The sequence below is a fragment of the Tenrec ecaudatus genome, chromosome 1, assembly GCF_050624435.1.
Source record: "Tenrec ecaudatus isolate mTenEca1 chromosome 1, mTenEca1.hap1, whole genome shotgun sequence".
NCBI lineage: Eukaryota > Metazoa > Chordata > Mammalia > Afrosoricida > Tenrecidae > Tenrec > Tenrec ecaudatus.
The window spans coordinates 311,807,449-311,879,537 of NC_134530.1; the positions used below are offsets into that span (position 1 = coordinate 311,807,449).

At 41.1% G+C, this 72,089-nt stretch overlaps 2 protein-coding genes across 3 annotated transcripts in view; one reads left to right on the top strand and one right to left on the bottom strand.

Annotated features, from left to right (window-relative positions):
* Window positions 1–23,437: 23,437 nt before the first annotated feature.
* Window positions 23,438–49,859, top strand: SLC17A3 (solute carrier family 17 member 3). Of its 2 annotated transcripts, XM_075540731.1 has the most exons (11): window positions 23,438–23,528; window positions 27,871–28,082; window positions 28,289–28,522; window positions 28,612–28,699; window positions 37,926–38,012; window positions 43,196–43,314; window positions 43,420–43,581; window positions 43,847–43,976; window positions 44,068–44,215; window positions 44,522–44,612; window positions 49,725–49,859. In XM_075540731.1, the coding sequence occupies exons 1-11, from the start codon at window positions 23,438–23,440 to the stop codon at window positions 49,857–49,859; spliced, it is 1,497 nt and encodes a 498-aa protein (XP_075396846.1). The 2 variants fall into 2 exon arrangements, with proteins under 2 accessions (XP_075396846.1, XP_075396847.1); XM_075540732.1 differs by lacking the exon at window positions 28,289–28,522.
* Window positions 49,860–56,962: 7,103 nt separating this feature from the next.
* The window catches only part of LOC142437637 (putative small intestine urate exporter), a 21,550-nt gene continuing 6,423 nt past the window's right edge, over window positions 56,963–72,089 (bottom strand). The window contains 7 exon segments of the mRNA XM_075540733.1: window positions 56,963–57,097; window positions 60,858–60,948; window positions 61,775–61,922; window positions 62,019–62,184; window positions 66,921–67,082; window positions 67,205–67,323; window positions 69,202–69,288. Of these exon segments, the coding sequence (XP_075396848.1) occupies window positions 56,963–57,097; window positions 60,858–60,948; window positions 61,775–61,922; window positions 62,019–62,184; window positions 66,921–67,082; window positions 67,205–67,323; window positions 69,202–69,288 (908 nt within the window).

A 72,089-nucleotide genomic window follows, 5' to 3' on the forward strand; every position in this document is an offset into this window, starting at 1 on the left:
AAGGCAAATGTTTTGAGAATGACGATGGCAACAAATGTACATATGCGCTTGACACAATGGATGTATGTATGGATTGTGATAAGAACTGTACGAGCCCCCAATAAAATGATTAAAAAAACAAAACACAACTCTCTTGGATTACAAAAAATAAAAGAGTTACAGTCCCTGAAACTCATAGGTGCAGTTTTACCTTGTCCTATAGGATCTCTATGCATCACCATTAACTTGATGGCACTCAGTTTTGGCCTTGGGGGTTATTGTCATATTAAATTTCTAATTGTGTCCAAGATTCTATAGCATATAGAAAAAAAAAAAAAGGACAAACCACTTTCTGTGGAGTCACTTTTGACTCTTAGGAACTCGATGTGTAGCCGAGTAGAGTGGAATTGTGCTCAATAGAAATTATAAGGTTTGATTTTTCAGAAGTAGATCTTCAGGCCTTTCTTCCAAGGTACTTCTAGGTGGACTTGCGCTATCAAGTTAACAGCTACCCCTGACATGACATTTGGGAAGCTATAAGAATTTTTACAATAGTGATGATAATGGTGGTAGATGGTGAGTTCTATTTATTGATTTTCTTTTATATATTGCAAGGTGAGGCAAGAGACTTTATTTTCTGGCAGGCTTTATCTCTCTGGTCCTTTCAACAATCCCCAAGTAAACTGAGCTCAGTAAAGTAAAATGTTTCTTCCAAGTCCTCCTAGGTAGTAAGTGAAGGTGTATGCATATAAACCCTGCATGGTGTAGCTATATAGCTTGTGCTGGATAAAACAATGCAGCCCTGTCTTACTCTATAGCTATGTTAGTCTTCCCATGTTTCAAATCTGAATGTTATCATCCTACCTGGAGGCAAATAGCGCCTCAGTTCAGAAACACATTTTTTTAAAAAACATTTTATTAGGAGCTCATACAACTCTTATCACAATCCATATACATACATACATCAATTGTATAAAGCACATCCGTACATTCTTTGCCCTAATCACTCTCAAAGCATTTGCTCTCTACTTAAGCCCTCTGCATCAGGCCCTCTTTTTTTCCCCTCCCTCCCCGCTCCCCCCTCCCTTATGTGCCCTTGATAATCCACAGATTGTTATTTTGTCATATCTTGTCCTATCCGGAGTCTCCCTCCCCCCCCCCTTCTCTGCTGTCCATCTCCCAGGGAGGAGGTCACATGTGGATCCTTGTAATCAGTTCCCCCTTTCCAACCCACTCACCCTCCACTCTCCCAGCATCGCCCCTCACACCCTTGGTCCTGAAGGTATCATCCACCCTGGATTCCCTGTGCCTCCAGCCCCCATATGTACCAGTGTACAACCTCTGCCCTATCCAGCCCTGCAAGGTAGAATTCGGATCATGGTAGTTGGGGGGAGGAAGCATCCAGGATCTGGGGGAAAGCTGTGGTCTTCATCGGTACTACCTCGCACCCTGACTGACTAATTTTCCTTTATGGGGTAATAAAAACAATGCAGCTTCCCCACAACCTTTTCGAAGCCCCTTATAGGTCCCCTCTGGATTATGTTTGTCAAAATTGTTCTGCTTTTTCATGCCTGCTGTGCTCAATTGTATGATTTTAATGTTGAAGCTGGGTAGTGTTCTGGAATAAGCATGGGGCTGGTAACCATAAGGTAAGCAGTTCAAACCCACCAGCTGCTCTGTGGGAGAATGGTGAGGGAATCTGCTTTCCTGAACATTTACAATCGAGATGCATTATCAACTCGATGACAACGGGTTTGTTTTGTGTCTGCAGTGTGACAATTGGGCCCATTAGTAAATGTGTTTGTGTAGGCGACAAAAAGGGAACCATTTTGCTTAGCTGATAGCAGGTACACATTTTAAAGGAGCTTAAAGACAAGATTGGACATATTTGTCATAGAGATGATGGAGCAAAACAGGAAACGTTTGACCTGACCTCGGAGGAAAAAAGACATTCTAAAACTGTGAAAAGGAATTCTAGTTGCGGGCAGACATAGCAAGGTATATGGGTGGGCAGCTAGTGAATGTATGAAAAACCACCCAAGGGGCAGAGAACGATCCTTGTCATTCATTCAATTCTTTGATTTCAGGATTCAGCATGACTGCAACTTGAAGGCTGGCCCTGCTTCAGCTGAAACATGTGGATGGAGAATGTGAGGTGGGGGCAGTGTAACATGCCCCAGGGGTTTCCTCTGTCACAGCTTTTCTGGCCTCCGTGAGAGATGGCGGCAGGCTTCCGGTGATCACAATAGCACAGGGTCTGAAATGTTACCCAGAACCAGAGTCAACATCCTGCTGAGTTGTTCTGTGGTTGAGTTTTAACCACAGGTGTTCATAGTTATTGAAATCAACCCAGAACAACCATTCAATCAAACCAGAAAGGCACACTCAACCCGCACTAGTGATTCTCATGATGGAAATAAAGCAACTAAAAAGCCAACCTTATTCAAAAAGAACACACAGAAGTGGAGCACAGGGGTGGGGGGTGTAAAAGGTGAGTATTGCCATCTAGGTTGAGAATGCTTCCGTTTATACTTAATTGTTTTAAAATAGATCACAGAGATGAAGCAAAGGTAGATCCCCCACCTGGAGACAATTTAAGTTTGTTTCTACAAAATCCTCAAGCCAGTTAGGAAGAGCAAACCATCCATGCACATGTAAAATGAAGCTGCGAAATCAAGTTGCATTTTTGAACTTGGATAAGTCACAGTCAAAAATATTTTGTCTGATAGTTGAGCTTTGAAGTGGTTGATTATTTACCCCTAGGTCCAGAGTCCTTTAAAGATGACTCATGGAAAAATATTTTACAACGACTGTTCAAATGTGAACTTATTCTTGCTTACATTACTGCCATGCAGAGGGGACAAATCTGTTATTGCTTCCCTTTTTATAACAACGATAAGAAAATTTACCGGAAAGAAGGACATAGACTGACTTGACAGAACTGTGAAGAGGTCACATAATAAATGTTCAGCAAGCCTTGCCTCTGACTCATCAAGACGCAGATACTACCTCCTTTTGTGAAACTTTGATCTCAGTGCTAGACCCTGCCAGACTCCTGGCAAGCAGTTTACTTTTTTAATGCATGGTTTAAAAGGTCCTTGGGTGATGCAAATAGTTTGTGCTTGATTTTGAATCAAAGGGTGGGCAGTTTGAACCTGCCTAGGGCACTTCAGAAGAAAGGCTTATGGTCGACTTCTTTAGAGATTACTGTTGTTAGGTGCTTTCAAATCAGTTCTGATTCATCGTTACCCTGTGGATCCCGTGTTCCGCAGAATAAGACATTGCTCGGTCCTGCGTCATTCTCACGATTGGTATGTTGGAGGCCAAGATTGTGTTGACTCTCTATAAAGCATGATGTCCTTCTCCAGAGACTGGTCTTTGCTGATATGTCCAAAGCAACTGAGACAATGTCCCACTATCCTGGCTTCTAAGGAGCATCTGATTGTACTCCTTTCAAGACAAATGTAGTTGTTCTTCTGGAAGTTCACGGTCATTTCAATATTCTTCGCTATGATTCAAATACGCCGATTCTCTTCTGGCCTTTCTAATTCACTGCCCAGCTTTCACATGTACATGAGGTGATTGAAAATACCACGGGTTAGGTCAGGTGCACCTTGGTCCTCCAAGTGACTTCTTTAAAGTCACTTTTCCCGATACAGTACAAAGATTACAGGCAAGAAAACCCTTTTGGAGCAATCATACTAGGTAGCTCACAGTTGTCATGAGTTGAAATAGAGGCAAAGGAAATGGGAATACACTTCAAACAGATAGAGAGTTCAAATAGGTATACAAGTGAATTCCTTTTTGATTCTACAGCTAACACCAGGGCAGCTCGTGGAAATAAATAATCAAGAACAACTTTCCGTGTCTGGGGACTGATTCTATTATTCACCAGCTCTGAGCACACAAGGAGCTGGCAATGAACTATCAAGTCAAACCTGAAGGTATTGCCTCAAGGACCAAGGGCACTCCATACAAGCTAAGAAAGCCATGAGTATGTTTCCCAGTTCTCGGAGGGTATAGATGAACGTAAGTGTTGCCAAGAGAATGCGTAAATTGGCTCTCAATTTGTTCCAAATGTGTGTCGCCTATTTTCCAGCATGAGTTATAGAAAGGCCCATACACCACGATAGGTATTCCTACAAGTTTAGAGATAATGCGAAGCATCATTATGTACAGCTGCCCTCAAGGTGGCTCCTGGAACCCCCATGTATGAGAGAGGACAACTGGGATCTCTTTGCCTAGGGCAGCAGATGCCAGGCCTATCCTCTGCAAAAATGCTAAGTGTGTGTGAGCTGCCAACCTTAGACTGGTTCGATTGGCAAGTGATTGCAACTGCTTGAGCCACCCAGGCTCCTTGAGCATGATATGTCTGCTGCTGCTGCCATGTGCCGTTCGGCTCATAGCGACCCTGTGCACAATAGAAGGGAATATCGCCTGATCCTTCATCGTCCTCACACTTCTCTGCTTGAGCCCATTGTTGCAGCCACGGTGTAATCCAGCTCTCCTTTTCTCACAGTTAAGAAAAGGCTCGTCCTCTTTTTCATTTTATATATATATATATACACACACATATGCAACACCTGACTTATGTGGTTTTTTCCCCATCGTGGTGAAGAAAGGCACCAGGGAAAAGCAACAGAGCTCATCTATCTGTAATAGTACAGTTCATGAAGAAAAAAATAAAAATGAGATACTATAACCTTGTAATCAATTATAATATTACCCCTCTTTCTTTTGAAACTTCAAGAAACATAATGACAGACATTAAACCCTCAGCTGATGAGTTAAATTAGACCAAACTTATTTGGCCTACTGCCCCCTTTTTAGAAAAAAAAAAAAGAAAATACTAAGCACTCCCTTGACAATGATGAATTTTTGGACTCTAGAGTCCAGGAGACAGTGTAGCTACCTGCCTTTTCAGCACCCCCTGCATATTTCCATGACCGCACTTGCCTCCATGGAGTGGTATAACCCACTTTGGGAAACATTGATTTAGATTCATATTGATTCCAGAGGGCAGGGTAGAACAGCTCAATAGGGTTTCTCAAACGAAATCCTTACAGAAGCAGACAGCCTCATCGTTCTACCATAGAGCAACTACTAGATTTGGACCATGGTGCCACCAAGTCTTCTCCGTTAAAGATGTTGTCAAATAATATTCATCATAAAATAATGATTCAATTATTTTATTTTTAATTATGTTATTTTATAAAAAATAAAATAGTACTAGTAACCAAACTCAACACCACTGAGTAGATTCTTAGTCACAGCACCCCTATAGGACAGAGTAGATCTGCCACACAGGGTTTCAGGACCACCCATCTTTGCTAGAGGAGACCACGTCATCTTTTAGAGCTGAACGTTTCTTTTTTCTCCTGAGGAGCACTTGGTAGGATGGAACTGCTGAGCTTGTGGTTAGCAGTTGAACTCATAATACCCCAGACCCCGGGGGCTATTTTACTAAAGACAATGAGGCCACCCAAAAGCAGATGGACCTCATACAGCTGTAAGAACCAAAGAAGGCATGGAGGCTTGAGTCAGGTAGTTGGGGGTCAAGTTCACACCAACAGAGAAGCCAGGACGGCCCATAGAAAGTCTCAAGCAAGCATTTTTGAAAGCTCAGAAGGCAATTTGGCAGGAAGCCCTCTCCAAAGTCTATTGCGGCAGATCTTATTAATTATTAGCAATGTCCAGACACCAAGGAGGTACATACAAGCTTTCTGCTGGCAAGGAGCTGAAGGGCGAGAGTGGAAAGAAGCGCGGGGGTCTAATGTGAGGCTGCTCCTCAGACACGGCGTAGGTAAGTCCCTCACCTTCTCTGAGCAACTGCTATCTCACTTAGACAATAAAATGTTGATACCTGGGATCTTTAAGGGTCTGTGCTGTGGGCGGAGCCTGGGTAGCCTAGTGGTTATGCGTTGGGCTGCTAGCCACAGGCAGGCAGTCTGAAAGCACCAGGGACTCCTCTTAAGAAAGAGGGGGCTTTCTACGTTTGTAACAAACTCTAGTCTCAGACATCCACAAGGCCAATCCTACTCAGTCCGACTGTGTCACTCTGGGTCACAATCGCCTTGACGGTAGTGAGTTTCTTTGGGGTTTTGGTACCACGTAACAACTCATGACTTTTATATACTCCCCCAAGGGCAGACTCTTAAATCGACTAAAGGGAAATGTGAGAGACAAGATCACAGTTCCTAACTGCTTAACACGGCAGGCAGAATGTTTGTCCCTAGTTATCCATAAACATTGAGACTCCCTAGTAGAGGAAAGGTCAACTGTGGAAGACATCTTCAAGAATCAGAAATGAATGGGACATGTTTGAAAGCACATGCTTTGGGAGGAGGAGGAGGAAGAGGAGAGGTCAACGAGCATTGGAACAGACACCAGTTTGTATTCATTAACCGTGCGGTCTAGATGGAAAGGGTCCTTAATATGTCCATCTGTGGTGAATGCATCATGCCTGGCTCCAGAGTTAACCTACGTCAGGAACTCTGATGGCATGGAGGTTAATCACGTGGCTGTGAACAGAAAAAAGGTCAGCCAACCAAGAAGTCAGAAGTTCAGCCTCATCCCACCCAGCAGCCACACAGGGGAGAGGCATCGTAGCCCGCCCTGGAAGGTTACAGACTGGAAGCCCTGTGGGGCAGCTCTACTCTAGACTTGCTGTGGATAGGGATCAACCTGACAGAAATGAGTAAAAAAGCACTTCTGTGGGGTTCTGTGATAAAATTCTCACCTGCCACGCAGGAGCTCTGCATTTCCTGGCCAGTGCTCTTCATGCATACCCATGCCAGGTTTCTGCAAAGCTGCTGGACGACGTTACATTAGAAAGAAAGTCCAAGCAGTTGATAAAACACCCCCCCCCCCCAAAATCAGTCAAAAACCATCCAAATATCAGCCGGGAAAGACTCAATGCATCACAACAACCCAAACCTGATCATGGGGATGCAGGGCGGGCCCGGTAGACGTTTCGTCTGCTGCTCATGGGTCATCGTAAGTCAGGGGCAAAACGAACAGTTGGTGGGACAGAGCAGAAGAGCTGCAGCGGACCAGTCAAAGAACAGTCCGGGTAAGAGAAGACCGGCATGCATCTCTCTATCTCTTACCTGAATATTCATTGCCTCCCACTAAGCAGATCTGTTACAGCGAAGTGTGCTGAAGAACCCTAGCCTTAATTCCTCACTCCAATGAACAGTTAGGATCTAGGACTTTGATACAGCATAGTAGTGGCCCTGATCCAAGGCAATATCTGGAGGCATGCATGTTTAAGGGCCAATGTAATGGTGCAATACTTAGCCAGATGCAATTGGAGTGGTTAGAACGGAAATGGAGTCAATGGCACAGTCAATGGCACAGTCACTAGGTTTAACAGAGGATGCCAGGTGAGCTGAGAGCAGATGATTTGCAAACATCCTCAAGATTGGGGGTGAGAGGAGCTCAGATGGCATCTATGATCTCACAAATATGTAGGAAGGATGCTGCTTGTTGGGCATCCCTGCATTGAAACCTAACCACCTCTGTGAGAAATTGCTCCTCAGTGTGATTTTCCATGAATAGCCGGTCAGGCCAGATGCACCAGGTTGTCAGGAACAGCAGACACAGCACCTCTCAGTCTCTGACACCGGTGGCCAGTACAGTTTCCTGGACCAGTGATGGACAATAAAGAAAACTGTTGGAATAGGAGGTGGTCCCCTAGAGGAAGGTCAGATTGATGGAAAGGGCCCCAGCCTGATTGGAAGTGCCCATGGACGAGGAGGTGGTGAGACTGCATTTCCCATGATGGCACTTGGGCCTGTCTTTGGCTGTCAGTATATTGAAATGCCCTCTGTGGAAACAACATGACACAGTAGGGCTCAGGTGCAAAAGATGACATATGGTGGCCTTGGCTTTGTCCTTCACTGAGATATTTTTCAATATGGGGGGCTCAGAATCATGATAATTTGCCTGAGTAGAAAAAGTCTTTCTTTCTTTTGCAATGCAAACACTCACATAGTTTACTGCAAGGCGGTCAAGGCGAGGGATACAAGTAAGACCTCAAGATACTAATTTAGACTTGGAGCACAAGTATAAGTCGTCTGCTAGTTTAATGATTGGAACCCAAATCCGTAGACTTTAGGGTTTTACCTTTACTGAGTGGTTTTAGAAGGAAACCTTGACCCCCTTTTGAACTTGGAGAAGAACCCCCTGAGCTAGAGGTCTGAGGTCCACCCCAGGCTTTGTTTCGGTTGTCTTTGGAGAATGCTAGCATTGCCTTCCCTCAATGAGTGAGCAGAGATTCAGGGTTTAGGTGAAGTGTCCTCATTTTGATTTCACATTGTGGTAGTTACATAAGCTGGTATCAACTTGAGACTATTAAGGGTGTAGGGGTGGAGTGTAGCCTGTCAATCAAGTTGCAAATTGATGACCTCATTTGGAGGGGCTACAGAGATAAATAGCTCACTGGAGGCCAGATACACTCTCTCTCTGCTTCATCTTCCTACTGACAAGACACACGGAGCCAAGCTGTTGGAGGAGCCACATGGAGAACCACGCCAGTGCTGAGATGCTTCCACCTCCACTGGATCCACAGGACTTCCCACCTAATGGCCTGTTATCTTCCTGCATTCAGCATCATTGCATGTGTTTTGTGAGTCTGAAGAGAAATTTATACACTGGTATCAGACCTAGGGGCTAATTTCAGATTTATGGACTTGACGTGGATTGGGTTGGGATGCTTTCTCAATATACAATTGCTCTTTTATGTAAAGCTTTTTCTTATACACATGAGTGTCTATGAATTTGTTTCTCTAGTCTACCCGGATTAATAGACACATGATAAGGACCGGGTGATGTCACGCTTAATCATGACTATTGATGTTTTGTGTGGTGTTGACTTGGTTCCGACTCTGATTCTATGACAGAGTAGAACTGCCCCATAGGGTTTCTTAGGCTATAATTTCCATAGGAGCAGTTTGCCAAGTTTTCTCTCCTTTGGAGCTCATAGTGCAGTGAAAGCATCAACCTTGCTGTCAGCAGGCTTCACTTACTAAGATTAATATGTTAACATTCTTTCTTCAGTGTGGTATGCATCGGTTTTCAAGATTAGGGATTAGGGAGGTTGTTTATGATTTACTTATGTCTTTAGCAACCCTGGTGGCAAAGTGGGCTATGTGTTGGGTTGCTAACCACAGGTCAGTAGTTCCAAATCACCAGCCACTCCCTAGGAAAAAGACACAGCTTTCTGTTTCTGTAAAGAATTACAGGAAACCCACAGGGGCAGATCTTCTCTGTCCAGTAGGCTACAATGAGTCAGAATCAATGCAATGGGAGTGAGGGACTTTTTTTGTTTTTGTTTGTTTGTCTCTAGGCAACTTTACAGGAGCCTAAGTGTGTGGTCCTTACATGTTATTTTACTACCACATCCAAACGAATGGCTATTTCAGAGGGGATGTTTACTACAAACTTCACAGACATCTATCTTTCTATTACTAAATTAAGAAACTCACTGTTTCCAATGTTGCATTTAAGTGTCTTATGCATTTTGGGTAACAGCATGCATATGTAGCAATGATGTGATCTGAGAGCATTGCAGAGTCATATGTGATTTAAGAACAATGCAACATCACACCCGACAAGATCTTTGTGTATTTATAAATTATAAAATTCTAGAACCAGAATTGTGATGGTAAAAGATATGCCTTGAATCCAGATTGCTAAAATGCTTTCAAAAATCCAGATTGCTAAAATGCTTACCATTTAAAACTCCTTCTGGAAATCAAGGAAAGAACTAGGAGGAAAAAGATATTTATAGAGGTATAAATATAGGCATCCACATATGTAAATATATTAATATAATGATAGGGATATAGGTCGATGGACATATATTTAAATTTTAAGTATCAAGGTAGCAGACGGACATTGGACCGCTACTCAAGCACTCTGTCGTGCAGTAACACTTTGTTCTAATAGCCTAGCATTCTGCGATGCTCAACCTCCTGATATGATCACTGAAGGAAATATGGGTACATAAGCAACTGTAGTCAAGAAAGCTGATGATGCCTGGCTATTAAAAGTTTCAGCATCTGGGGTCTTAAAGACTTGAAGTTAAACAAGCAGCCATCTAGCAGGGAAGCAAGAAAGCCCACATGGAAGAAGCATACCAGCTTGTGTGAGCATGAGGTGTTGATGGGATCAGGTATCAGGCTTCAGAAAGCCCCAAAGAATTTTATCGATGCAAATGATGGGGGCCACCTATAGACAATTGGACATCTCCTCGCAGAATGGTCACAAGAAAGGAATGAGTCAGCCAGGGTGCAGCACAGTACTGACGAAGCACACAACATTCCTCTAGTTCTGTAATGCTCACTCCTCCCCCTACTATCATGACCCCAGTTCTACCTTACAAATTTGGCTAGACTGGAGCAAGTACACTGTGCAGAGAAGAGCTCTCAACACAGGAATACAGGACGGATAAACCCCTCAGGAACAGTAATGGGAGTAGCAATACCATGAGGGTAGGGGGAGAAGGGGGAGAAATGATGTGGCAGTTACATAATCTCCTGCGAAGGGGTAGAGTCTATCCTGTTAATGAGGTTGCAGCTTGATGACCTCATTTGGAGGCCCTAAGGAGGTAAATAATTCACTGGAGGTCAGATACCCTATCTGCTTTGTCATCCTGTTGACAAGACATATGGAATCAAGCTGATGGAGCCAGAACCCTGGAGCTGGAGGAGCCACATGGAGATCCACACCAGCACTGAGGTGCTTCCGCCACTACTGGATCCACAAGACTTTCCATCCACTGGCCTGTGATCTTCCTGCATTTGGTGTCATTGCATGTGTTGTGTGAGTCTGAAGAAGAATTGATAGACTGGTATCAGACATATGGGTGAATATTAGAGTTACTTAATCTGGACTGAACTGGGATGTGTTCTCAATAGTCAATTGCTCTTTTATATGAAGTTCTTTCTTATACACATAAGAGTGTCTATGAGTATATTTGTGTCCCGAGTCTAGCCTAACTAACACAAATGAGAAACGATCTCAATGATCGATGTATAACCACCCACCCCCACCCCGAGATGTGGGTGAAGTGAGGCAGTGAACAGTGTAAGATATGAAAATAATAATAATTTATAATTTACCAAGGGTTTGTGAAGGTGGGAGCATGGGGAGGGAGGGGAAAGAACTGATACCAAGGGCTCAAGTAGACAGGAAAAAAAAATTGAAAATGATGATGGCAGCATATGTGTAAATGTGCTTGATATAATTGATGCATGGAGTGTGATAAGAGCTGTAAGAGCCCCCAGTGAAGTGACTTATATATCTATACATATTAAAAAGTGAAGCAGAAATACACGTAAGTCAAGCCTCCATTGAATAATCCCCTCTGATCTTGGACCAGGGATGTGTATAGCCTGGCTATAATTCATAATGCGCTGGAAATTGGATTATTGAAGAAGCAGTTAGGACACAATTTAGCACCTTATCATTTTGTCTCCTGACCCATTTTAATTTCTAGTTCTAGTTTTAAATATTTTTTACTTTCTTTGTGATTGAGGTTTTCCTCTGTTTGGCTTTGCTACTGTTGTTAGCGTTTTTGCTTTGTATATTTTTCTGTGCATGAAATCCAGGACAGGTAAATCTATAGAGATAGTAACTGGATTAATGGTCTCTTTGGAGCATGGCAGGGGAAGTTAAGGGGAAATGGGGAGCTAACAACCATGAGGACAAGTAAGAAGATGTTCTAAAATTGATTGTGGTGATGATTGTACAACTCTTCTTGATATGATTGAACTACTGAATTGCAGGATATGTGAATCATATGCCAATAAAATTATTTTTAAAAATAAAACTCCTTTCAAAAGTTTTTGAAGCTCCCTGTTTCTTCACCTTGCTAACCATGAATATTTTACTTTTGCTTATATGACAAGATAAACTGCTCCTTCCATCCCCCCACCCCTTCCAAATGAAAACAAAAACAACCAAATTCACTGCCAACTCATAGCAACTGTGTAGGGCAGGTGGAACTGCCCATGTGGGTTTCTAAGAGTATAAGTTTTGACAGAAATAGAAATCCTTATCTCTCTCCTGTGGAGCCACTGGTGGTTTACATAGCGGACCCTCGGTTCTCAGCAATATAATGCACTACAACACCAGAGGCCTTGTGCTTTCATAGAGCATACGAAAACACATTTGGAGCATGTGCCCATAGAAAAGCTAAATAAGAGAAAACATTTTCAGCAAGCAGAAGAAAATACTTCCCTTCAGAAGGAGATTTTATTTGCACCGGTTTAGGAATAGATGTATGTAATTCCATGTACAATGTTCTGGATCTTCTTAGGAAAGTTTGGAAGCAGAAACAGTTACACAGGATTGGATTGGGTGAACTGAGTTTAATTCTTCATTAATGCACCTTATTGTGAACATAAACACACACACACACACACACAAAGATAATCATTGCATGGCCCATGGAAAAGTCGGTGGTTCAAACCTACCAGCCACTCCGAGGGAGAAACAAGAAGCTGTATGCTCCTGAAAAGATGTACAAATCCAAGGAACCCACATATAGGGTCATTATGAGTCAGAACCGAAACTATAGAAGGGGGCTTTGGTTGATATATATTGCTACACCTTTAAACTTTCTCCACTTGAGGAATAGCCTCTAGGCCGATCATAATTTCTGTTACCTCTTTCAGAATACTACTGTGTTTCTTTTGCTTCCTTCTGGCTTCTGAAAGGAAAGTAGCAGTTATTCAAATGAGGGCCACAAAGCAAAGATGCTAATACACCACAGTAGTGATAGGTTGGACAAGAAAATGCTCTAGGGTGCTGTGCTTTCTTCTTGGTGAAAGAAATGGTTTTCCTAGGGCTATAGAGATAGGCTGGGAAACATTACTTTGCAAGACTTCAATAGCTTTTATTTTCTTCGAGAAAAGAAACCAAGACCAGACCTAAATCCAAATCCTGCAACAAATACTGCTTCATGTGATTGAACTATGGAATGATATATGTATTAACTCCCAATTAACAAAAAGTAGAAAGAAAAAAATGTTAATAACTTTGAATTTAAAATAATAATAATAAATTTGCTCCAGGAAAATAAAGCATATGTTACAAATTGCATCTTAGTGACCTCTAGTTATTAGGGCTCACTGAGGTCTTCAGACATTAAAAACAAACAATAAAACCTATCGCACCTGTTTTCCTTAGCTAAAAATTAGCTCATCATGTTCAGTTTCTTCTTCTTTTTTAAACATGTGAATTGGGTGAAGATTTGCAGGGGTGTCACTTTTTTTTAATTTAGTAACTCATTCACATTTTATTTCATATCGTTGATTGCAATTCACACAATGTAATAACACTTGCCGCACATCCTCTTTGTATTTTCTGGTTACCTTCTGTATTAGGCCCAGTTGACTAGAGAAACAAATTTATAGACATGCATATGTATATAAGAAAGAGTGTTCAGAAAACGTCCCAGCCCATAAACCCTAAGCAAGTCCATAAGTCTGATATTAGCCCATAAATTCCTCTTCAGAGACTCATGCACCACATGCAATGATCACAGGCCTTTGGGTGGAAAGTCTTGTAGATCCAATACTAGTGGAAGCATCTCAGTGTTGTCTCCTCTAGAACTCTGAGTGTCTCAACAACTCTTTATCTCTGTTCACCTCCCAATGAGGTCATCAAGCTGTGACCTGATTGACAGTCTAAACTCCACCCCTTCATGATTAATACACTCACTTTCACAAGAGATTATGTAACTACCACACCCTCCTTGCTTTCTAACCTTATGAAGGAGCTTTGTCCTTGAGCAAATGGCAACCTTTTGACCCCCAAATGGTTTAACTCTTCTAACAGAGAGGTGAGTTCAGTCCAGACCTGAAGGGTAATTATGGGCCATAGTCATGGGGGTTTCTCCTTTCTCTATCTAACCAGTAAGACTGGTCACTTTTATGATTTTGAGTTCTGTTCCATATTTTCCTCTCATTTCTGATGTGATCTATTTTAAAGCAGCTGGTACTAGTAGTGAGGCAACATTGAGTTCTGGTCTCAGGCTCATGGGGAGGTACTGGTAGTGAGGCAACATTGAGTTCTGGTCTCAGGCTCAAGGGGACTGATGTTGTCATGGTCCATCAATTCAGTGAACTAATCATTTCCATGGATCTTCAGTTTTCTCCACTCTTCGTTCCTGTGGGCTGGGAGAGACCAATCATTGAATCATAGATGGCACAAATTAGTTGAGCTATTAAGACTCCAGTCACTAATCACCAGAGTAGGATATAGAAAGAACATTATCTTTGTGGACTGTGTGATGCCAATTGACCTTGATGTCACCTGAGACTATGGTCGTGAGCCCTCACACCCAATGGCTCATTCTTTCAAGGTCTAAGAAGTTTCCATAACCTTGCCTCTTGTCTGCTCCCCTGAATTCAGGAGTATATATGCAAATGAATAGCCATCTAAGGTACAATTCTTGTTTTTTCCAAGCATTCTGTAGTCTTTAGTGTCTTCTCCTGGCGCTATAAATTATTGCTGACCTCCCTCTTATTGTATATGACCTTCTTTTTCACTCATGTGACCAGGAACCCTGGTGGTATAGTTGTTAGAGTTGGGCTGTTAACTGCAAGGTGTACAGTTCGAAGCTACCAGCTGCTCCAAGCGACAAAGACGAGACTTTCTACTCCTGTAAAGAGTTACCGCCTCCAAAACCCACTAGGGCAGTTCCACTCAGTCCTTTGGGGTCACTATGAATTGAATTTGACTCAATGGCGGTGGGTTTGGTTTGGTTTTCTTCACTTCACTCAAGTTAATATGTGTCAATCTTGCAGTTATTAATGATTAATTTACCCTTCTCCCCTCCCCTTTCTCTCTCTATATCCAAACTCACTGCCAATGAGTTGATTTCAACTCACAGATAACCTATAGTAGGACAGAGTTAATAGCCCTTTAGGGTTTCTGAGACTGTAAATCTTTACCGGAGCATAAAGTCTCATCTTTCTCCTAAGGAGTGGCTGATGGGTTTAAACTGTTGACCCTCGTTACCATAAAAAATTTTTTTCTTTTAATGTGAAAACCTTTTCTTTTAAAACCTTTTTATATAGTGGTCTCATACAATACTTGTCCTTTTGTTCTTGACTAATTTTAATTCATACTATGAGGTGTTGTGTTAGGCAGGGTTCTCTAGAGAAACAAAACTAGGACACTTAACTTATGATTTTTATATGTATATATGGATAGGTTTATCTAGCATGAAGGAATATAACAGCTAATTAGTCCACACAGCAGTACAGAGGGCTCAGTTTAACTTACTTCCGTGGATCAGTTAATATACTGGAAGTCTTTCAACTCACCAGGGTTACCAGGTCCAAGGTCAAGGAAGCAGAAAGCTGAGTCTTCCCTCAGGAAATGCAGGCAGAGTCCACCCACAGGCAGCAAAGAGCAGGGTGGGTCACCAACAGTCAGCAGTTCAGATCTTAGTGAAGCAGGCTGGATGGGATATTGAACTCAAGCAATTCAAGACAGCAGGACCCACCAGCCTCAGGCTCAAGTGATGTACGCACCAGTGTGTACACAGCAGTGTGGTCTCAAAGGAACCTCAAGCTTTAGAAACTGAATCAATGGGTTGGCTTGTCCCAAAGGTAGTGTAGCTCACAAGTTAAGGAAGAGAACTAGATAAAGCAGCTGCACACTGGGTCTGATCACCAGAGAGCAAGAGAGTGAGGAGCAGGCCTTGCTGAGCCATTTATCTCTTTACCCTCCAATCAAACTGTGGCCTAATTAATCCCACATGTTCCTATTGGCCAGGTTGGCGAAGTAAACCTACCTATCACAATCTACCCTTTGCCAATTTGGCACCTGTACAAAACTCATTAGCCATATATAATGTTCAGACATTAATGAAACCACACTTATACCTAACATCATACATCTATCATACATATTAATGAAAACACAGTGAATCTAATTGTATCTGGTACATCATACATGAAAAAAGGAAAAATAGTCAATAAGCACATATAAAGAAGATAAACTGACAACTACAAACCTCGCTTTTGCAATTGATCATGCGGTCGTAACTGATAGGTAGAACTACCTTCTTCTACTACCCATTTTGTATCGGCCAGCACCTCAGCTGGCCGTGGTTGTTTGCCTTGTGGGGTGACCCAGAGCTTCATTCCTGAGGTATCTGGGTCATTAGACGTCCTGTCAGGATTGGGTTGCTGTAGTTTACCACTTACTTTCATCACGGCATGGTGGTACTAAGAGACAGCCTACAGGCATGAGGAGCCCAACATGGCCAGGGGGCATCCTCAGCTGCCAGTTCAATGGAATCCCTGCTGTGTTTCCAGGTGGGAGAGTTCCTTCCTTTGGGACCAGGATCTCCAGGCCTGAAGCACACAGGGTTGTTAGGACAGGAAGCAAAAATGCTGCAAGGGGATCACTAGGAGTCATAGTGAGTGGTGCCACTTCAGCTTCCACCCCTTGGTTCCTGGACCCGTGACTCCTGGCTATTAGAGACACAGCACCATATATTGGCCGCTGGTTTAGCACGTATACAGCCTCCTGGATAACATTGCCTGAACCCCGCAAGTTGTTGCCACCTAGTTGGCACCATAATTGTATCTTTAGAAGGTCATTCCATCGTTATATCAAGCCAGCTGCTTCAGGAAGATGAGGAACATAATACGACCAGTGGATTCTATGGGCATGGGCCCATTGCCGCGCTTCATTTGCTGTGAAGTGAGTTCCTTGATCTGAAGTAACGTTATGTGAGAGAGATGCTATGTGGGTGGATAAGGCATTCTGGAAGTCCACAAATTGTAGTTTTGCAGAATCATTGTATGCAGGGAAGGCAAATCCATATCCAGAGTAGGTGTCTATTCCAGTAAGAACAAAACACTGTCCCTTCCATGACGGAAGTAGTCCTAAGTAATCAACCTGACACCAGGCTGTTGGTTGATCTCCCTCAGGAATGGTCCCATATCTTGGACTCAGTGTTGACTTCTGCAGCTGGCAGATGGGGCATTCAGCAATGGCAGTGGCCAATTCAACCTTGGTGAGTGGGGAAGTCCATGTTGCTGAGTCCATGCATAACCTCCATCCCTGCCACCACATCTATGTTGTTCATATGCCCATTGGACACTGACAGGAGTGGCAGAGGAGAGAGGAGAACCTGTCTCCACAGTGCATGTCAACTTATTGACTTGATTGTTAATGTCCTCCTCTTCAGCGGTAACCCTTTGGTGAGCATTCACATGAGATAATTATCTTTACTTTCTTGGCCCATTCAGAGAGGTCAATCCACACCTCCTTGTCACAATTTCCCAATCATATTCTTTCCAATTCTCTGACCACTCAGCTACACCATTAGCCACAGTAACTTGGGAGAGGGGTACTAGAGAAATAAGTTAAAACGATGGAGAGTGGATGCTTGTTTGACCTCCGACTCATAATAGTTTTTTTCGTTGGGTATCCAGCGGTCAGATATGGCTTTGCAATTTACTGGGTTGTTTTCTGGAAAGAATATGGGAAGTTCGTTTTGAGTATTTTCCTTGGTTGTTGTTTTTGGCGATTCCTCTTTGAAATGGTAAAGATTAATATGATTGATGTCTATTTTGAGCTTAACAGTGAAATCACAGTTTGAATTTCTCAAAGACGATGCTGCTTAGAAAAAAATGGCTGATTGAGGTCAAAATGGTTGACAAAAGGCACTTCCTTGGCTCAAGGCAATGCAGCCAGACAACTAGGACCATATTCTATATGAACAGAATCATTTGGGTAAGGATTAAGATGAGATAGATAAGGATTGAACTTGACCATTTTAAGAATTGAGTTTAGGATTTGGCTCTACTAGGACCATTTTTAAGAATTGAGTTTAGGATGTGGTTTATACTGTTTTCTTTTGACTGTTGTTATTTATATAATGATTGAGAGAAATGATTATTGGGAAGTATGAAAATAGATAGCTTGTAAGCCCACTTGCCTCCAAATAGTAAAATTCGATCTTTAAATGTGTTTAAGACACACTTGCAAAGAATGCTCTAAAAGGATAAGCCCTACCCAGTGTCTTGAGTGCTCAGGACATTTTAAGGTGAAGAGACTCGCCTAGGGGGCTATTGACAGATTGAAGAAAAGAGGAACTCTTTGACTTTTTGAATTTTGAACTAGTGGTTTGTGCCTGCAGCTGGAAAATATCTGGAGCCCTGAAGAAACTCCTCTCTAGGACTGAATATTAAAGGGAGCCTGTGGGCAGGCTGAAAAGCTTGCTAGGTGACCACCTAGATCTATTTGTTGAGTGGAAGTGGGAGAACTGCAGCAATAAAGAGATGGGTTGAGCCTGGCCACTGACACCTGTGAACCTGGTTCACAAGAACTAGAGGAGAATTTGAGAGCAGGTTGACCGGACTGAAGTTCATGACCTCACGTGAGATGCCTAGGGTTGCTGAGAATTTGTGACAGTGCCTGAGATAGTTAATGTTTATTGTGCCAACCGACCGATAAACACATGTGGGGTTAATTGAAGGGCGAAGAGGTAAATGGCTCAGTGAGCCTTGCCTTTCTAGTTCTTGGGTCTCTTGCTTTCTGATGGTCAGACTAGAGTTCAGCTGCGTTAGCCAGTTCCCTGTTTCAGCTTGCAAGGCTCACTTCCTGCAAGACATCCCTGAGGAGAAGCCACATGGACCTACCCTGATGCAGCCCTGGGTGCTGGAGCAGCCGTCTGGAGACCCCTGCCAGCACTGAGATGCTTACATGTTCACTGATTCAGCTTTCCTCCTGCAGTCGGCATCATTGCGTGTGTTTTGTAAAATGGAGGACTTCGTGGATTGGTTTTGGACATATGGGCTAATGTTGGACTTGTGGGCTTGGGCAGCACTGGGTTGGGATGTTTTCTTGATGTGCACTTACCCTTTATATAAAACTCTCTTATATGTATGAGTGTCTGTGTATTTGTTTCTCTAATGTAGCCAGACTAACACACTGCCCATGGACTGATGGTGAGACAACCAATAGGCATCCTGGTGAGGTTAGATGAGGAAGCCCACATTGAATTGACCAGAGCCCAACCAGATGAAGAAAATATTTTTGATCCTGTGAACTGGTGCATATTGCTGCCGACTTTATGACTTCAAAAGGTTCCAACTGGAATGAAGATTCTTCATATCAAAGAATATGATTGTCTCCTAGAGCACTGGTTTGATGTAAGTGGGCAGTGTAGAAATTGGATACCCCAAATGGGGTGGATTGAGGCATGAAGTGGTTGGCTTACAAACTTTTGTAGGTGGGGGGATATAGTCACAGGATTATGGTGTTCATCTAAGTATAGAATATTTTTGTTTTATTCAGTTATAGAATATTATGTTTAAATGAGGCTTTTGAACATGTTGAATGGTGTGCATTTTAGTTTTATCCTGTTAGGTACAGATATGATTTTTTTATTGTTTTGTCTAAAATTATGTCTGGCTAAAGCAGCAGTGGTCAACCTGTGGGTTGAGACTTCCTTGGGATCGAATGACTCTTTCACAGGGGTCACCCGATTCATAACAGTAGCAAAATGACAGTTGTGAAGTAGCAACAAAAATAATTTTATGGTTGGGATCACCACAACACGAGGAACTGTATTAAAGGTTTGTGGCATTGGGTAGGTTGAGAACCACTGGGCGAAAGAGTTGTGTAAAAGTGTCAAGTTTACAAGTGGTAGTCTGTGGCAGTTGCATAATCGCTTGTCAACTCCCAAGCGGGTCGAGTCAAGTCTTTCAACCAGATCACAGATGGATGACCTCATTTGTAGACATGAAGGAGATAAATAGCTCACTGGAGGCCAGATACACTCTCTCGCCAACACATTCCTGTTGACAAGCCATATGGAGACACCCTGGTGGAGCCAGAGCCCTGAAACTGGAGGAGCCATGTGGAGACCTACACCTGTTTTGAGATCCTTCCGCCACCACTGGATCTACAAGACTTTCCCCCAGGGCCTATGATCTTCCTGCGCTCGACATTGTTGCATGGCTACGTGAGTCCAAAGAGGAATTTATGGACTAGTATTGGATATATGGACTAATATTCGACTTATGGACTTGGCTGGGATGTCCTCAATATGGAATTGTTCTTTTATATAAAACACTTTCTCATACACATATGAGTGCCCATGAATTTGTTTCTCTAGTCTACCTGGACTAACACAGGTGTTTACATCAGCTGTATGGTTATTCTCTAACATTTCGTTGTATTCCGCTGTGTGCGTGCTTTTTATCCACCTTTCGTTGATGACCATTTAGGTTGTTTGCATCTTTTTGTTATTGTGAATAGTTCTGCAATGAACACAGCTGTGTATATACCTTTTTGTGTATATGTGTATATGCGTGGTGGCTCCTATTTCCATAAGAGTATATGCCAAACAGCGAGATCATTGTGTCATATGGTCTTTCTTTTCCCAACTCTTTTTTAAAAAGTGCAAAGGGCCCATATTTTACAATGACCTGGTCACACTTTGGAGTTAGGATGACAAATGGCAAGATTTTCTCGATGTGCATTCAAATATGTCCTATGTGTTTGAAATAAGCCATGGTCACTGAAGAATGATGCAAACACCATTCATCAAAATTTTGCAAGATGCTGGAGATACTTAAGAGAATAGGTTAGAAGCTTGCGTTGCATTTTGTGTCCATAGCCAGTGATAAATGAGGTGCAAAGATGGTAAGAAAAGGGAATGTGTAATTTTAGGATTTCTAATCTAGATTTCTCTGAATGAAATAAACAGGAACATTGGAATATTAGAAAGAAATGTAAAGAGTCAGAATAAAGCACTGAATTATAAGCTCCTAGCTCATGTTGCTAAAAAAAAGTCTTACATCAATGTTATTGGACCCAATGTCATGTGTGATATGTATTCTCAGAGTCCAGATTTGGGTCTTTAATACTATTCTCTATTGTGATGTATCATTGCTTCTTGGAATGCAGTGGATTCCATGTCTCGGGACAAAATAATCACAATAGCTATGAAATGTTTTTTTACTTCTAGGAATCAAGAAAGAGTAAAAACATTGGCTAGGTAGTCAAAGAAGGCAAAGTAATAGGGACTCTGCTATGTTCTGAATTGGGTACATTGTCTCTGCCCCTCCTCTCCAACAATATATGATGAAATCCTCATTCTTATCAATGTAATTAGGGCCTTGGAAAAGGTTTCTTCTTTGTGGTGTGAATGAGGTCATACCGATGCTGAGTTACAAAGTGGGTGGAATAGACATACAGGGAGGTGACCCCCTTTGAAGACAGACACACACGGCAGATGCATCTCTAAGCCCAGGAACTCCAAGGCTTGCTGCCTACCAGCAGCTGAAATACACAAAAGAAGGAACACCCTCTGGAACCCCATCTTGCATGTGTACTTGTATATGTCACTTGGCACCGTGGCAAAACCAATATCTGTTTCTAAGAACTCGGGAGGCGTGGTAAGTTCTGAGTTGGGCTGCCGGTTGGAGTCACCAGCAGCTCCCTGGGAGAAAGATGAGGCGTCTTGCTCCCGGAGTTGTACAGCCCTGGAAACCCACAGTGACGGTTCTCCACTGTCCTACAGCATCATAAAAACAGGTAGTGAGTGACGTAGTGAGTGAAGTTTGCCCACTTGTTTTTCTGTATGTCAGCACTGGGTAACAGAGTCAGGCTCAGTATGCTGTACCACCTTAAGCAACCAAACATTCCAGGGAGATATAGGAAGTTGATATTTTTCAAGACACTTGGGGCCTCTGAGTAGTACTTGAGGCTGATTCACTCTCAAGACATGCAGTTTGTGGTCGACTACTAAACTAAATAAAGCCTGGTGGGTGGATAGAACTCACTCAGGAGCACTGCAGAAGAAAGTCCTAATAATTTGCTTCTGTTAAGAAAACTCCCTGGAGTTGTCCTACTCCATCACCCAGGGGGCCCTTTGAGTCTGAGATGTCTTTGTAGCAACAGATAATATCAGGCAGCCATCCTCAAAGATGGGAGGAAATAAAATGGGTCTGGAGTGGTCTCACCCCACCATCTTGAAGAGAATGTCCAAGCCATGGCACAGGGAGAGCGAAACTCACTAGAGTGTGGAGGACTCCCTGGGTTAGGGAGAGGGAGTTAGGAGGCTGGAGTTTGCACGATACTAGACCTAAGCAGTTAAAGATGTAGACATCCACCCTAAATAAATAACTAAAGTAAGAAAACAAAGAGATGCAGCTGCCACAAATGGAGCAATGAAAGATAGGCAATTCATCCAAAAGAAGACAAAAAAGGAAAAGTGGAACAAAGAACAGAAGAGAAGAATAGAAAGCACATAAGAAGATGACAGATTTACACTTACTCATGTCAATGACCATATGAAAAGTATATGGTCTAACCACTTCAAGAAGAGAAAGTTATCAGATAGGATACAATAGCAAGCCCTAACTCCGTACTACCTCGTTATATAATTCGTTATAAAGGAAAGGTAGGAAAAGATATGCTGTGCCTGAACACTAGTTCAAAAAAGTTAAAACGTCTATTTTAATATTAGACATAGTAGATTTCAGAGCAAACTATATTCCCAAGGATGGAGAAAGCAATTTCATCTTGATAGAGAAGCGAATTTCTCGAGAGTGTGTCATACTACTGAATGTTTACACACCTAACAACAGAGCTTCAAAGTATAGAAGTGGAAGCTGATAGGACTAAATGGTCAGATATATAAATCCGCAATCCATAATAGAGATTTCAATACTTCTCTTAATTGGCAACGCAACTAGAGCAAAAATCAGCAAGAAGATAAAAGAATGAACAACATAAAATAAGTTTACATTAATCAGAAGCTCCATCCAACAGGAGCAGATGCACATTCTTTTCAAGTGCACTTGAAAACCCTACCAGGGGACATCAAACAAGTCTCAGCGGATTTCTAGAAGATTCAGTTCATGAAAGTGTATTTTCAGACACAATAAAATTAAGTTAGTAATCAATAACTGAAAGCTCAGCTCTTCAGGAACTAAATATCATATATCTAAATGACACATAGCAACACTGGTGGCATGGTGTTTACGCATCGGGTGACTCACCCCAAGGTCAGCCATTCAAAACCACCGACTGCTGAGTGGGAGACAGACAGGGCTTTTTACGCCTGTAAAAAGCTACCGTCTCAAAAACCCACAGGGCAGTTCTACCCTGTCTTCTAGGCTCACAACGAGTCCGAATTGACTCGATGGTCCCGAGTGAGTGAAATAACACATGGATTAAGGAAAAAATCAAAAGGGAACTTGTGCGGAATGAAAAAGAACCTGCCAGAATTTCTGGGGTTCCACTAAAGCAGTAGTTAAGAGGAAGTTCAATATGCCTTCCAGCATCTCACCCACGTGAGCCAGTGCAGCTTTTGTGTGCTTGGTGCCCAGTATGTTTGAGAGAAGTCTTTCTGCCGGCTAACCCCTGTGGGCTCCATTTCTCCTAGGTCAGGAAAGGAGAACCAGAGATGGACACCAGAACAAAACTGAGCCCCACAGAAGGGGAGTCGATTCACTCTCAAGACATGCAATTGGATGAGAAGCTCATTTCCAGGAAAGGTAAAGCCAACCTTGGCTACTTGTATTTAGGACTTTAAGGTGGATTCATTATGTGCAATGTTCTAATACAAATAAATGAACTTCTATCTTTTAAGTTGTTGAATTATTTAAAAAATTATTTTTTAATTTGTTGAATTATTTTTAAAATATTTTTTATTACTTTAAAAAATAGGTAAAGGAAACTAATACCAGTATTCTTTTTTTTTTTTAAAAAAAGTCATGTGTTTCTTTCTGGTTAACTTCTCATCTTTGTCCATATATACTTAGATAGCCATTGCTACCAAGTTGATTCCGACTCATAGCAACCCTATACCCATCGGATTTCTGAGGCTCTAACTTTTTTTGTGGGAGCAGGATAGCCTTCTCCTTCTCCTGAGAAGTAGCTGGTGGGTTTGAACCTCCAACTTTACAGTGAATAGCTCAACACTTACCTCAGAGTGTCATCAAAGTGCATCATCGACACATAGTCCTGATAATGTCTCTCAAATTGTCTACATGTAGTATCATGTGTGTATTGTTTGTTATTGCATGAAATATTGTAACCATAATTATTGGTTAATCAATCTAAGAAAAGCTAATTATAGACACTATAAAAATTAAAATTTCCATCATTCACTAGCCTATCCAACCACTATGATTTTACTGATTCTCTTTCATGTTCCTTTGTGTATTTTCTATAATTCTACATTCCATATTGTGGCTTTTTTCTATATGTATTTTTAACCTGGTCACACGTGCTTTTCCATACTGTTCTATAATACAACCACTTTTCTTAAAGGATATGTATTATCATTATATCACCCCTAATACCTGGAAATTCCCTTTGTGGTTGGATACTTTTGTTTTGTCACTTATTAGAAATAAGATAAATGACCATCCTTTAACATGATACATGCCTGTACTGGGAATTATTTCCTTAGGGCTTATTTGCCAAAGGTTAAATTTTGGAGGCAAAGGATAAAACTATTTCATTTCCATAAGCCATTATAGGCATTGCAGTTTTTAATCTGAACAAAAACGGAGCCACAGGGAGGCTTTTGAGCAGACAGAGGAGTGAGCTAATTTGAGTGTAATGGTAACACTCCTGTTAGATGGAGAATACATTCCAAGCGGGAAGCTGACGTGAAGGCTATGACAATTTTACCTTTCCTGCTGTTTGCTTCATGATATTTATCACTGTCCGATCCATGATGTCATTTGCTCTTTTGGTTTTTTCATATCATGGCTCCCTCTGGAATGTGAACTCCTTAGCAAGGCTCCTTATCGGCCAGTTACCATTTCTTGCTAGTGGATACGTCCCCTTTCTTGCTATTGGGAAAAAAGTGAAGGGCGTGGAAAGTCCCAAAGAGGTGCCCTGGCTAAAGCCCCCCTACCCCCCAAAGAAATTTGAGATGAAGTCACTCTGATTTCCTGCCTCACATTTCTTATTTGCTCGTCCAATTTGATTGGTAGCTGCATTTGGCCAGGCTGTCTTTGGTTCCCCTGAGAGCCAACCTACCTACGGAGGTTTTGTAAGGCTTGAACAATTCACCGCTGACTTCCCTTGAGTTTTAGTGTCTAAACAATGTGGTTCTTTCATTTCAGTCACAAAGGTTTATTTCCCCACACATTACACGCTGTCTGTAAACAAGACAGCTAGGATCTGGCTAAAGGAGAAAGCGGTGTTAGTCACCTTCCCTATAAGTACCCATACAGATTATTTGAATGCTATGTTTGGTTCTCTTTCCACTGTTCTAGATAGTGCCTTTTTTTGTAGTTTGGGGGTGTGAATTCCACTAAACACAAAACTATTTCTAGGAGCTTGATTCAAAACTGAAATGAAAGCTTGTTCCCAATGGCTGAAGACACATGAGTGGAATAATCCTTTACACCAATGAGCAGCCACACCAAAGTTTAAATTAATGGTACACAATCATGGAAACCTTTTGTGTTAGTCTGGGTGCTTTAGAGAAACAAATCCACAGAAACTCATGTATAAGAGAGAATTCTATAGAGAGGGTAAGTGCACATCAAGAAAGCATCCCAACCCAGTGCTGCCCAAGCCCACAAGTCCAACATAAACCCATATGTCCAACACCAATCCACAAAGTCCTCCTCCATCTCAAAACACACACAATGCCACCGACTGCAGAAGGAAAGCCGAATCAGTGAGTATATGCATCTCAGCGCTGGCAGGGGTCTCCACACGGGTGCTCCAGCACCCAGGGCTGCATCAGGGTAGGTCCATGTGGCTTCTCCTCAGGGACGTCTGGCAGAAGTGAAGCCTTGCCAGCTGAAGCAAGGAAACTGCTAAGGCAGCTATACCCTGGTCTGACCATCAGAAAGCAAGAGACCTGAGAACTAGAAAGGAGAGGCTCACCGAGCAATTGACCTCTCCCCCCTTCAATTAATCCCACCTGTGTTTATCAGCCAAGTTGGTACAATAAACTAACACCCTCATCCTTATAAAACACAAATATCAAAGTGTGAAGCGATTCTTTCCTGGCATCTCTTCCAGCTGCATCTAGACCCTTCTGCAGGGGTGTTTTCCATCCCTCCAGCCCTTCTCTGAGCAAGTCTGTGCTCGCTTATTCACATGGAACCCAGTGGCAGTCTGGACATCCTTGAAGGACACAAATGTGCTCCTTTAAAATGTGCTTTGAGTCTGGGGAGCAAAAGGAAGCATGAAGAGCAAGATCAGGGCTGTCGGGTAGGTGGAGGAAAGTTTCCCAATCAAACCCTTGGAGGAAATCCTAGCTACCCTCAAAGAATGAGCAGGGCCGTTCTCCTGTTAGGGCAAGGGGAAAAATAAAATCCTCAGTACAACTTTCCTGTCTTTCTTCTTACCAACAGCTTTCCATTTCTTTAGGCTTCTTTCTAAGCCCCTTTGGTTGGCCTGTGTCCTTTGAGAAAATCTGTCACTCCTCTGGAATCCTCCCAAACCGTCCCTATAACCTTCTGAGCTGACCGATCTCTCTGGCGTTAGTTTAGCAGGCCTCCTAGATGCCCTCTTAAGAGTCCCGATGGTGTAGCATGTTACACGTGTGGCTGCTAACTACAAGGTCAGCGGTTCAAACCCACTAGCTGTTCAGTAGGAGAAAGACATGTAATTGTAAGGATTGACAGCCTCAGAAACCCACAGGAGCAGGTCGACTCGGCCCTATGCGGCCACTATGAGTGAGAATGGACTTCATAACAGTGTGTTAATTAGTTAGTAGATCCCCTCAGAAGTGATCACTTTGATTTGACTTTTGTTTGAGAGCACTTTAATGAGACGAAGGCAAGCATATTGCTGAAAGAGATTCTCTACAGCCATCCACTGAGCACAGAGACATGTTCGAAGATGTTTTGTTTGGAATAAATCAATGTATGTTTAACCTGGAACCTTAGTAGCAGTACTTTTGTACCTACCCTAAAATGATATTAAGTATAACACAGAACCTATGTATGTTGGCAATGTGTTGTTATATTAAATAGAGACATACGTATATCCCCAATCCACTGTATTCTGGTCAATTTTCACTCAAGGGAGCCTATGGGAGAGAGTAGAATTGTCCCAAAGGACTTCTACGATTATGTTTAAAGTAGAAGACCGCCGCATCGTTTTCTCATGAAACAGTTGGTGAGTTTGAACTCCTGACCTTTTGATTAAAAGCTGATATGTATGCACATAAACGCATGCATATCCACACATAAGCATATATCCACATGTGTATACATGTAATTACATACAAATCACACATCTAAAATATGAAAGCATACAGGTGGTGCGAGGTAAATCATTCAGCTGGACAGCAAAAGGTTGGCAATTAGAAGCCATTCAGCAGCTCCATGGGAGAAGGACCTGTGATCAGGACCCCATGAGGATAATAGCATAGGGAGCCTGATGGGGCTGTTCTCTGTTCAAGAGGGTGGTTCTGAGGCAGAATGAATTGACTTGGCCACAGCTAACACAACAGCAGCAAACGGCATATACACATATATGCATATGTATTTCTTTTTAATGTACTTTGGATATGTTTGTGTGCACACATACAGACACAGGCATTTCCTTATTTAGGAGCAATTTGATCATCTGTCGGACCCAGTGGCCTGGGACGAAGACTGGGAGAGGCACAATCATAGGAAGGACAGAGCGTCCCCTAGCCAAGTCCGAGTCGATGGAGCAGGGATACAAAGGGCTTTATGGATCAGTCAGTGGTCTCCTCCTTTGCTATCTTCCTTTCAAAAGTAGAAGTGCTATTTCAGTCGTCAAGTGGTGCTCTGCATGAGCTTTCCATAGCATTACTTAGGTATAAAAACCAAAAACAAGTGCTGCGTTCATCAGGAAACGCCAATGTAACTAACACTGTAATATTTCCAGTTCAAGGTCTGTGTTCTGTTCGCTACGGATTGGCCTTCAGTGTTCATATGTGCAACTTCATATTGATGGCCCAAAATGTTATCATGAACATCACGATGGTAGCCATGGTCAACAGCACGGACCATCAAGCTCAGGTCAATGTCTCCACTGACGGGCTGCCTGCGAACTCACTTGACGGGCCCAGTCAAGCTCCGAAGAGTCTTCCTGCAGAGGTAAGCCATGCAAAATTCAAATGGGCATTTCACCCACATAGCAGGTTAGGTTTGTTTGGATATTTAGTTTCCCAGTGTTTAGATGTTAAAGCCTTTGATTGAGAAAATACTGGTTTCGAAGCAAGTGCCAGACCTAAATGGGGTTTTGAAATGAAGCAAGAACCTTGTGGTGAGTGGCTTACTACAGCGTTGTCCGTTTCTTTCAGGCCCCTGTGTATGACTGGAACCCTCAGACTCAGGGTATTATTTTTGGTTCGGTCAACTATGGCATATTGTTGACTCTGCCTGCCAGTGGTTACTTGGCAGGAAAAGTAGGAACAAAGAAAGTGGTTGCCATTGCTTTGTTTGGATCTTCACTTTTCATTCTTTGTACCCCGCTGGCTGCTGACCTTGGACTTGTTTATCTCATTGTAATTCGAATAGCCCAGGGCGTGTGCCAGGTAACCAAACCTTTTGTAATTCTGAACTGGAAATTTCTTCATGGACTGACAGAACACAAATGATAACTTTTTTTTTTTTTCAATCATAGGGAGCAGGATTTGGGGGTCAGTTTGCACTATGGGGAAAATGGAGTCCCCCACATGAACGAAGCAGACTTTTCAGCATTGCTCTATCAGGTAAAGACATATAAACAATATATTTTTATATACAATATAAATCTAGAGCAACAGTGACTGGATTAATATGTAAAGAGGGGGACGGCAAGGGAGGAGGGGGGAAACGGGGAATTGATGACATGAGAACAAGAAGAGAACATGGTCTAAAATTGATTGTGGTGATGACTGCGCATCCCTTCTTCATATGACTGAACAATTAAATTCTAGGATGCACAAAGGACATACCAATAAACATATCCTTAGAAAGAATGACTTCACCAAACATGTATCTTTCTATAAGCCAATGGATCATTCTTTCCTGTGTGTCTTCTGGGATTTGAGTTATTAGTGGAAAGGCTGTAAGAATATCCACCCATGTTTATGCTTGGATCACTAGGAGTTGGAGTCAACTCAATGCCCATGAGTTTGGTTTGAATATGGTTTTGCATTTTGTACTTAAAATTTTTAAACCATTTTATTGGTACTTCATCCCTGTATCATACAATTTAAACGTTCAATCATATCCAGAAGAGTTGTACAATGATCACCACAATCAATTCTAGAATTTTTCCTTCTTCCTTGTATTCACAGTTATTCATGTAATTTTTAAAATTGTGGCAAAATATACACAACAAAACATTCTCCAATTCAGCAACTTCTATATGTATAATTTACTGCCATTGGTTGTACTCTTTGTGTTTTACAGCCAATATTAATATCCTTTTCCAAACGATTCCACTACCATTAACATAAACTCTATGCCCCCTAATCAACAATTCTTCCTTCTTAACCCATGGCAACCATCGGTCAAGTTTGGTTTCTTTTATTTTAGTAGTTTTCTTGATATAGTATTCATAAATCATACACATCCATAGTCAAATCACTTTAAAATTTCTCATATGCTCTAGTGTATAATGCTATTTGGTAAAAGGTATAGATTCAACTTAGTCTTCTTTTTTTTTTTTTTAAACGTTTTATTAGGGGCTCATACAACTCTTATCACAGTCCATACATATACATACATCCATTGTATAAAGCACCTCTGTACATTCTTTGCCCTAATCATTTTCTTTTCTTTCTTTCTTTTCCCTTTTCTTTTTTTTACATTTTATTAGGGACTCATACAACTCTTATCACAATCCATACATATACATACATCAATTGTATAAAGCACATCCATACATTCCCCGCCCCAATCATTCTCAAAGCATTTGCTCTCCACTTAAGCCCTTTGCATCAGGTGCTCTTTTTTTCCCCTCCCTCCCCGCTCCCCCCTCCCTCATGTGCCCTTTGTAATTTATACATCATTATTTTGTCATATCTTGCTCTATCCGGAGTCTCCCTTCCCCACCCCTTCTCTGTCGTCCCTCTCCCAGGGAGGAGATCACAAGTGGATCCCTGTAATCAGTTCCCCCTTTCCAACCCACTCACCCTACGCTCTCCCAGCATCGCCCCTCACACCCTTGGTCCTGAAGGTATCGTCCACCCTGGATTCCCTGTGCCTCCAGTCCTCATATGTACCAGTGTACAACCTCTGCCCTATCCAGCCCTGCAAGGTAGAATTTGGATCATGGTCAACTTAGTCTTCTTTAGACTACAGTTCAGTGACCCTGAGAACTACTTTTAGAAAACAATCTGCATACACAGACCACTGGAATGAGGATTCTGAAGGAAGAAGCCTGAGTTGCAGTGGGGATGAAGGAGATGTGAAAAGAGTGGATATTCAAAAGGAGATTGCCAGAGTGGGTGCTGGGGAAGGAAAAAGGTAACTCTACAGGTAACTGGCAGGTACCAAGAAGGCAAGAAACTAGGCAAATCCAGTAAACAAGCGATAAACGCAGGCTGCCAGCCTGCGTGCCCCTTTAACGCTCCTTACAAGCACTGCGTGATTAAGTTTTATAATCAGAGCTTATAGTCAGTAATAGGGAAAGGGAAGTAACTGTTGGTCTAAGGAAAATCACCTTAATTACTATATCTGATCAAGGAAGGTTTTCAAATATAAATAAGGATGTTATTGCATTAGTTGTCCTGGAGTAACCCCCTGACTCATGGCAACCTGACGTGTTACAAAGGAGAACTACTTCGTAGGGATTTCTTCCTTTTGTAAAAAAATTTAAGCAATATTCTTTTTTTAAATCATTTTCCTGGGGGCTCTTACAGTTTTTGTCACAATTCATAATACATCTATTGTATCAGGCACATTTTTACATATATTGCCATCATCATTTTCAAAACATTTTCTTTCTACTTGAGCCCTTGGTAGCAGCTCATTTTCCCCTCCCATGTTCTCCCTTCCTCAGAAACCACTGACAATTTATATTACAAAAATGCATGTCTTACACTGACCAATGTCTCCCTTTACCCACTTTTATGTTGTCTGTCCCCCTAGGAGGGGTTTATATGTAGAGCATTGTGATCGGTTCCCCCTTCCTACCCCCACCTTTCCTTTATCCTTCTGGTATCACTACTCTCATTATTGGTATGAGGGGTTTATATGTCCTGGAGACCCTGTGTTTCCAGCTCCTTTCTGTACCCATGTACATGCTCTGGTCTAGCCAGATTTGTAAGGTAGATTTGGGGTCATGATAGTGGGTGAGGGGAGAAAACATTAAAGAACTAGAGGAAAGTTGTATGTTTCATTGGTGCTATACTGCACCCTGACTGGCTTGTCACATCCCATCCTTGTAGCCTTTCTCTAAGGGGATGTCCAATGGTCTACAGATGGGCTTTGGGTCTCCAATCTGCATCCCCCCTCATTCACATTGATATGATTTTTTTGTTCTGGGTCTTTGATGCCTGATACCTGATCCCATTGACACCTCATGATCACACAGGCTGGTCTGCTTCCTCCATGTGGGCTTTGTTGTTTCTCAGCTAGATGCCCGCTTGTTTATCTTCAAGCCTTTAGACCCCAGACGCTATATCTTTTGATAGCCGGACACCATCAGCTTTTTTCACCACATTTGTTTATGCACCCCATTTTATCTTGAACAATTGTGTTGGGAAAGTGAGCATCACAGAATGCTGGGTTATTTGAACAGTGTTCTTGAGTTGAGGGAGTACTTGAGTAGAGGCCCATTTTTCGTCTGCTACCTTGATACTTAACATGTAAATATATGAACATAGATTTGTTTCCCTATTGCTATATATAAATATATTTACATATGCACATGCCTGTATTTAGACCTCTATAAATGCCCTTTGCCTCCTCGTTCTTTGCTCTATTTCCTTTTACTTTCCTTTTGTCCCACCATCATGTTCTGCCTTCATTCAGGCTTCAGCAATTCCTCTCAGTTACATTGCCCCTGATCAAGCCCAACCAGGGATGTATGGATTGTTAAAAGAACTATAAGAGCCCCCAATAAAATAATTTATTAAAATAATAAAAAAGAAGTAGATTTTGAGGTCTTCTTTCTACAGAGACCAAGTAACTCATAGCCATCAACTCATAGCAACCCCTCTAGTTTTCCTCACTGCCATTGAGTCAATGCTGACTCACAGCACCCCTAATGAGTTTCCTCACTGCCATGGAGTCAGTGCTGACTCATAGCAACCCCCCCCCACGGTGTGTTTCCTATCTGCCATCCAGTCAATGCTGACTCATAGCAAACCCTTGTGGCCTTCCAAGACTGTAACTGTTCACAGGAGTAGAAAGCCCAGGCTCTCTCCCTGGAATTGCTGGTGGTTTTGAACTGCCCACCAAGCAGACTGTAGCCCAGCATGTAACCAGTACACCGCCAGGACTCCTACAGAGACTATATACCCCCTCTTCCTCAAAAGGATCACAACTATACCGCACCCCCTCAAAAATTCCAACTATTGATGTCGCTTCCATTTCAACACATATGTAAGGTTTTAAAGACTGTAAGTCTTTAGGTGTGCGGGAAGACTCATCTTCCTCCCAAAGAGAGGATGGTTGATTTGAACCACATACCTTGTGGTTAACCCACAGGGCCACCCGGCCAAGGTGAGTTCAAATCACCAAGAACTTAAGCATTTGTGTCAGTTGTCCTATAAATAAGGATAGGTTTTCCCCAAATATCAAACAACTGAGGGAAACCAAGGCACGAGAGATTCCAACTTCATGAAATACAGGAACTAACCCAAATGAAAAATATATTAACAATGGAATCCGAAAACTACAAATAATTCCGTAAGCCACAGCAGAGTGATCTCAGGGAATATTTGTAGATAGTGTTCATTAGAACAACAGACGAATATGAGTTGTTACAAATTAAAATATGATTGCCAGCATTTTTAATTAAAGCAAATCATTTGCTTGCCTGAATGCACAGAGGTAATTCTCAAATTAGTGAGCTGAACACCTTAATTGAGAGATAATGGAACTCATTAAAGAATCTTTAAAAGACATGGAATGATACAGTACCTTATAGTAAGTGGCAACTCTTTTTCTTCTCACTTTTTATTAGGTAGGAAGTGAACCAGCAGCATAGGCCAAGTCTCTCTGTCTCTAGAGAAATTTCAAGCACCTCCAAATCGTCAGTCTCAAAACCCTTCCATGTCTATGGTGTTGAGTGATTCCCAGAGGGCTCCCAGGAACTGAAACGAACGTGTTGGCAGTTGGTACTGTGTCATAGAATTAAATATCTTCCATGGTACAGCAAACATACATAACAATCTCCTGACCTAATTTTAGTAACGCTCAAAATAGTAAAGACCAGGCAACCTGTACTTTACCTGTCCATACAAAGCAAAGACCCCTCCTTCAGTCCCACTACCATCAAGTCAATTCCGACTCCTGGTGAACTTAGAGTTTCTGAGGCTGTAACTTGTTAGGGAATGGAAGGCCTCATTCTTCTCCCACTAAGTGGTTCGGGGGTTTGAACTGCCAACCTTGTAGCTAGCAGCGTGACACTTATACTAGTAGTACCACCAGAACTCCTTAGATGTATGTACACGTTATAAACCATATACATATATTTAGATAGTTTTTTGAGACTACATAAAAAACATATTGCTACAAAATAATGGAAATGTTCATTAAACACAAAATCAAATTCTCAAGCAGTTGTTTCTCAGCATATCCTCCCCCTATGCCTACATTTCTGGAAGTAATTTTCCATCTCTCTAAACCCTTCCCTTAAAAAAAAAATCTACCCTCTTTGATTTACACCATGTCTAAAAGATATTTTGGGGAATGCATGAGGGTCTTAAATTGTGCTCCGTTTTAAATGTTCTTTGAGTGTGGGGAGTGAAAAGAAGAGTGAAGGGGCAATATCAGAGTTGTCGGGTAGATTGGGTAAGGTTTCCCAATGAAATTCTCAAAGCACTACTTTGCTACCCTCAAAGAAAGTGCAAATACATTGTCATGATGTCATGATGTCAAAGAAGGTGCAAATACATTGTCATGATGAAAAAAATTCCTTCGGGCAACTTTCCTGGCCTTTTTTCATGAATGCAGTTTTCCATTTTCTTCATAATAAGCCCCCATGATAATCCTGTGTCCTTTAAAAAAATCTATCAAGATTACCCTTGTGAAAGCCCAACAATAAGTCAGAATAACCTCTGAGGCTGACTTTTCTACTTGAATTTAACTGGTCGGGTCCAGTAGGTCCCCTTGGAAACCACTGTATTGTTTAGCCCCTATCGCTTTTTATTTTATTTTAATTTAAGAAACCCTCGCTGTGGTAGTGTAGTGGTTACGCTTTGGGCTGCAAGCTACAAAGTAAGCAGTTCAAAACTACCAGTTTCTCCAAGGGAGAAAGACGGTGCTTTCTACTCCCGTAGACAGTTACAGTCTTGGAAACTCACAGGACAGTTATACCCAGTCCTGTCAGGTCTCTATGAGACAGTGTTGCCTCGAGAGCAGTGAGTTTGGTTTGGTTTCCACAAGATTAAGACAAATGTGCTCTGGATAGAACGTGTATATAATCTCCCATTGATCAAATCGACAAGCTTAAACATGGTTTGTGTAGGATAAACCCAAGCAGGTATGAACTTGAACCCTATCCACTCGTGTATGTGTGTGTGTGTGTGTTCATATATACATATGTGCTCTTGTATACATCCACTACTCATTTGCTAGTGTGTCAAACTGTGTGACTGGCATGCTGTTGTGGTACCAGAAGCTATGCCATCAGTATTCACAATACCAGCAGAATCACTCACGGTAGCTGTCAGCATAGTTTTAAGACCAAGACACTAGGATCTGGCTGTTATGCAAGGAAGCCCTGTGGATCACAGGAGAATATTGTCTGATTCACTTGCTTTGAACACATTATTAGGGGGAAATCAATCAATGGAGGAGGACCTGTTTGGGAACTCATTTCATATGATGCCTCATCTGCTATTAACTATGTGACCTGGAACAAATAATTGAACTGTTCTCTGTCTCCATTTCCTCTGATGAAAATGTGAATATAAAGCAGCCAAACTCACTGCTTGCTGTCAAGTTGATTCTGACTCACAGTGACACTATAGGACAGAGTAAACTGCCCTGTGGGGTTTCTAAGACCAAATCTTTTACAGAAGCAGACTGCCGCCTCTTTCTCCCATGGAGTGGCTGGGAGGTTTGAACTGCTGACCTCTCAGTTTGCAGCTGAGCACTCAAAACCACTGTATCATCAGAACTCCTAGAAATCTAGATACTAGTTCTTAAAGAGATAATACATGTAATATTTAAAAATAAAGAGTATGGCCAAAAGACAAGATAAACATAAATATAGGGCATTTGTGGGGCTTAGAAAAAGTCCTCCTAAGCAAAAAATGTAAATATAGGGGCCATTACTGAAGAGACCCATAGAATATACTCTGTAGTCATACTTAAAATGGGTGCATTGCAAAATACTGCATAAAAAATTGAGTATGAACTCGTACCCAATATGAATTGGGGGTGGGGTGGGCATGGAGACCCAAAGCCCATCTGTAGACAATTGGACATCCCTTCATAGAAGGGTCACAAGTAAGAGATGAGCCAGTATAGTACCGATGAAACACAACTTTCCTCTAGTTCCTTAATGTTTCCTTTCCCCGACTATCATGACCTCAATTCTCCCTTACAAATCGGATTAGACCAGAACATGCACACTGCTACACATAAGAGGCGAAGCACAGGGAATCTAGGAAAGATAAACCCCTGAGGGCCAACAATGAGAATAGAGATACCAGGCTGATAAGGGGAAGGTAGGGGGAGAAAGGGGAACATCAATCACAAGGATCAACATATAACCCCCTCCAAGGGAGACAAACAACAGAAAAGTGAGTGAAGGGTGACAGAGGATGATATAAAATATGAAAATAATTATAATTTATCAAGGGTTCATGGGGAGGGTAGAGGGGAGGGAGGGGGAAACACGAGGAGATATTAGCAAGGGCCCAAGTAGAAAGAAAATGCTTTGAAAATGATGGTGGCAGCATATGTGCAAATGTGCTTGACATGCTGGATGAATGTATGGATTGTGATACGATATGCAAGAGCCCCTAATAAAAGTGTTTTTTATTATTTTCTGCTCTTTTAAAAATTGAGGTTTTTTTTCTCTTTAACTCTGTTATAGTTTTTGTGTGCGCATGTGTGTGTGTGGTTTCTGACTGTGAAGTCCAGGACAGGTAAGCCTTCAGAGACAGTCACTGGATTACTGGCTTCTTATGGTTATGACAGGGAACTGGGGAGAAAACGGGGTGCTACTAATAACAAGCACAAGATAGAAAAAAGTATTCTGAAACTGACTGTGGTGATGATTCCACAACCCTTTTTAATATGTTTAAACCATTGAATTGTATGACACGTGAGTTACACATCAATGTAACCATCAAAATTAAAATTTTAAATGCTCATAGTCTAGTTCTGGTACTCGGTTACTCAAAAATGAATTATATATTTGAAGCAGCTGTTCATTCTGTTCTCAGAAATAATTAGGTCGAATCTTTATACCAAAACCAAGATCACTGCAATTGTGCCTATCCTGGCCCATAGCAACTGTTTACAGAGTTTCTGAGGCTGTGCGTCGTTCTGAGAGCAGAAAGCTCCTCCTCTTTCATGGGGAGTGGCTAGTGAGTTTGAATCGTCCACTGGCAGTTAGCATGTTTACATGACATCGGCTGAGCTCTTTAGAATCGGCACACCGAACTCACTGCCATCAGGTCAATGAGGTCATCTCACGGCCACGGGTTAGGACAGAGTAGAACTGTTCTCAGAGATCTCTGAGACACTAAATCTTTACAGGACAGAAACCTCATCTATCCCCTCCCGGAGTTGCTGTCTTTACAGGACAGAAACCTCATGTAACCTCTCCCGGAGTTGCTGTCGGTTTTGAATTACTGACTTTGAGGTTAGCAGCCCAACGTGTAAACACTATACCACATAGTGGCATTGGAAATACAAGATTATTTCTTCAATTAAAAATGAGTATTGCCTTAAAAAATAGGTGCCTGATTATTCTGCTTATTTAGAAATAATGACTTGCATACACATGTGTAGGAGTTGACAGATTGATGCTACTGTTACACAATAGCCTAGAAATGTTTAAGAAAGTTATAGAAATAGAACATGCCCTAACACACATGAGAACCTTGTGTAAAGCTACAGAAATTAAAACTCTTAACTGATTTACAATCAAATGCATAGCCTAGCTTTCTATTTACACATTACATAAACAATACATTCATAAAAATGTGTATTTATAAATTATGTGTATGCAGAGAAGGTGTGCATTTAGATATATTATAATAAATTGTTACTGATGGTTAACTTGGAAAAGAAATGGGGAAGGTATGTTTTGCTTGTTTGTTTGAGATTAACTTGTTTGTCACTGAAGACTCCAAGTCCCTTTCCATTTTAACCCCCCCCCCCCACCTCTTTTAAGACATTTAAGTCACTGTTAAGGTTTTGGGAGATAAGGAACCTGGAGGGATTTTTAAAACTCTGTTTGTTTTTAAAGAAGCTTGCTCTATCTATATATTACACAGACTATTTGAAGGTATTTGAGAGTAACCTCATAATTTACTTTTATAATAAGCATACAAGATGTACATCATTAAAAACATAAAATGATTTTAAAACAGCAGTGAGTGAAGTATGACTATCATTTGAAAATTACTAGAATTGCCAAAAAATCGATTCTGAAGAAATCATAGGAATTGAATCATGAATCCAAGTTCACCTGTTCTAATCTACTCATCTCTTTATGGTTTGTGATATATTGTTCTATAATGTAATTCCTTGTCTGGCATGTGTCTGCCCTGCCAGGTGGGTGGCAGAATCCTATAATTACTCTTTGTCTCTTTGCAGGATTGGCATTGGGATCCTGCATAGTCACCCTCCTGAGCGGCTTCATTAGCCTAATCCTCGGGTGGCCTTTTGCCTTTTATATATTTGGTAAGCTGCTGACTCTCAGTTTTCAGGTTTAAGCACCCCGAAAGATTCTTTGGAGTATCTATATGTATTTCTTTGGAAGGAAACTGGTCAAGCAAGAAGAATCCTAGAGAAATCATAGAAAACAACATGTGTGGCCATATTAAGAATCATCCACCTACACCATCTAGAGTCCAAAAGTTATCCTCCCTGTTGTAAGGCTAGGCTATCACCTTATAGTTGACATAGCGATCACACATTTTGTGCAGCAGTTTGTGAGAGATGGGGAAAAAAGTCAAGAAATATAGTCCCTGCTTGGGGTTCCCTCACGGCAGGCCAGCCAATGAAGGGGCCGTGAGGAAGACTTACGCTTACTAGAAGCACTGACTACCCGAGACAGAAGACATTAAAGAAACAAAGAGAAGGAGGGGTGAGGGAGCGAATTTACCAAATCATAGCAATGTGAAGAAAAATTTTAATATAAGGAGAGACAAAACAAAACACATAATAAAATAGTGGGCCGAAGTCCAACTTTATCAAGACTTATGTTCAATGCACATTATGTTGGTACGCTGATTTAAAGACAGAGAATTCAGATTGGATAAACATACAACATACTATATCCTGTTTTAAATTGGAAGGCCTGAACAGATACAAAATAAAACAGTGAGCAAATATGCACTCTGAAACATTCATCAAGGGAAATATGGCAGGATGTGTGCGTATCAGACAGAGGTGAGTTCTGAACAAGGAGCATTACCCAGGAGAAAAAATGGCTTATAAAGGTAAAGTGTTAATTCACTAAGAAGGGACAATGGTATATAATGTGTATGCACCTAACCAGAGTTTCAAAATAAGACAAAGCAAAAGCTGACAGAACTGCAAAGAAAACTAGACAAACCCATAATACACAATGGAGAAATAAAGATTCTTTTCCCTCTATTGTAATAATCAATGGAACAAGAAGACAAAAATCAAAAGGAATTTTAGAAAACCTAAAAAATAAAAAACCCAACCCTAGAAACAAACTTTGCCCAACTGAAACTTATCTGCAATGTTGTTGTTAGGGGCTATGGAGTTGGGTCTGACCTATAGTAACCTAATCTACAACAGAACAAAAATACCGCGAAGTCCTACCACGATGGCACAGCAGTTAAGCCTTTGTCTGCTAAGCTGGAGGTCAGTGCTTTGAACCTACCTGCTTCTGCTTCCATAAAAATAACAGCCATGGAAACCCGTATGGACCAGTTGTGCTCTGTCCTATAGCATGGCTAAGAGCCTGCAAAATACACATGATATCTGCAACATACAGACGACATGTGTGTGTTGGACTCAACTTGACAACAAGGATTTTTAACCCTTTGCAAAAGGTCGACAATAAACGAGTCAATTGAAAGTCGTGGAAAATTATGCAAAGTGCGCTCTTTGATCATAATGATATTAAACTAGAACCAATAAGAGAAAGCTATCTGGTGATGTGGCTTGAATATGTCTGATTGGGTCCAAAAAAACGCAAGATAAATTTCAAAATAAAACTAATTAAAAATGAAACTTGATATATCAAAAAGTTATAGGTTGCAACTGACCAATATATAGGGAGTGGCTTTGGCATTGGATACTCATTAGACAAAGCTCTCGCTGTTCTTGAGTCAATTCTGACTCCTAGCAACCTACAGGACTCGGTAGAATGGTGCCTGTGTGTTTCTGAGACAGTCACTCTTTTCAAGAGTAGAAAACATCGTCTTCCTCCCGTGTTCAAACAGACTAAAAGGCCCACGTGAACGGTCTGATCTCATACCTTACAGACCAGAAAACAAAGGACCGATAATGGGTTCTAAACAATGAGAAAGAAAATCAGTTTTGTAGTTCGTCCGTGCTGCCGTAATCACAAATGGTTGGTTTTAACCATCAGAAATTTATTGTCTCACAGGTTAGGGGGTTGTTGGCTGTTTTGTTTGTTGTTCTTGGGTGTCATCAATCAAGTGGTTTCCAATTCTCAGGGACCGTATGCCCAACAGGAAAAACTCCGCCCGGTCCAGTGACATCTGTAAACTTGTTGTTATCCTTGAGCCTGTTGTTGCCTTCATTATGTCAATTAATCTTGTCAAAGGGTTTCCTCTTATTTGCTCTCTGCCAAATATAATTCCTTCTCTTGGAACTGAGGTGCCCAAAGTACATGAAAGGAAGCCTTTCTATCCTTGCTTCTAAGGAGCAGTCTGGATATACTGCTTCCAAGACAGACTTGATTTTCCTTTGCAATCCACGTTACTTTCGATATTCTTCGCCAGCACCATAATTCAAGGCACCGATTAGTCTCCGGTCTTCCTTGTTCGAGGTCCGACTTTCACACCCGTACAAGGCGATTGAAAAGAACATGGCTTGGGTCAGGCACACCTTCATCCTCAGAATTATAGTGTTGCTCTTCAATACCTTAAAGAGGTCTTCTATAGCAGAATTGATCAATGCAAAATGTCATTTGATTTCTCAACTACTATTTCCATGAGCACTGAGCGTGGATCCAGGCAAGATGAAAGCCTTGTCAACCTCAGTCTTTTCTCCATTTATCATGATGGTCTACTGGTCTAGCTGTGGATTTTCTTTTCCCTATGCATTGAGTTAGAACCCAGACTGAAGTCTTCGGTCTTCATTAGCAAGTGCTTCAAGTCCTCCTCGCTTTCAGCAAGCAAGGTGTGTCATGAATATTTCGCAGGTCATTATGTGTTACTCTGATTTGGATACCACACTCTTCTTCATAGTCTAGTTGAATACTCATACATCTCTCTGCTTAGGAGGGAAGATCCTCCTTAGCGGGAACACTACCATGACTCCCTGAGCAAATGATGAAAGGAAGTCGCAGAGGGGGAATCTCTTTCTGCGTGAATGAACTGTATTCTGGAACAAAGTAAATGCATAGTAAATGCTATTGAAAATAACCAGCACCTAACAAGGGTCACGGTGTCAAGAGAAACCCAAAGGGTATCAGGAATGTGGGAAGAGGTAGGAAATGACAGTCCCTGGCCAGCAGATAAGTGAGAAGGCCAAAAGTAATTTAGGCTTGACACCAATATTAAAATTAGCAAGCAAGGACATTAAATAGCTATTATAATGGTATTTTACATATTTAAAATAAGAAGTAGAGACATGGGAAATATTCTTAAGGCCCAAATTGAACTTGCAGAAATGCTAGCTTTGAAGAGTACACTAGATAGAGAGCTACTAGCAGATTCAATATTGCAAAAGAGAAGATTATTGAACATAGCAACAGAAATCATAGCGTATAAAAGACATAGGAAAATGAACCATAAATAGTCAAGAAGTTCACAGTGGGGGGGTGGGAAAATAAAATATTTGAAGAAACAACGGCTGGGCAAATTTCCAAATTTCATGTAAACTATAAATAGAGCCAACAATGTCACTGAATCGCAAAGCAACAGAAGCATAAAGACAACTACCCCGAGGTCCATTACAATCAAATGACTGGAAACCATGACAAGGAGAAGGATGACAGACACCCAAAAGAGAAGACAGGTACAGAAGAACAAAGGTGATGATGACAGCAACTGTCTCATTCGAAACCAAGCAGTGAGGACACCAGGCTTTGAAATATTGCAAGGAAAAAAACAAAACAAACCCAACTCTCTTGAATTGTATGTCTAGATTAAAATACAAAGCAAAGCAAACATTTTCCAGAGACAAAGGCAAAATGAAGAGATTGGAGACATCCAAAAGAAGCTTCTGTGGACTTAGAGAACGCAGCACAATGGGTTCAGAGAAACCCCCTGTACACTGAAAACTCCAAAACATCGATGACATTAAAGACCCAGAAAAAGGGAAACATGTATTGAGATGATTCATCAGTTAGAAGACTCAGGATTTGTAAATGGTCCTTCTACCCAACTTGATTTATAGATAGAGACAATGCATTGGAATTCAAAATCCTAACCTAGCACTGTGTTGTGTTCATTTCTGCTTTTTTAAAAATTTAGAAATTGTCATTTTTTATGGATCAAACTTGTCGATTTAAAAATTCGTGTGAAAAATTTTAAGATACAGACTGGCCAAACAACTTGAAAAAAGAACTATAAAATTGAAGCATTAACTGATGCCAACATAGGGTGGTGTTGGTATAAAAATTGGCAAATGCATAAAGGAACAACAGAATAGTACCATAAATAGACTCACATATATAAAGAAATGCTATTTTTAAAAAACTGGTGTATAAAAGCAATTTTGTGGTGAAAATAGTCATGTCAGTAAATGGTGCTTAAATTTGGATAGTTGTATGTAAAAACAAACTGAAAAAAAAAAAGTTGGCCCAATAGTGCACCATAATTAAAAACAGAATAAGTCCTAAATCTGAAATCATTGCACTTTTGGAAGAAAACATAGAAGAACATTTTTGTTCTTGGGCTAGAGAAAGAATTCTTCGATATGATACAAAAAGCATGATCCATAAAATAACAAACTGATAAGTCAGAGGCCATCCAAATTAAAACCTTACGCTCTTTGAAAGATATTGTTCAGATAATTTTGAAAAGCAAGTTGAGACTGGAGGAAATACTTCCTAAACACATCTATGTTAAGAACAATGAAATAGAATTATGAATCAATTAGAAGAAAATAAATAACCCAATTAAAAATGGGGAAAGCAAACTTATGGAGACTGCATGCATATAAGAAGTACTTACCATCAGTTACTAGAGAAATGCAAGTGAAAACCGCAATGAGATACGCATACCCTGGGTTAGAATGAATGATAGTAAAAAGACAGAGATGCTAAGTAGTGTTTTCTTATTTCTAGAGTTTGTGATTGCTACCTACAAACAAGCCATGGAAAGAAAGAGGAGCTAGGAGGCTGAAATATTCATGCGATGTTCTATTGTAAGATATGAAGGATATTAGGAGCTATAGCTATTCCCAGAGCCCTGGTGGTGTTGACGGTTACACATGGGGCTGCTAAGGGCAAGGTCAGCAGTTCGAACTCACCAGCTGCTCCAATGGCAAACAGATGAGGCTTTCTGCTCGCGGATTTGCAGCACTTGTAACCCCAGAGAGTCAGTTGTCCTCTGTTTTATGGGACCTTTAGGGACTCGGAATTGGCTTGGTGACCGTGAGTTTTTGAGTTTATAATAGAACATGTCTCAGAGTAAAATAAGTTCACGTGGAAGGCATGTGTCAGCTTGTGCCGTCTCACCCTCTGCGCGCAGGTGCTGTTGGCTGCATCTGCTTCCTTCTGTGGATTGGTCTGGTTTTTGACGACCCCTCTTCTCACCCATGGATAAGCATCTCCGAGAAGGAATACATCATATCCTCCTTGTCCCAAGAGGTACATCTAAGGAATACCACTGTCTTAACATTTGGATTTCTCAGGGTGGATAGGGTATATGAACGGTGCTCGCATCTTGTGTTCTCACCAGTCCATTTGTTTCAGGTCAGCTCTTCTAAGCAGCCTCTACCCATCAAAGCCATGCTTTGCTCGCTACCTCTTTGGTCCATACATTTTTGCTGTTTCGGCCATCAGTGGTTAGTCGTTGTATTGCTCATACACACACCAACTTACATCAACTCTGTGTTCAATGTTAACATCAGGGATGTGAGTATATTTCCTTTTCGTTCACCCTCCTGTTGTCATGATCACCTAGGGAAATTTATCATCAGAGTAACCGAATATTTTGCATTCACGTTTGAGTGTGATTGATGACAGGATTGAATGCCTGCTGGAGATATGGTTGAAGAAGTTGCTGGTTTCCCTAGGAAAGCATGCCTTCGGATAATAGTCTGATCAGGAGTGATTCACAACTGAACGTGGTGGGCTTAGTGCCTCTATTAACATGGTCTGTTCTGTTTGTTTCCTTCAGAATGGGATCCTGTCCGCCCTACCTTTCCTTTTTGCCTGGGTCTGTAGTATTCTAGGCGGCGTACTAGCAGATTTCCTTCTGACCAAGAATTTCAGGATCGTTACAGTGAGGAAAATAGTCACGCTTGTAGGTAAAAACGGGGCTTAATGAATTCGCTCTCAAGACATAAAAGAACCAAACAATGCCTCGCACTATTTAATTTGCGTGTTGTCATTCCCTAGGCAATCTCCCCTGTTCCGCGTTCATTGTTGCCCTGCCTTACCTCGGTTCCAGCTACGTGACAACAGTAGCGCTTCTGATCCTCGCTTGCGCACTCAGCACGTTTGCTCAGTCTGGAATATACATTAATGTCTTAGACATTGCTCCAAGGTAGGACTCGACTTGCTATTCTCATTTTAAAAAAGGAAGAAGAATTTGTTTTCTGGAGGCCCCAAACTTTAGAGAATAATAAATCATTAGCAAGGACCACAGTTTGACTTGTGCCCCCCCCCCTTTTTTTTAAGGTACGAGGGTGTATAGGGCTGTGGGTATTATTAGTCTTAGTGCAGCTTATTGAATCGAGGCAGTGCAACACCTTTTTGGCATAGTTGTAGGGTGGATTCTTACACGGAGCAGGAGTGGAGGAAATGGTTAAATGTCTCTGCCTCTAGTCTGAAACATTCCTCTCACCCACAGACATTCCAGTTTTCTCATGGGAACCTCACGGGGATTTGCCCACACAGCAGCCATCCTGTCACCCACCGTCAATGGATTTCTTCTCAATCAGGTAAAGTTGTCATGCCATGAGGGGACGATTAAAGTGTCCTTCCAAATCTGTTTCTAACTGTCATGCTATAAATGATGTCTTTCAGTATTGTGAAGCAATGTTGTGATTGACTTTGTCATGAACATCAAATTGTTGTCATTAGGTGCTGTCCAGTCAGCTCTAACTCAGAGCGACCGTAACGACAATGGAATAAAACCCTGCCTGATGCATCAGCATCCTTGCGATCACGACTCTGTTTGAGGCCATTGTGGCGGCATCTGAGTCAACCTATCTCAGGGAGGAGCATCCTCTTTTTGGATGGCTCTCCAGCAAGTACGAGGGGACTGATCTCTCATGCTAAAATGACTAAACAACACGAGGTGAAGCTCTGGCTTCCAAGGAACATCTGTCTGCTCGATGTGATTGGACTATGGATTGTTAGGCTATCTGTAAGAGCTCCCAACAAAATGATTGCTTTTTTACATTTTATTAGGGGCTCATACAACTCTTATCACAATCCATACATATACATACATCAATTGTATAAAGCACATTCGTACATTCTTTGCCCTAATCATTTTCAAAGCATTTGCTGTCCACTTAAGCCCTTTGCATCAGGTCCTCTTTTTCCCCCCTCCCCGCTTCCCCCTCCCTCATAAACCCTTGATAATTTATAGATTGTTATTTTGTCATATCTTGCCCTTTCCAGAGTCTCCCTTCACACCCCACACCCCTTCTCTGCCGTCCGTCTCCCAGGGAGGAGGTCACATGTGGATCCTTGTAATCAGTTCCCCCTTTCCAACCCACTCACCCTCTAATCTCCCAGTATCGCCCCTCACACCCCTTGTCCTGAAGGTATTATCCACCCTGGATTCCCTGTGCCTCCAGCTCCCATATGCACCAGTGTACAACCTCTGCCCTATCCAGTCCTGCAAGGTAGAAAATTCGGATCATGGTAGTTGGGGGGAGGAAGCATCCAGGATCTGGGGGAAAGCTGTGTTCTTCATCGGTGCTGCATCGCACCCTGACTGACCCATCTCCTCTCCTAAACCCCTCTGTGAGGGGATCTCTAGTGGCCGACAAATGGACTTTGGGTCTCCACTCTGCACTTCCCCCTTCATTCATGATGGTATATATAGATAACTGATCCCTTTGGGACCACGTGATCACACAGGCTGGTGTGTTCTTCCATGTGGGCTTTGTTGCTTCTAGCCCAGCAAAATGATTTTTAAAATGTTTAAATAAAAGTAAAGAGCATCAGGCTGTACTTCCCCCAAGACAAATATGTCCATTCTTTGGTCAGCCCAGGGTTCTTTCAATGCCCTTTGCCCAAACCACCATTCAGATGCTTCACTTTGCCTCTGGTCTTCCTGCATCACTGTCCAGTTTACACATGCATCTGAGGCAACGGAAAATACCATTGCTTATCCTTGCTCTCCCACAGTAGGAAGAGGTCTCATTTTTAATATTCTCTACTCTCTTTTTGATTGAGGCTTAATCTGGGTTTTTTTGTCATTGTTGTTCGTCACTTTTTGTTGTTATTGTTGTTAGTTTTTTGGTTTGTTTTTCCATGTTTTGGGGTTTCAGAAATCCAGGTAGAAAATGTTCTAAAACTGACGGTGGTGATGATTGTACAACTCGCCTGGATGTGATTGAACTATCGAACTGTATGATATATGAATGATATATATTCATATATGCCAATGAAACTGTTAAATAAAAGAGAGATCTTATGCAGCAGATTTGCTGAAAGCAAAACATCATTTGATTTCTTAACTGCTATTTCCATGTGCACTGATTGTCGATCCCAGCAAAATAAAATCCTTGTCAACTTCAATATTTTCTCCATTGATCATGAGGTGACCTATTGGTCCCATTGTAGATTTTGATCTGTGCATTGAGATGTAATCCATACTGAAGGTTGTCATCTCTGATCTTCATCGGGAAGTTCTTCAAGTCCTTTTGGGTTGGAACAAACAAGGTTGTGTCTTCTGTGTGTGGCAGGTTGTTAATGAAACTTTCTCTTAACCTTATGCCACATTCTTCACATAATCCAATTCCCCAGATTATCTGCTCAGGATTCAGACTGAATAAACATCGTGAAAGAACACAACCCTGACATCTACCTTCCTGACTTTTAACCACGCAGTATTCCCTTGGTCTGTTCAGACAACTGTCCCTTGGTTTACGTACAGTTTCCACATGAGCCTAATAAAGCATTTTGAATTCCCATACTGAGCAACTTTGTTGTGATTCATATAACCAAGCATCTTTATATAGCCAACAAACCACAAAAAACATCTTTTTGGCATTCTCTTCTTCAGCCAAGTTCCCTTTTACATCAGGAACGACATCCTTCATTCCATGGCCCCTTCTGAATGCAACTTGAATTTCTGGCAGGTCCTTGATGTTACCTATTGGTCTAGTTGTCCATTTGTGAGTGATCTTCAGCAACATTTATTTGCATGTGATATTAATGATATTGTTTGGGATTTTCTGCGTTTCATTGAGCCACCTTTCTTTGGAATTGGGCACAAATTTGGATCTCTTCCAGTCAGCTGGCCACGTATCTCTCTTCCAGATTTGTTGTGAGTGCTTCTAGTACTGAATCACTTTGTTCAAACATGTCAGCTGAAATTCTGTCAATTCCTGGGAGGTTTGTTTCCCTGAGTGCCTTTATTATGGCTTGGAATTCTTCCTTCAATACCATCAGTTTGTAATCATATGTCACCTCTTGAAATGGTTGGCTTTCAACCAGTTCTTTTTGGTAAAGTAATTGTGTGGAGTGCTTCCATCTTCTTTTGATGTTTCCTGCATCTTTTCATAATTTTCCCATAGCATCCTTCAATTTTGCACCTCGAGTGTGAATTTCTTTCTCCAGTTCATTCAGCTTGAGATCTGTTGAACATATTTCATTTTTTATTAAATCATTTTATTGGAGGCTCATACAACTCTTATCACAATCATCTCTAATCACAATCAACTCTAAGCACAATCCATTGTGTCAATCACATTTGTACATTGGTTGCCATCATCATTCTCAAAACATTTGCTTTCTGTTTGAGCCCTTGATATCAGCTCCTCATTCCTGCCCCCACTCCAACCCCGCCCCCCTCCCTCATGAATCCTTGAAAATTTATAAATTGTTATTGTTCTGTCATATTTCATCTTTTGATTTATCAACTCCTGGTATTTACACATTTCATTATAATGTTTGCTTTGTTTTTGTTGAACTGCTGAGTGAAGATTACTATTCAGCTTTTTTACTTCATCTACTACTTGCTTTATTTCTCTACTTGCTTTAACTATTCTATATTCAAGGGCAACTTTCTGAGTCTCTTTTGACACCCACTGTAGATTTTTCTTTCTTTCCTGTCTTTTTAATTACCTTTCTTATGTAGGATATTATTGATGTCATTCCACAACTCATTGGGTCTTCAAGAGTCATTAATGCTCAGTAAGTAAAAGCTTGTCTTGAGATGTTTTCAAAATTCAGATGGGATACACTCCAGGTCAGAGTTTGGTTCTCATGGATTAGTTTGAATTTTCTTCAGCTTTAACCTGATTTGTATAGAAGCAATTGATGATCTGTCCAGCAAACCCCTACCCTTCTTTCAGTTGATGATACTGCACTTCTCCATTGTCTCCTCCTACAGATATAGTGCGTATGACTCCTGTATATACATACCATCTAGGGATGTCCATGTGTTAGTCGCTGTTTATTTTGTTGGGAAAAAAAAAGACATTTGCAATGAAAAAGTCGTTAATCTTGCAAAATTATGTCATGCAATCTCCAGCTTCATTTCTATTACCAAGCCCATATTGTTGAGCTCCTGATCTTTCCTCTTTGTTTCCAATGTCCCCATCCTAATAACCGAACACTGTTTATGCATTTGATTACATGTTTGATCAATTTCAGACGGAAGAAGTCGGTAAGGTTTTTCAATTTCTGATCCATGGGCTTTAATGGTTGGTGCATCACTTTGAATAATAGTTGTTTTAGGTAGACTTCTTTATACATGTCTATACATATTAACCTATCGCAGATAGCATTGTACTTCAGAATTGACCTTGAAGTGTTCTGCTTCTTACACTACTAAAGAAATATATATTGCTGTAATTGTTATTCATTTCAGTTGAGTCAGTTATGACTCGTGGTGATGCCATAAGGTACAGAGTAAAACTGTCCTGTGGGATTTTCTTGCATGTAATATTAATAGAAGTAGATTTTCACACCTTTCCTTCCATGGTACTGCTAGGTGACTTTGAACCGACATTGGTAAGTTAGTAGTGAAGTGCAAAACTGACCATGTCACAGAATTATAGAGATGGGGACGTGGATGGAAAAAAAAAGTTTAAATAATAATAAAGAAGAACTATAGAGAGCAATAATCTGGTAAAACCTCAATGTAGACTCATTCAGGAACAACAACAGCAGCAACTAACAAGGAGCCTTGGAATAAGTACCTTGGGATAAGTGTCTTGAGATGATGATTCTATTTATAGATGCAACCTGCCTTGTCTTCTGTAACGTTTTGAAAATTTTCATTTGCATTACAAAGAGAAAGCATAATGAATGTAAACATCCAGGCATTCTTATCAGTGTTTCATATACCGTAAATTCATTTAATGATTAATTTTCACATCAATTTGAAGATGGATGATCATCCTTATTTCATAATGATTAAACAGAAAATTTGATAGACTATGTCTTTCTGCTAAGAGGACCATTGATAAAATCAGATTGTTTTTTAGATCTAACTCTAAAGCCAGCAATTTTTTAACTAAGCCATAACATTGCAAGAAGTTTGAAAGCATTATTAGCATAGCTTATGTAGACAAGGTTCGTGCAAAATAGAAAATGGTATCACTTTGATAAGGATACATCCAATTCTGTCATTTAATCACAATCACAACGGTTCCCAAATCTCTCTTATTAAGCATCTTCTGAGTGCATTTAAAAAAAAAATCCACCCCCACCCCACAAACCACCAAACCAATTTCAGGCAATGCAATTCTTCTACACACCGGAACCCAAGAGTGAATGTTGTGGTCTGAACTGTTCATCCGATATTTCATAAGACAAAAAAAAAATTGAAAGGGTAATATTTACTTTAAGTCTTCTATCCCCAGGACCCTGAATTTGCATGGAGGAAGGTCTTCTTCTTGTTGTTTGCCATTAACACGCTGTGCTTGATCTTCTATCTCATATTTGGAAAAGGAGATGTTCAGGACTGGGCAAAAGAAAATAAACGCACTCGTTTATGAAGGTACGGAATAATGGTGTCCTCTATGGTTCTAATTATAGAACAGGACTTACGGTTTTAACCCCATGTCTCATTTCTTTCTTAGTTACGCTACCTTGGATGGACAAACCATTAGGCATCTTCTTTCATTGATGGGAAGGCTTCCGTATGATAATACCCATTGGAAGAATTTTGTTTGCTGTGGTTCTTTTCAGACACAAGATCAGCTCTCTGTTTAGTTTGGGTTTTCTTTTTTCTTTGGAAAAAAAATCAGCTGAATTAAAATTCAAATAAAATGATACTAAAATCACAGTTGTCAGCTTCCTGAAGTTATCAATAGATGCTGAGTTGTTGTGTGAGAACTAGGGTGGCAGATTCAGAGTTTCTGGACCTTGAAACAAGAATCCTTACTCTAAGGTGGGAATTTTGACTTTTCCTCACTGTGAAAATAAATACCAGCTTATATTTTTCTGCATTGGATATGGTCCATTGGCTCCTTGCTGCCTAATTCAAACTATGAGAAGAACCCACCACAATTTCCTGGGGGGGTGGGGTAGGGAGACGGGGTGGAATTCCTGTCCAGCCAGCAACCAGTGGAAGTAGTGCTTCTTCGAAGTTCATAACACCCCTACCTCCCCTCCCCATGTTCCCCTCCTACCCCCAAGTGCAAACAAACTAATGTCTCTCAGATTGGCTCTTGGTTAGCTGTTCCATTTCTTGCCCCCTATATACAGAGAATCTCTCCCCTTCTTAGGATTCAACCTAAACCAGTGAAAATATTGCTGAATTTAAAAGACTCATTTAGGATCTTGAGAAAGTATAACTACTTCTGAGCTGTTGGCCCGCTGTTGACACGTTTGTTCCCAATCGTCACTCAGTGGTCACTATGCTGCAAGTTGAAAAGATAAGGCCACAAAGACTCGACTTTACCATCGATGAATTTAAATCCAAGAAGGAAAAATAGACGGGAAAACGAATCAGTGATAAACATCGAAGTTGGAGGATTTGGATATTTATTCAACAATTTTTTTAATGGTGGCTTAATATGTACACACTGCTCACTGTTTCTTATCGACAGGAGCACAGTAAGCCTCTCTCGGGGTTGAATATTATTTTGTTCTTTTGAAATGTCTGTGGTGAAGCTTTGAAAGATGATGTGCTGTAATGACCACATTTAGTACATCCCCTCCCCCACCCAACTGAGTATGTTGACTCGGTATTAAAGGAATGCTGGATATAAGAGAATTAGTCACTCATGAAAACAATAGGGGCACTTACTCTAGCAATCAGGTACTTTTCAGAAGGATTTCAAACAGAATTTTCTAAATCAAACACAAACCATAGCTAAGAGCAAGTAGGAAGATTTCAAAAAGGCTAGCCCCAAGTAAGATTGTGAGTAGAATATTGCCTCACAAACATTTCAGGTGTCTTTTGTAATATTTTTATTTTACCTCTGTGGGTACCTGTCCTTGAGTTTTTCTTGGTTAATTCTCCACATCCTATGATCCCTATTTTACCTCAGATTAGGTTACATCCATTCAATACACTGGCTATTGCAATAAATGGAGAAATTTAAAGGCAGTTATTACATGAATGGTCATGATTTAAATTGTAAGCCCTCCAAGACTGCATTTTCTGCATCTTAAGAAAAAGAAATCACTCCATGTCCTTATGGATTCTTTTATGAAGCAGGAACTAATGTTTTAATACCCCAAAAGGTTTATCGAAGCCTAAGTGTCGGATTAGTTAAGCACCTCATGATTAACCCTAAACATGTTCCATGTTGGTTACATAAGCCTTCACATCTAGTAGAATTTGGTTAATAATGGCTAACTAGCTTCCATGAGAGAAAAATTCTCTGCCATCAACTCTGAAATTTGGAAGGCACCACTCACCCAAGACATGAAAGATAAAAGGTCATCTTATGATTTGTCAGGGAGTCCACCAGCAGCAAAGATGGCAAAGGGCCCCAGTGATCTCCTGAACAGAAAATGGAAGGAAGCATCTAGGCGAGACAGCCATTCTTGGAATTCTTCCTGCTTCCTGTCAATCAACCCTTCAATACGTTGAGTTGCACAGTGATTACAAGTGTATGTTTTAGTCCAGAAGACCTAAGTTAAAATTCTGCTCCCGCGTTTTGTAATTGTGTAATCTTGGATTAGTTGTCGATCTCTTTGTGTCTCAGTTATCTTCTGTGTGAAATGAGAATAATTACAGGCAGTTGACTAACAAGATTTTTCCGAGGCTGTTATGAAACAGTGAGTGTAAAGTATCTTGTATACAAGCCAATAAATATAAAAGTGTACACAAAGGCTTAGACCTTTAACTTATGACTAAGAGGGAGAGTAGAAGACCGTGGGGTCTTGCAAAACTAGGGAAACAGAATAGCTGGGCTGCGAAGTTTGGGTTAGTTGCTATACCAGTGTAGAGTACTCTTGCCCATTACATTACTAGGTGAGTATTAAGGCATCAATTAACTGACCTAGCAATGCTGATGAGTTGACATCTTTTCATTGGGGGAGTCCATCTGACCTAACTTGAAACCTGATCTGTTAATTCCACAACCAAACACACACACACACACACACACACACACACACACACACACACACACACACAAAACAAGCAGGCAAGCAAAAAAACAAACCACATTAATTCTTGGATATGTGCATTCATTCTGGAACCACTGATACGTAGAAAACTTCTGGTCCCTGTAGTATGCTTTGGACAACCTAAATAGCAATGGGCAAGGTCACGCTAGTATTTGGTCTGCAAGTGGAATGACAAAGGTCAGGACTGAGAACATGAACAGGCCAGCACCAATCACACACTTGACTCCAAATATTCCAACAAAATAACCAGTAGGGAGTGGAGCTAAGAAGGAGCCATAGTTGAGGGACCTGAGGATGTTTATCTGGGTTTTGAGACTCTAGTTATGCACAGGGCCTAGAGGGCAAAAAGAAGCTTATGTTTATTTTACTTTAGTTGGACTATTGAGCAGACATAAAACTAAAAATCATGGGGAGCTTTTCTTCCTGTTATTTCTCTCCAATTATTCCAATCGACCAGTTTCATTAAAAAATCTAAATGTGTGCTCAACAAATGTTTTCCCTTTATCCTGATTGAATGAAGGAGCCTTTTAAAGAGTTTGCAGGGAGACTCATGGTGAAGTTCTAGGACAGAGTAGCTCCTGTGTTCACTGCCATTCAGAAATTACTTGAAGGAAGTGAGAGTCTGAGTGAGAATGGAAAGAATCCTATAAGGCAGACAAAATCACATGCAGTGTGTTAAAAAAAAAGTGGAAGAAACAAAGTACATATAAATCCAGGATACTTACTTGTGAAATTTTATTTTTCTAGGTCTGGAAAGTTTTCTGTCTTTGACAGGGTGCAGTATTACCACTATTGTATGGCCCATTTTAGTGTAAAATATTTGAGTTTTCCTTCTTTGAAGGAGCGCTGGTGATATAATGGATTAAGCATTGGTCTACAAATGCAAGGTTGGAGTTTCAAACCCACTCACTTCCCAGTGGGAGGAAGATGATGCTCTCTGCTACCACAAAGATTTAAATATCTGAAACCCTAAGGAGCAACTCTACTATGTCAGAATCTCCTAGATGGCATTGAGTTTAGTTTTTAGTGCGTGTCTTTTGTGACATATTTCTACCTAACACAGGTTCCTTTTTTACTGTACATGTGTACACTTATAGAGACATATATAGACACACCTATATAGAGACATATATTAAATACTCATTTAATATTATTTATTGTTTCTTTTATTATAACTTGGTCTTTTGAAACACGCAGTAAGGTTAAGTAAGGAGATTACATAATTCCTTAGACACATAGAATACAGTATGTTCCTTCTGCTCCTGGATCACAGTAAAGTTTCAATAAAGGCTTTCTGGCTAAATGAATAACATCTTTTCATAAAATAGGCCATTCATTGAAAATATGTTAGGGAATGAAAGGTGCCAGAGCTCCGCGGCACCTACCATGGCTGTAAATCTGTTTAGCGTTCCATCTCCATGGTGTCGGGACTCTGGAATGCCCCTCTGGGGAGGCCTTAGGATAGCTAGGTGGGATCATGTGGCTCACCGTAGCTGGAATGACCATGCTCATGCGAGCACAAATGACCAAACTATAGAATAGGAAGACACAAGCCAAACCATGTCAAACTGAATAAAAGTTTAAGATGAGAAGACACAGAAAATGTAGTAGCCAGAATGTTCTTCTCCCACCCTTCTTAAACCCAGAAGATTGAAATCTGTGAATCAGAAGCATAGAATGCAAATCTTTGGTGAACACCCGTTCCCCTGGAAAGAGAAGGACTAAGTAGTATACATAAACATTGTAGTGGATGGAGTTCACCAGAGCCAGGGACCCAAATCCCTAGAATGACCAGCAGTACTTCCTCCTGAGTGGGTTGGTACTAGCTGGGTTTCTGGAATCAACAGATCCTTACCATTGGTTTCTGTCTGTGAGCATTTAGTCAACTGCAACCACACAAAATTACACAGGTATTTTGATGAAAATCACATTTCAGGGCATCACCACATTTACAATATTGCCTCTTCTGGTCTTGAACAAGAATGTCTTTGAATGCACGCAAGTCTTTTGGTTTATGCCAGGGAACAGATATAGTGAGTTAATCCTCTTTTTGTGGTGACTTGGATGTAAATTTCCATAGCAGGTCGGTTTTCCATTACACAAATGATGCACATTCTGATTTGTGACCTTGATCGAGACCCTCACCACCTAACAACAGTCTTACAACTCTCTCCCTGTGGTTCCCATTGCCGTTGACCCATCTTCCCACCACTGGTGTGTCGTACTGTGGTGGCTTGTGTGTCGCTGTGATACTGAACACTATGTCACTGGTATGTCAAATGCCAGCAGGGTCACCCAATGTGAACGAGTATCAGAAAAGCTTCCAGACTAAGAACAGACAATGAAGGACTAAGATCCCCATTTCAGAAGAAGGAGTTCCTGAAAACCTTATATATCACTTCAAAGCATTGTCAGGCACTGCGGGCCTAATGGATGTCCCAGATGTGCTGGAGGATGGGCCCTTCGAGTCTAACTGACTCAGAAAGAGCTGCTTCCTTGCAGTGAAGTAGACCATGGTGACGCGAGTCAGTGAAAGCCTGTGGGGGTGGAGCCTTCAGGACCTTCATTTGATGACAGGGCATGACTCAAGGTCAGGAGAAACAATTGCAAAATTCTGCTAATGATCGGAACTTGGAATGCACAAAGTATGTATCTGGGAAAAGTGGAACTTGTCAAAATGAAGCGGAGTGCATAAAGATCCATATCCTAGGCATGCGTGAGCTGAAATGTACTGGGAATGGCCCTTGTGAATCAGAAAACTGTGTGATTTACTCTGCTGGGAAGAATGCAATCAAGAGGAAAGACATGGTACTCGGTGTCAGAAAGGACATTGCAAAATCCACCATCAAGTACAATACTGTCTGTGATGAGATTATATCTATCCACCTTCAAGGAAATCTAATCAATACCCATATTATTCAAATGTATGTACCTACTACAAAAACCAGGGATGAAAACATTAGGGAATTCTACCAATGCTTCAGTCTTCAATTGATCAAACATGCAATCGAGATGTATTGATAGTTATTGGTGATTGGAAGGCAAAAGTTGGAAACAAAGAGAATGGAGCAACTGTTGGAAAATATGGACTGGGGAATAGAAACAAAGCTGGAGATTACATGATAGAACTTTGTAAAACTAATAACATGTTCATAGGAAATATCTTTGGTCAACGACCCAAAAGGCAACTACACACATGAACTTCTTCAGGAGGAATACACACTCATTTGTGTCAGATCTTTCTTTTCCTTGCCTCACAAACTGCCAGGCCCTACCTCACCTCAGCAGGGTCTCCCTGATCTGAGACATGAATGTGATCACACCATCCAGACAGGATCTCCCTCACTCCATCTCTCAAACTCTGTGTGGGTTCATTTTATGTGTCAACTTGGCGAGGCTAAGATGCCCAGTCGTTTGGTCAAATGTCAACTCAGATGTTTCTGTGAAAGCACTTAGGGTCCCCAACCAGTTGACTCAAAACACATTATGCTCCTAAACAGGGGTGGGTCCCATCCAGAAGCTGACTTGCTGTGTGTCTAACAACAACGGAGGTTTTCAAAATGGAGAACTATGTCTCAAGACATAAATATTCTGATGGCTTTTTCAACTGATGTTGTCGTGAAACTGGTAGAGCTTCCAGCCTGTGTATTTGGTATTTTCCCACGCCCACCATCACAGGATGTAGATGTAGAGGAAGGGCAAGTACGATGAAGGTGATAACCTACACAAATGGCTCAGGGATAGGAGAGAACACGGGCAGCATCCTTAACCAAGATGCAAGATGTCTTCACAGATCCCCAAACCTGAGGCTGGGCAGAGAAGATAGCCACTGAGTACTGCACTCTGGAAAACGTTCCATCTCTGCAGTGGTTTTGGATGCAATTCTGAGTTCAAATCTGAGAACCACAGAAAGCAATTTGTCATATAATTGCAATCTACTCTGCTCTCCCATCTTCATTGTAGAATGCTGACTCCTCCTTCTTAGGGGTTCTATTTGATCTACACTGTCCTTTCCTCCTTAGAATTTTTCAAACTGGCATGCTTCCTACACTAAATCTCAGAACAATCCTGAGTCCCTCCTCACCTGCCACGAACACTGGGAATTTGGGTATGTTGCTTTATAGTTTCTATGGTTTGGGTCTTCTTGTGGGTTTAGGGCACAACTCCTGTTGTGATCCCCAGTTTGCTCCCAACATTTAGACTCTTCTTTTCCTTCGGTGAGAACTTGTCCTCCGAATCCTGACGCTTCCACCAAGAAAGCAGTGGCGAAGTGGAGGACATGAAGAAGAGTCAAACATATCTACACCTTCAGGAGCTCCCAGTGAGATAGCTAGTATTTTATTTCCCTGTAAAGTCAGAATTTTCACTATTATCATCTTATTTTCACAGTACAATACGCTGAGATGTATAGTCAGTTAAAATTCTTTGTGCAGTCTGTCAAGCACCCAGAGAACATTCTGGAGGGGAACAAGCAACAAGGCATCCTCGGAACTGAATGAGGCACTGGGGTTGCTCATAAGTGGGTGGTTGTCTGCTCTTCAGCCCAGTCCTGAACGTCTGCTTTGCCAAAAATGAGGTAGGTTATCAGGCCCAGTATATTAAGAGCAGCTGAAATAAAAAATATATTTCTCCAACCCAAGTCTGAATCCTAGAAGCAGGAAAATAGAAACCATTAATTATCATGGAGTCCTGATCCCTCGTGGCTCAGCTACTCCTCCCTTAAATCTCCTTCTACCACTAGGGTGTGGGGAACGTATGCTAGGCACATTGCTACCTTTGGGCTATTATAAACTCTTCACTAGATAGCCAAAATTCCACTCTTTACTTACAAGTTACATTTTTTCAGTGAGGTTTTCTTTAATGATTCGATTTAAATTAGAACTCTCACTCTTTCATGTGCCCTCTTCCCTACCCCATCTTGTACTTTTCCTAGAAATTGAAATTTGGTGGCACAATGGGTAAGGATTGACTTTATGGATGTAGGTTTGGGGTCTTTTCCCCCCTTAAGACTTACTACAAACCAATATACCACGTATTTTACCTTTTTCTGTTTTCTTCTTATAGGCTCCACAATAGTAAGAACTTAGGTTTATTTCCTTTAACAGTGTAAGGCACATGCCAATGTCTAATATGTATTTGTTGAATTAAGAAATAGATAGATGGTAGAATTGTGATCATGATAAGGGGGGGGGGGAGGAAGCATTTAAGAACTAGAGGAAATTTGAATGTTTCATCGTTGCCACGCTGCACCCTGACTGATTCATCTCCTCCACACAACCCTTCAGTAAGGGAGTGTCCAGTTGTCTACCGATGGGCTTTGAGTCTCCACTCTGCACTGACCCTCATTTGCAATGATATGATTTTTTTGTTTTTTGATGCCTGATACCTGATCCCTTCTACACCTCGTGGTCTCACAGACTGGTGTGCTTCTTCCATATGGGCTCTGTTGCTTCTGAGCTAGATGGCCGCTTGTTTACCTTCAAGGCTTTAAGACCCAGACACTGTATCTTTTGATACCTGGGAACCATCAGCTTTCTTCACCTTATTTGCTTATGCACCCATTTGTCTTCATTGGTCATATCGGGAAGGTGGACACCCATTGATATGACTTTTTATTCTTTGATCTGATAACTGGCCCCTTCTACACCTTGTGGTCAGACAGGCTGGTGTGCTTCTTCCATGTGGGCTTTGATGCTTCTCAGCTAGATGGCCGCTTGTTTATTTTCAAGACTTTAAGACCCCAGATGCTCTATCTTGTGATAGCTGGGCAACATCATTTTTCTTCACCACATTTGCTTATGCACAAATTTGTCTTCAGCCATCGTGTCATGGAATGCCAATTTAATAGAACAACGTATTCTTGCATTGAGTAAGAACTTGAGTGGAGGCCCAATGTTCATCTGCTGCCTTAATACTAAATATACTACTATATATTTATATATATTGTACTACTATATATTTATATATATTTAATACTATAAATATATGCATGCAGCTCTATTTCTCCACCCTCCTATATAAATATATTCATATATGTACACGCCAGTATTTAGACCTCTATAAATATCCTTTGTCACCTAGTTCTTTCCTCTATTTCCTTTCCTCTTTTCCCACTATCATGCTCAGCCTTCATTTGGGTTTCAGTAATTTCTCTTGCTTACATTGCCCTTGCTGAATCCCTACCAGGCCTCTCACACCCTCCTTGCCACTAATTTTGGATCACTTGTTGCTTCCCTGTCGCTGGGTTGGTCAGCACCACCTCCTTACCCCCACCTCCCCCTCTCCCATGTCCCCCGGAACCATTGGTCCTGTTGCTTTCTTGTCCAGACTATCTTCTCTAGATAAGTCTGTAGAGATAATAATATGCACCAAACATCAAGGCATAGCAAGATAGATGATGAGTGAGAACACAGCGATGACAGCAAAAAGGAAAACCAATGACCCTTAAACGAAGAAATTAGTAAAAAGAAAAAATTTTAAAAGAAAGAAAAACCTGTAAATAGATAAAGATCTGATTTTTAATCTCTAGGCATGTCCTTCAGTCAGGTCTGATGGGCCGCCATGCTCTGGTCCCAGAGTCTATCCTTTGTACTCCCTTGGGGGCTCCCTGCTATGTTCCCATGGTTGCTCTGCTGCAGGCCTTTAGTGGTTTGCCTCAGTGTGGCTGGGACAGTCCTGACATCGTGTCTCCAGTGTTGTCCCCACCAGAGGATGTACATAGGTACAGATTGCAACTGGAAACACAGGGAATCCAGGACCAGTGGTGAGAATGGCGATGCCTGGAGGGTGAAGGGTATGTGGGGTAGAAAGGGGGAGCCGATTACAAGAATCTACATATAGCCTCCTCCCTGTGGGATGGACAGAAGAGAAAGTGGGTGGGGGGGGGGAGATGTCGGCAGTGTAACATAGACAAAATAATAATAATTTATGAATCATGAAGGGTTTATGAGAGAGTGGGGAGTGGGGAGGGAGGGGGAAAATGTGGAGCCAATATTAAGGGCTCAAGTAGAAGACAAATGTTTTGAGACTGATGGTGGCAACAAATGTACATATGTGCTTGACACAATGGATGTATGTATGGATTGTGATAAGAATTGTATGAGCCCCTAATAAAATGATTTTTAAAAAAGCATAATCCAAGGGAGGTCTGCCATTGTAGAACTCAAAAGAAAGATTGTTGATATTTTTCAATTTTGTGTTCAATACAAAATTGTGCTGCATTGGATTTACCAAGAAATTTATGTATTCCTTAACTACAACAGATTATTATCTGAGAAAAAAGTTTATGATCAAAAGTTTAAAACTTGAATAAATTCTATAGTTTCCAAAATTATAAAGGTTATCGTTTACAATTCCATAGGTCACAGCTTTCATGCTGTTTTGCATTTTAATAAAGGCCTAAAATCTCAACAACAAAAAGAAAGAAAAGAAACAGATAGATGGATAAATGAAAGAGACAAAAAAAAGAGAGAGAATAGAGCCACCTAGAAATGTTTTGTATAAGCAACTATTTCTGAGCAATGCGTTTAGTCAATGACTAGAAGGGGATTCAAGCTTCAAAATATAAAAGTCATAGAATGTCATAAAAACCACCCATGTTATTCACTATACATTTTCCTGACTTAAAGCTATCATCTTCTATTCTGACCCAGTGTATAGGACAGAGACTGCCCTCAAAGGTTTTCATGGATGTAATCTTTATGTAATCAATTATGGCATCTTTCTCCTGCAGAGCAGCTGGTGGGCTCAAAGCACTAACCTTTCCGTTATCATCCAAGCACATTTGCCTCTCTGCCAGTTATGCTGAGCTTTTGAAAACACTCTACTTGCCTGACCTACGGGTGGAAAATCACAGAGAACCTCAACAATTATATTTACGCGAGTTTCACGCTTGGCTTGATGTAATGTCTGTTTGAAAATGATTGTTATTTATAGTTAACCACTTTGATTGTTCACATGTTTGACAACTAGATGGAGCTTCTAGGATCGAAAACCCTATAACTGTAAAGCCAACAGCAAGCCTTACTGATTAGAGGACGTTCTGTGCTCATAATTCACGGACGTCATTCTGTCTTTCATCCAGTATCTCACTCATATATTCAGGTCCTATTTATTGAGTTCCTACATCGTTCCTACAGTGCGCCATTTGGCTCATTACTTTCAAGGATCTAGAACTGACAGTGGTGCAGCCCAAGACGTCCATCGCAGTGGAGCTCCACAGGAGGAGAAACTCCAAGATTATTGTTAGCGAAGTGGATGCGCACCATGGGAGACTCATCTTAGAAGACCGTAGAAACTGCCAAGTCATCCAATTGAGCACTCGTCCCCTCTTCACAGACTGAGCCTCGGTGGTTTCTCCTGGGTGACCTGGATAGATCCTGAACTTGAGTTTCCCCTGAAGACCTCACCTGGCTGATCACAAATCCAGTAACGGTGGGAGAGATCGCTCCAGCTGTGAACATAATGACTTGCAATACCCCCTTAAGAAAGCTTGAGTATCTGTGGGAGAGAGAGAGATGTAGAGACATGTTTCTGTGAGCAAAAGGTTCTGCTGGGCTGGACTAGTGCAATTCTGTTCTCATCAATGTGCATGTCTGAAGTTAGGCTGACCCTTGAGGGGTCGATGCCTTGGAAGGAATAGTGGTTAACATAATCACGTGTCTTGGTCTGAGAGTTCAAGGGGAAACTTGTACTAAGTTGTCACTTCCATTCATAGAATATAAAGCAGTTGGTAGTTTGCACCTGGTATTTACGGTATGTTCACATGGGGCTTCTACTATTGAGCCTGATGTTGCAATCCTGTTTGGGGCACAAAAGATTCTCATTGTGTGAGACTAGGACTCCCTTCAAATCTTCATGAGATCCTGACACCTATCTAAAGAGACACCATATGCATTGACTTAGGGATCTAGGAGGAGACATCTTAGTGATCTGTGCTCATCACCTATACTTTCTTCTACTACGAAGTATGCCTTCCTTATCAAACCCGTATATGATCCTGTGGATGCTCAAGGGTCCTGTCAATTATCCAACCCTGTGGAACGGCTGCATTCCTCAACAGTGAGAGCTTAACGGGAAATGTCTGCTGTGATCCCAGCACTGAAATGTTCGAAGCCCCTGGTTGTTCTTGTTTTTACCCGGAGAAGGTCAATGCACAATGACTGAACAGATGTAGATGCCTTCCAACGATTATTTGGATGTAGCGTATGTGTTGGCCTTTCCTGTGACTTCTTGCACATGAGACATGTTCTGTGTGCAGCAGAACAAACTTAAGGCTCCTTCAACTGAATTAGGCTTCTGTGAGGACAGAGCACAAAGGACCTACCGAGGAGTAATATCCAAGATATTAACATAGATCCCTGAGGAGCAAAAGCTGCTGAAGATATAAAACAGCACCATGATGACCACAGAAGTACTGACACTGGACTGGAACCAGTATAGGGACACCAAGAACAGAGATGGTATGGCAGTTCCTGGGGGTGGTGGGGGAGAGGGGGGACAGAGACAGGGTAAGCAGGGGGCTTCTCTGGGCATTCCACGCCCACCCTGGTAAATGGCTCACTTCTTACCTATGGCAGTGAAGAGTTTTCTTACGCTGATGAGTCTAAGACATTTTCTGGAAAGAAGGAAATCTGCCAATAGCCCTCCAGCGATCATCGAGATGAAGGCAAACACAGATGGCATGGAAGACAGGAGGACCAAAGATGAGGTGAGCTGTGTGCCCTTCCCCCCTGCCTCACCATAACCCAGACTGTTGCCTGGATCAATTGTCCATACGTAAGCCTTTTCACTATCTACCATCACAGTGCATATCGATAATTGTTATTAGATTGAGTCAGTGTAATTGTATTGCCAGGAGGCAAATCTGTGTGTGATTCATTTTGCACAAAGGGACTAGTGCACTTTTCATATAGAGAGAGATCCTCTGGAAAAACATATGGAAAAGATACAGACCAAGTTCAAATTAGGCAAAAGACTTCAACAATTTACAGACAGAAAAATATGTTTCTTCTACGTATATTACAGAGTACTCAACCTTACCTATAAAATAAAAATAAAAAACAAGCAAGCAACAGCAACAAAGCCCCCAAACCCATTGTAGAATAACAGGGATTCAAAACAACACCATAGAGACATATCATCTTCCATAGAACACATTTGCAAAATTGAAAATTCAGCATATTCTGCTATGTGGCTTTTGGGAAATGGGTCCTCGGTAACTATTTGGAAGTCCTAACTTGTGCTTGTAAATATGATACTGTTTTTAAAATAGAGCTTTCCTTTTTTATGTTAGAGAGGTCATGCCAGGGAGAGTGTATCCCAGGCTAATCTCTTCTGAGTGGTGTCCTGTAGAATGAGAGAACGGGTATGGAGAGGCACATCAGGGGAGGCAGTTGGCAGGTGAAGGTATGATGCAGGTAGCGAAGGAACCTTGTCACACCCTTATGTATAGAGAAGAAATGATTCTCACTGGAACCAATGCCTCCAGAATTGTGACCCAACCAATTCTGGTCTTTTATGCCACATACTTATGGCGTATTTTGTCCTGGCAACATCAGGTAAATACGACAGAGCAATTGGATAACACAATGGACATTTTAAAAGTTTTTTAAAAAGAGGAAGCGAAACATATTGTATTTTTCCATGAACTTTTGGAAGTCCTATCATGTAAGGTTCGTGCTTATATACCCATTGGCTCACCTTCCTGGAACACAGATATTTATAGAAGTAGCATCAGAAAGGCAAAATGACAAATGAATAAGGTTTTCATGGGGTATTGCTGAAAAGAATAGAAACCAAAATATCACTCTGTTAGGAGTTCTTTTTAAATTTAATTTAATAAATCTTTTTATTGGGGCTCATACAACTCTTATCACAATCCATACATAAATCAATTGGGTAAAGCATCCTTATACATTCATTGCCCTCATCATTCTCAAAATTTGCCTTCCACTTGGGTTCCTGGAATCAGCTCGTTTTCCTTTTTTCCCTCCCCCTCCCTCCCAACTCCCCCCTCCCCACTGAACCCTTAATAGTTTATAAATTATTATTTTATCTTATCTTACACTGCCCGGCATCTCCCCTCACCCACTTTCCCATTGCCCATTCACCAGAGAGGAGGTTACACATAGATCTCCAAGATCAGTTCTCCCTTTCTACATCCCCTTCCCTCCCGGTGTCGCCACTCTCACCGCTGGTCCTGAGGGGGTCATCCGTCCTAGAGTCTCTGTGTTTACAGGTCCCTACTGCACCACTGTGCATCCTCTGGTCTAACCAGGTCCACAAGGTAGAATTGGGATCATGATAATTGGGAGAGGAGGAAGCATTCAAGAACTAGAGGCAGGTTTTGAATTTCATTGTTGCTACACTGAACCCTGAATGACTCATCTCCTCCCCACTACCCCTCTGCAAGGGTTGTCCAGCTGTCTACAGATGGGCATTGGGTCCCCATCATGCACTCCCCTTCATTCACAGTGATGTGATTTTTTTCCCTCTGTCCTTGTTGTTTGAAGCCTGGTCCCCTCTCCCCTTCATGATCACACATCTTGGTGTGCTGCTTCCATGTGGGCTTTGCTGCTTCTGGACTAGATGACTTCTTGTTTACTTTCAAGCCTTTAAGTCTCCTGACGCGATATCTCTCAAAATCCTGGCACCGAGTGAGTATAAAGGATGGACTTTGGGGCCAGGACGTGGCACCTCACAAGACTCATCCGGAAAACACTCCTAAAGGCCAACAAACAGACCTCAAACTACTAACAGAATTTTTTTTTTTGCTGTCTTTTTGTTTTGTCTTTTCTTTTTTTTTTTTACCTTGTAAATTTTGTATGTCAGTGGCTTTTTTGTCTATCAGCGTGTCAGTATTGCTGCTGTCGAAGCCATGTTCATATGTGCCACTTGGGCGCTGTCAAAGTCATCTGCATTTGTATGCACATATTGCTATATTAGCAGGTCCATCTAGATAAGATAGGCTGGACAAACAACGAGAGAAGAAAATAATAGGACCAACGGTCCCAGAGGAACATGAGAGTGTGGGAGGTAGGGGAAAGGAGGAGGTGTTGGCCAACACAGGGACAAGGAGAAAGTGAGTGGTTAAAAACCAGTGCCAGGGAGGGGAAGGGAGGACTGGTAGGGAGTGACCCAATGGTGAGGTAACTGAGAGGAATTACTGAAACCAGAATGAAGGCTGAACATGGTAGTGGGACAGGAGGAAAGCGTAGGGAAATAGAGGAAAGGAGTAGGAAGCAAAGGACATAGAAGCCAAATTCAAACATGTACATATGTAAATATATTTATGAATATGGGGGAAATAGACCTATGTACACATATTTATAGGTTCAGTAGTAGGGTAGCAGGTGGACATTGGGCCTCCTCACACACACTCCCTCAACACAATAGCACCTTGCTCAGCTAAATGGTCATTCCATGATACCCACCTTCCCAACACAATCGCTGAAGACAGACGTATGCATAAGCAAACGTGGTGAAGAAAGCTGATGGTGTCCGGCTACCAAAACGATATAGCGTCTAGGGTCTTAAAGGCTTGAAGTCAAACAAGCGGCCATCTAGCTCGGAAGCAACAAAGCCCACAGAGAAGAAGCACACAGCTTAAGCGAATACAAGGTGTTGAACGGACCAGGTAGCAGACACCAAGGAACAAAAACCATCATTGTGTGATCACCTTCCTCACATAAACGCTGAAGACGAATGTGTGCAAAGGAAGTTCTTAAGTACTGTTATGAAGCATCTCCAATGCATTTTATGTAGTAAAACAAAGCAGCATATACAGCATACAATATTTTGTGTAAAATAAATCCGTTAAGTAAGCACATGTATTAACATTCAACTGTGCAGTCCTTTTCAAAAGGAAACAGCATAAGAATAGCTTTAGATCTTCATTTTAAATAAAGCTTTAACCAAAAATACTTATGTGTCAACTGGACTCAGATCAGTGTACATTTGGGAACAGGAGTGGGAGGAAGAATTTTTCATGTACATACTTATATAGTTCTAAAAATATGGGGCCTCTGAATAGATTGGCTTCTAGGTGGCACATATGATTAGCACTCAGTCACTAATCTAATAATTGTTGGTTCAAACCCACCCAGCAATGCATCAGAAGGCCCAAAGATCTGCTTTCATAAAGATCACAGCCAAGAAAACTGTACGAAACCATTCCACTCGCAAACATGTGGGGTCATTTAATAATGGATTCAACCTCTAACTTAAAATTCAATTGAGGAAAATGAAAACACAAGTCAAATTTTAGTCTCGGTGAAGTAATTTGGAATCCAAACACTACAGAGACTTTAGCTCTCACTTGATCCAAGCTGTTCATTTCAAGGATGAGCAAGCCAAGACCATCAACTTTGGTTGACCTTGGAGAACGATGGGAATCCATGTCTTGTGACTTCCTTGTTTGGGACTCTCCACCACCTAGTTCCACTTGACCTTTCCACTCAAACTTCCCCATATCCTCTTTGTCTGAGGCTTTATAAGGTGAAAAATCCTCCACAGCAAATTATCCCCAACAGTCAATCTCAGGATGACTTGCCTCAGTACTGACTCCTGCTTTCCCAAACTTCTTGACCCTTGATCCTCTGTTTGGTGCTCTGGTTCTGTTACCTCCTTCATATCTTCCTCTTACTTTGAGAAGACTGATAGCTACTCCTTTCTTGGTCTTCTCTCCTCGGTACTTTCAGTCAGCTTATGCCATGGCCCTGCTTGCTTCTTAAACAATGACCAATAAGAGGTTAGCTCTTCTGTGGGCCACTTAGCACCTTTTTTCAAAGACATCCAGTCAATAAAAAAAACCAAAAACTACTCTTTGATACAAAGGTGAAGGTATAAAAGGTATTGAATGTCCTTGTGAGCTGTCACTACAAGACTATGTTGTCCTAGTGCATTCTTCCCCACTTTGTGACATAAGCCCATTAGGAATTAAAAGGTTTATCTAAGGCAATCAGGGTATTCATTCAATTTGTGAAAATTCAGAGAACTGAACAATATGTGCACTTTTCTTCTTATATATATTATACTGGAAAACAATGCTAAAATTATGTACTAATTTAATTATGATGTCCTGTTAATAATGTTTTACTAGTGTTACCTCCTTTAAGCTTTTTCAAAACAGGTTTCTGGAAGGCAGGATAGGTTTTGTTAGCCCTTTGTTTTATATGAGGCCAACAAAGTGCCTATTAACAAATATTAAATAGATTGATACAAAATTTTGTATCAGTCCCTTAAAAAGATTGCATTCTGCCAAGACCAGGATGACCACAAGCCATATCATCTTCCCCTCCAAAGGCATATATGTCCCACTGAGATCAAGAAGAGTTCAAGTGAACACAGTTGCAATACTTACGTGAATGGGCTCAGACTAAAGTCTTTGATTTGGTGACCATGGAAAATACACTGTGTCACATCAGGAAACATTCAAGCAAAAGAACCCAAGGAACTTTTTTGGCACTTACATCTCTGATGTTAACATGAAGTACAGAGCAGATGTATATTGGTGTGTGTGTCGCCACGGTAAGATAAGCCCAGGATTGGCAGAATGCAGAGACTAAAATGGCCCAAAGTGGTAGGGATTTGATCATAGCCTTGACGGGAAGAGACCAGCCTGGAGAAGTAACCTGGAAGAAAGCACATTTCAGTATCTACTCCATCAGAGACAGGAATCCTCTGCACTGCACTCTGCATATCAGAGACATCCAGGCAGACATGAGAGAAAATGTAGGGGAGGCTCTTAATGTACCTCTTCGGCTAATGCACTTTGGATATATATCTTCTCATCAGCGCTGATGAATGGATGATGAAGGGGATCATCATAAACCAGAAGGAAACATAGACCACAACAGACACAACCAATTCCACCTAGCAAGAGAGGATCCAATGAGCACTGCCCCAAAGTTCCTCTTTCCTCTTGACTGCCCAGAGAGCGTAACTGTACTTCACAGAATGACTGGTTTCAATTCTCTACTCTTCCCTGAATCCATGTACTTCCACAGTTCTGTCATAGATGGAGCGCACTTTCCCACTTCTTGACTTTAAACTTGGCCAGGTCATTTGCTTTTGGCAATGCCTTAGAACCACTGGGAGCCTAGAACTTATGTGTGTTTCTCTTTTTCCTTATGAGTGACTGCTTTAAAGGAAAGAACCAACTCCAGCTAGCCCGCTGTCCAAGGAATATGAGACACACAGGTTTCAGAGGTACCCAGGTATCCCACCAAATTATGATAATAAGTGATGGTTGTTTCTACCATCAATTTTAAGAGGCTTGGAAATGACCATTCTTTAGGCTACCACCATCTTACATCTTCTTGTCCCTGTGCTTGCAAATGACCTCACTGTTCAAGGACCAATTAGTCCCTCTCCGTGTAGTCACGTTTCTTCCTAAATCTTTCCATAATGCTTTGATCTGATTAAAAGTCTGTGATTAGAGTAACTCATTATTCTGTGCAACTGATTACTCAGAAAATGTGAAGGCATGAACTGAAGTTAATCTTCAGCAAATAAATTCCCTCTAAAACGTACATTTATAAAGCGATGAGAAAATCAGACTTATCATGATTGAATGCAGATATTACAGATTTTTAACCATCCATCTTGGGGTTTTGAGAAAGTATAAAGACTTCTCAGTCTCAGTTGTTGGCTTGCCGTGCACACATTGATTCATAAATGTAAATAAGCAGTCACCATGCATCAGGCGTTGTGTCCTAAGTTCAAAATTACATGTCAACCAAAACACAATTTGGGCACCAGTAAATTTCATCTAAGAAGGAAGGAGCACCTGTAAAAATCAAACAGTTATGATGCACACTGGAAATTAAAGACCTTAGTCTTCATTCAGCAAATAACTAAGGATTTCTTATTATATAGAGCTACTTATGGTTTCTCAGAATCGCGGACACAGCAGTCCTCTGGCTGCTAGAATAATACTTGTCACGTGTCCTTTTGGAGTTTCGGGGTAAATCTATGAACACGAATGAGCTGAAATAATCAAATTTTGCACATTTCCCCTCTAGTGTATATATTGGCCCCACGTTAAATGAAAGAACTAGAGACCAAGGCAAAGAGTAGGGAGACTTACTCTTAGGAATCAGGCAAGTGGGATTTCACTCAAAATATTTTTGAATCAAATAAACACAAACCACAGCTGAGAGTTAATGAGAAGGTCCCAGCTAGGCGTAGGTGACAGGCTGTGAATAGTGAGATAGGGCCTCAGGGTCACTGCACATAGCTTTTAGAAAACTCTTATACAGTCTCATGTCTCACTCCTGAGTCCTTTGTGGATCTGGCTTATCCTATAAGTTCTACTGGTTTGATCTCCACATTAGAGAATCAATAATGTTTCCCATTAGGTTACAACATTCTGGTTACTGTAATAATTGGGGGGGGGGCGCTCTTGCAAAAAACAGCATGATCTAAAGTATGATCCCTCCAGGATATGGTTTCCACAGCTTTAAAAAATAAAAGAAATTTCCATGTCCTTATGGGTTAATATTAGAAGTGGGGAATAATGTTATAATATATTTAAATTAATAAAATCATGGCACTTAATAAAACTAGGCAATTAGGCAACTGGAACATAAATGTCAATTTGGAAGCCAGCAAAATTAATTGATCGCCACTATTAACTCTAAGTATTTTCAATATTGGTTATCTAAACATCCAACTTGCATGACAGAAAAATGATGTCCAGCATTTCTCGGTCATCAAATAAAACTCTGAAATTTGAAAAGCACAACTCACCAAAAATGTAGAAGATATAAGGCCATCCGATGACCTGGCAGATGATACCACCAGCGGCAAAGATGATGAAGTTTCCCAGCATTATCCCTGAGCACACATGTAAACATGTTCTGGGTGAGATGGTCAGGTTTGGGACATTATGAACTTCCTATCAATTGATGCCTTAGCAAGTTGAGGTAACAGTGATTATAAGTTTTAATCCAGAATACCCTGGTCCTGGAGGTATCATCCGCCCTGGACTCCCTGTGCCTCCAGCTCCCATATGCACCAGTATACATCCGCTGGTATAGCCATATTTGTAAGGTAGAATTGGGATCATGATAGTGGGCGGGGGGGGGAGGGCGAGGAAGCATTTGGGAACTAGAGGAAAGCTGTATGTTTCATCGTTGCTACACTGCACCCTGACTGGTTGGCCTCCTCCTCCATGACCCTTCCTTAAGGGGATGTCCAATTACCTACAGATGGGCTTTGGGTCTCCACTCCACACTTCCCCTCACTCACAATGATATGATTTCTTGTTCTGATGATACCTGATACTTCATCCCTTGGACACCTCCTGGTGGCAAGGGCTGGTGTGTTTTTTTCCATGTGGGTTTTGTCGCTTCTGAGCTAAATGGCCGCTTGTTTACCTTCAAGCCTTTAAGACCCCAGATGCTACATCTTTTGATAGCCGGACACCATCAGCTTTCTTCACCACATTTGTTTATGCACCTTTTTGTCTTCAGCAATTATGTCGGTAAGGTGAGCATTACGGAATGCCAGTTTAATAGAACAAAGTAGTCTTGCATTGAGAGACTACTTGAGTGGAGGCCCAATGTCCATCTGCTACCTTAATACAAAATATCTACATATATGCACATAGATCTATTTCCACATCCTCATATATAAATATATTTACATATGTACATGCCTGTACTTAGATCTCTATAAATGCCCTTTGCCTCCTAGTTATTTCCTCTATTTCCTTTGACTTTCCTCTTGTCCCACTATCATGTTCAACCTTCATTAGGGTTTCAGTAATTCTTCTCAGTTACATTACCCTTGGTCACGCCCTACCAGGTCTCCTACACCCTCCTCACCACCGATTTGGATCACTTGTTCCCTTGTCCCTGGGTTTGTTAACACCACTACCTTTCCCCCCCACCTCTCCCTCTCCTATGTCCCCTGGAACTGTCGGTCCCATTGTTTTCTCCTCCAGATTGTTCATCCAGCCTATTTTATTTAGGCAGACCTGCAGAGATAATAACATGCACAAAAACAAGACAGAGCAAAACCAAGCAACAAAATAAAACAAAAAAAACCCCCAAAAACAACAAAAAGCCAATGACAACAAGAAAGAAAAGCTTGTAGTTAGTTCAAGGATAAGGTGACCAGACATCTCGCTTTTGGCAGGATAGTCCTGATTTTTAACAATTTGTCCCGCATCCCGCGGCGTTTTAAAAAAGTCCTGATTTTTGGAAAGAATGCACGACATGCTGGGGAACAGCGGGAGAACAGGAAGGGAATATATGGTTTTCAACTGCCATGTGGCTATTTCATTTCTATGCCCAGCGAAACTTCTGAAATAATTTCAGTTCCATTATTAATATTTTGGAAAAATTTTAAACATAAAATGATTGCATATTGTGCAAAAAACACGAATGCAAATTTTGGAGGAAAAGTGAGAAGAGATACAAATAATATTTTTTATAAATTAAACACAAACCTTAATCAAAACCTTATTGGTGTTGATTGTGCAGAGCACATAATACAGAATGCCATTCAAACAGCTGCTGAGTTGTTACCCGTAGATGTGGAAAGTATTGTTATTAAAATATATTTTCATTTCTATATATACACTGTGTGCGTTGAAATGCTTAAAGAATTTTGTGAAACTGCGGAAGTCGAATATCAGAAAATACTTGGATACAATAAAACGTGCTTGTTAACTCTTTTGCCAGCTGTTCAAAGAATTTTGAAAATATACAATCCTTTGCAATCCTACTTTCTATCACAGAATAAATGTCCTAGAATTTTAGAAGAGTTTTTTGAAAAAGAATCTTTAAAAATTTGGCTAGAGCTTGTACACAATCAAGCAGCTCTTTTTCAAAATGCTTACTGAAGGTGATAAAATTTCCGTAATTGAAGTAGCAAATGAAGTAAATAATTTAAAATTTCAGTGTCAAGAGTGGTTAGAAAATAATTTTTTTCTGTTAACTATCCATAGTATAAGCCAGCTAGAAGAACAAGGTGCAATAAATCGTGCAGATATCATGAATCATGATAAAAAGTTCTATAGTAACTGCATAGATTATTTAGAAGAGTGGACGGTACATTACAATGATATCGAACATTTTCATTGGGTTACATTAAAACAAGAACTTAATTGGAATGATGTGCAAAAATCATTCAATCATATTATTCAAAATTTCCCATATAGTAATATTTCCAAAAATGATCTTTTTAATGAGCTATCATTATTAAAAATAAGTTGATAAGGAAAAGGTTAAATCTTGGGCATAAGCAAAAATCACAGTAGAGAACAAATGGTTAGAATTCTCATCATTTTGAAACAAACCATGTTCCATACAACAATGCACTAAAAATTGTGGAATGTGCGCTGTCCTTACCAGGAACTAATGCTGCGACTGAACACGTTTTTTCTATGGTAAATAAAGTATGGACATCAGAAAAATCACAATTAAGTGTTGAGACTTTGAAAGCCATTTTATGTGTGAAATATAATTTAACAAATTCTTGTGAAAATTTTCATGACCTTTTAAACGACAGCAATCTACTAAAAAAATTCACTCAAATGTGAAATATGCCAAAGAATAAAATAATATACATGATTTTTAATGCATTATATTTGTAAATTGTACTTATGTTGAAATTTAAAAATATATATT

Excerpts from the sequence above, each read along its gene's own strand:
- SLC17A3 (XM_075540731.1), top strand. The coding sequence starts at position 23,438 with ATGGACACCAGAACAAAACTGAGCCCCACAGAAGGGGAGTCGATTCAC. Across the intron at positions 43,977-44,067 it reads GAAAATAGTCACGCTTGTAG|GCAATCTCCCCTGTTCCGCG; the intron begins GTAAAAACGGGG and ends GTCATTCCCTAG. Across the intron at positions 44,216-44,521 it reads GTCTTAGACATTGCTCCAAG|ACATTCCAGTTTTCTCATGG; the intron begins GTAGGACTCGAC and ends TCTCACCCACAG.